The following is a 70,481-nucleotide window of genomic DNA, read 5'->3' as shown; positions in this document are numbered from 1 at the left end:
GATACCTTTTTTTATGTTATCATGTATCACTGGTTTAAAGTCGTCAATACCCAGGTCCATAAAAAGCCCTAGCTTAAGGGTATTTTACATGGGTGGGTGGGTTACGGGGGGTTACGAATAATTTCATATTCAAACAAGGTTAAGTTTAATCATGAGTGAGGGTGTAGAAACCCAAGCATATTTTTTTACTCGTTTTAAATTAGTTACCAAGGTGTATATTCCTGTTCTGTTGGCTTCCAAAATATGAAATACAGAAAATATGTTGTTTTGTGTGAAATAATCTTATAAGGGACATAAACTACATGTATAACCAAGTGATTGGTCAATCACGATGTTCACCACGAAAGTGCAAATGAATTAATGCACATCTTTAATGCAGAGAATATTAAAAGGCCAATTTAAGTTGCAGAGTTTACATTCCCATGACATTTTTTTTTACTTTGACGCCACCATCTTCGCTAGAAAATAACAAACAAAAAAATCCACACCCCCCCCAAAAAAAAATAACTGAAGGGCTGTGTCTTTTCTGGTAAAAGAGGAAAGCATCTGAAAAATATTCATTTTAAATAAAACTCTAACAAATTAAAGGTGTACATGTAGTCCATGTCTTTTATTTTGCAGTGGTCCTTTGTTTTCGAAGAAATAACCACATGTAGTTAATTCCATTTGCAGAAGGAGTAGTATTAAAGACACATGATTAAATTTTCCAACTTTCCCCTCATCCATATTATATACTGAAGTCAACTTCTGAATACCACAGACACCTGAAGTGTGGATAGCTTGTATAGATCTAAGTACATACACCCCCTTCTAGAAAGAAATTATTTTCATACAGAACCAATAATTTATCCAATTTCCCCCAACGATCACCCTTATAAGTCGTTCTGAATATCCCGTTTCAACCTTCTGTAAGATATTAATATATGTATTGGTACATAAGATCTATACAAGCTATCCACCCTTCATGTGCCTATGTTGAATACCACAGACTTTGGTCAATCAAGTATATAGTAGGTGCAAAGTAAAAAAACCCAATAAAAAACCAAAAACTTATTTCGTGCGAACGAGATATTATGCCGTGCGAACGAGATATCATGTGCAGACGAGATAATAAGTCGTGTGAACGAGATATTATCTCGTGCGAACGAGATGATAAGTCATGCGAACGAGATAATATCTCGTTCGAACGACATCATATCTCGTTCGAGCGACATAATATTTTCCAACATAAGAAGGAAACAAAAAACAAAAAACATTTGCATGTCCTAAATATATCACCGTACATATACACCGAGTATATAAACTATCAGAAATATATGTAGTCGTATGAAACTGATAACATTCCGGGAAAAATACTTCCTAGTAACGATCAACGACCTATTACGAGTTCTGATTGTACACTAGAAATCGATGAATTCAAGGATAAGTCGGACATTCTGACACGGAAAGCACGAACTGCGCGTGGGGGTTGTTCGTCCGAAAAGCCCGCTTTTTGCAGGAAAGTGGTCCATTGTCGAAGAGAATTAGTGAATATTTTCACCACAAGGCATCTGAATATAGGAGGTAATTGAATTATCCATTGTTAGGCATGCATATTTTTATAACATCAAACATGCATAATTCCATGATGAGGTATGTATATTTCTAGACTAGTGACAATGATCGTAGAAATCTGAATATATCTTCTAACATTTAAAAAGATGGGTAAACAGTCGCTTGGGTTCGAATTTCTAACCTAAATGATACAATTGCCTGTGGGACATTTCAAATTGCCCGAATGTGTTGATTATGCAGCACTATGCACATTGTCACACGTTTTCCGAATACAACTGCTTCGACTTCAAAACTGGGCTATTGGTATTTTGCGAAACGGAACGGAGTCGATTGTGTGGTATATTGAGAACGTAGCCGGTTGTGGAGTATCTTGAGAACGGAGCCGGTTGTTGGATACCTTGAGGCATTCCCTCAAGCCACGACTGAAATGTACCCTAAGGAGAGGAGCGGACATTTCAGCCGTGGCTTGCGACGATGACCTTGCAGTGGAATCCACTTTGAAAAGAAAATGGTTGTAAAATGAAATCCCGGACTTTAAAGTTCTAGTTTTTATATAAAATTGTGTCCCCTCCTGTGGGATTTTCGTAGGCTTTGATATCTGTAGTTACTGTGAGCTAGATTTAATTTTTTGATATGCATTTATTATTGATACAGAATGCACATTTTCTGCGCTGGCTCCGGTTCGTTAAATACCCATATCCGTGTGGATTTAGCGGAACGGAACGAAACATATCGAAATGGAAGTGTTAATGCTGCAGACATAGTATGTTGTTATTGACTTATTCTTTTTATAATCATCGAAAATGAAGATCCGTAGTTTGGACAAAAAGAGGCAAAGAAGACTAGCAGCTGTATTTGTAGAGAAAAAATATCATTCATCAAATATCCAGCATAAAACTGATTTTTTAAATAACGCATCATGAAGTTGTTTACAAAACGCAAAACTTTATATAAACCAGTTCATGCATTTTTACTCTAGATTATCTTTAAAAGTAATAGAAAGAAAATGAAAACAATTTGGTGTCGTTCCGACATGTACCAATATCCGCGTGGATATCAATATTTAGCGAAACGGAACGGAACGAAGTTAATATATCAATCGTATATATACATTTTTGTACCTACCACGTATGTGTTTTCAATCTGTCACTGATATATCCATATGTATGAGAGAGAGAGAGAGAGAGAGAGAGAGAGAGAGAGAGTTCGAGAGAGAGTTCATATCGTATTCTAATAAAATATATATGAGTACATTTTCGAGATTCAAAATCTTTATTGCAGGTGCCCCTCCGTCCCCGCCCCCTAACTCCAACTAGTGTTACGTATTCCAAAACTGTCATTGTGGAAATATTTTCTTTTGTTTAATTGCTCGTAGTCTAGTTTTGGCAAGAATGTTTGATATTCAACAAAACAACTTACATTTATATTACACAATCATCTGGGGTCGTTTTTGTAAGTACGTGATTTGAATTACGCCAAAACGAAGGGATCGGTTAGAATGCCTAGGGGTTATTTCGAAATTCCTAAAACTAGTAAGCGACCAATGCAAATATTTGTTAACATGAATAAAGCTGATGTCTACAGATTCCAGCTTAATTGGTACGGTGCACTTTATTTAAATACCAACCACCCCTGACCTGAATAAAAAAGTACCCGGGGCACGTTACCACGGATGTACACTTACAGTAATATTTTCACAGAGAGAATAAATTATGATGAATTAAAACATAGTGAATGTGCTTTTGACATTATTATATAGGCATGTCGTAGTATCCTTTTTCAATGACAGTGAAGAATCTGACTAAATATTGACTAGGCCTAGATCTATGTCACTTAGGTATCGCAGTGTCCATGATGCCTCCTGTATCGAGATACAGTCAAAGTTTATTACAGTCAAAATATTGGTGTAAATTTATTATTAATATTTTAAGAATCATTTGACTTTGAATGGCGGAAAATAAAAGCAAACACTATGTATATTCAATACAAGGAAGAATTTATGCAAATATAATATCCGTTGACCAAATCAGTGGCCACGAGAAGCATTTTGGTATACAAAAGTATGTTTTAAACATTTCCTCATGAATATTAACGATGTGCGTATGGATCTTGATAAATAATAGTGCGACTATTCGAATGGCTGTGAATATCCCAGCAGAAATATAAGTAAAATGTTAATAAAAAATATTTATAAGGAGCTACATGAAGTATATATGGCGTTAAGCGGTGCAGTTCATAGCCTCGGGTATTTTTCTCAAATTTGAAATAAAGTGCACGTGGGCGCATCAGGCGTGGATCCTGAAGGGGCGTAAAGAGGATGTTGCACCGAAGCGGGAATTTTCCCTAATCGGAGCTCCGTGTCAGCACTCGTGACGTAGAACTGATCTTCATTCATGAATATTTATACTCATTACGTATTTGCCATTTAAATACCTGAAGGATTCCCCAGTGTTAGGGACAAGCTTAATACATTTTATGTGTCAATACATTATACATGTAGTCTAAATATAATTTTTGAAATCGTGAAAATTAGATTATCTTTTTTGTTTTTGTTTTTTAATGAAAGGTGATATCAGATACAATGCATATGGTTACATGTTACGAGTGTATCAACTATTTAATATTCTATACTATTGCAGTTCAAAAGCTCGTATACTCGTATGTATTATTTTCAACAACCAACAATTGGCAACCGTACATGACTCTGGTCTGGGAAGTTTAATACGCATTAATAAAGTTCAATATTATTCGAAGTACATGCACCTGTAAAAGTTGATTAAGCATAGCAATTTGCTACTGGAATACATATAAACTGAAATTGTTTAGCGGTTATTTACCTTGTTTGGCCTTGAAGTTAGTTGAAAAATGGCGTTCGATGATGGCGGACGTAACGGATTGACTGAGAAAAGTTATACGAATTTACGGAATATGTGTTCCACTACAGACTCTGTAAGTAACCTTAGCAATACTATAGATAGTGTTTTGAACGAGGAAGATACAATGCAATGTGCATATAGTCCACAAAACTCTGAAATAGTCCATATTCTGACAAACAATCCAGTGAGCGAAAACCAACCTGAGCACAATTTGGTTGAAGAGACATTTCCCAATACTGTGCTGACAAATTGTACATGTGATTTTGAGTCGTTTGACAATGTTCTACAAAATCTTCCAAAGGAAATGTATATTGAAAAACTGTTGCAGTTAACGTCCAGTAACGAACAGCTTATAATAGAATATAGGACATTTCTTTGTAGCAGGGCTAAAACCATTGAAGGGTGTCCTAAGGGAAACCTCATACAGCGTAGAAACACTAAAGCCAACCCAAGCTCAGTAAGATACGCAAAGGACTGTTTTGCTCTTTATATGTTCTGTAATGGTGACAATTCGCATCTATCAGATGTTTTTGACAAAAAACAAGATATTTCTGAAATATCAAGCGCATTTACCATAGATCAACACTACATAACGTAAACACTTGTAGAACGTATGCATGAACTTGAAGTCAGCGCATCAGGCACAGACAAAATTATTAAAAACATGCAAAAAACTATAACAGATCTCAAATCTAAAAATTCTTCATTAATTGCGGAAGTTGATAAAATGAAAAGTGACATAGAAGTCCATGCCACATCATGTGAAACTTTTCGTAAAACCACTAAGGCACGTCTGAAGTGTGTTGAAGGTCTTGACTTTACTGAGGAACAAGCCAAATCTCAAAAAATCAGCAATGAATTATCTAGATTGTCCAAACTTTGTCAAAGTCTACAGAAACAATTGTCTGATATTAAGATGTCAAAGTCATATGCTGCTGTCGTTACCCCACCGAGGGCCCCAGATAGTCAGTCTCGGATCAGTGAAAGCACTTCGCGGTCCAGTGATCATTCACAAGGCTCGGCACTAAATAACGGTACAACAGAGAATTCCACGCGAAACACACAAGAATGTCCAGATAAATGCAAAGTACAGAAAGAAGTTACTGATGAAAATCATAATGCACCAAAACATCAGTCAAGTGTAAAATTAAGTGATACTAGTAGTTCCTGTCCAGCACTGACAGACAGTAGCCACTCAAAAAACAATATTCCCATCCCTGTGCATATTTCCCGGAAGCCCGACCCGTTTGTAGCAAAACAATCTGGTCTAAATCAAGCCCATGATCCAAATCAAAAACGAGACGTATTTCTCGGAATAACGCATCATAGACGGAGAAACGCTCAATTTTACCTCACGGGCATAGACTGTGACACTACTCGGGATGGCATTATTAACTATGTACGAGACAGTAATATCCGTGTGACGTATCTATCCTTATTCCAGTCCAAATATAATCAGGACTGTTTGTCTGCGAAAATCCACGTTCCCGAAGAAAATCGTAAAACATTATGTGCGTGTTCATTCTGGCCTCACGGAGTCAAATGCCGTCCATGGATCAATGCACATGAGAGACAACGAAGTCGCCAAAACGATTATAAAGATACTCTTCACAATGAACAATCTTAGACAATACATAATGTTGTGTATCACTATAGTACATGTATATATGTTACTTACAATTTTGAATTGGAATGTCAGAGGAATTATGTCCTCTAGTGTATGTTTGACAAATCTTTTACGTTTATCTGACTGTGATATTGCTGTAATCTCAGAACACAAGTTACCCGAATCATGTTCTAAATTCTTTGATTGTATTGATAAGAATTATATAAGTGCAGCAAAATTTGAAAAATCGGACAAAAATGATGAAATAGGTAAAGGAGGTGTAGCAATATTATACAAAAATTCCTTAGAATTTTACACATCTTCAGTTTACACTAACTCCAACAGAGTTGTTGGTATCTGTTTAAAAACTCCAAATCATGTTCCATTATATGTTTTTGGTGTGTATTTACCTTCTGAAAACAATGTTGATCAATATAGAGAAGTGTTGAATATACTTAACGGATTATTCACTAATTACTCAAATCATGGTCATGTAATTTTTGCTGGTGACATGAATGGAAGCATACTACAAAAAGATGCTGACAGAACAAATATTTATAAATCAGCTGAACTTACAGATTTTGTCAGGAAAAACAATATGTATTGTGATGTTACTAGTAGTAAGAAAAACCAATGTCAAGATGTTTATACATTTGTACCCTGTAAAACCATGTTAGATTATATATTTTTAGTGAATCCCTACAAAATCGTATTTTAGATTATGCAATTATAGAAGAAGGTATAATATCTAGCACCTCAGACCACTTACCTATAATAGTTAAGGTTGAAGTTTTGGAAAACCCACACACATTATTACCAAACACATCTAAATGGCCTGCGTGGCACAGAATATGCACAGATACAAAGATCAAGTACTGTAATCAGCTGAAAAAAGACTTAAACCATATACTGCTCGATGAGAACAACATGTCGTCTGTAAATGATATAAATACATATTCAACAGAAATTGCTAACGCTGTGATAAAAAGTGCCAAACTAACTATTCCCATGTGTTCATATAATCCTCATACCAAACCTTATTGGAATACCTCAGTAAATGAAGCTCATAAGAACGAAATGGAACTTAGAGTCAAATGGGTAAAAGAAGGAAGACCTCGGGGTATGCAGCACATATCGTATGCTGAGTATAAACATGCAAAACGCCATTTCCGACGATGTCAAGAAAGCGCCTCCCAGGACTTTATTCGAAAAACGTACGAAGATATCGACAACGCTGCAGGAATCGACATTCGATTGTTTTGGAAATTAATTCGTCGACAAAAACCACGCCAAACAAAGTTATATCCAGAAATACAGTTTGCCGAAAGAGTAGGAAATACACCTGAAAGTGTCGCCTCAGTTTTTGCTGAATACTTCTCAACTGTGTACGAGCCCGGACAAAATGAAATGTATGACAATCAATTTTACAACAATACCATTCGACAATACAATCGTATCAAAATACAAGAAACTGAAAATTCTGCCGATCTTCCAGGTGGATATGTTACAGAAAAGGAAATAGTTGATTCTATAACACTATTAAAATCAAAAAAAGCCCCTGGGCCCGACAAAATTCAATCGGAACATTTGATTCATGGAAAAAGTGTATTATCAAAATATTTATGTGTATTATTCAACAGCATAATAAAACTAGGTAAAATCCCCTCTGGATGGAAACAAGGTTTTATAGTACCAATTTTCAAGGGTGGAAACAAACAAAAAACTTCTCCTGACAGCTACCGACCCATTTCATTATTGTCTACTATATTCAAAGTTTTTGAAAAAATCATCTACACAAGGATTATGAATGTAACATTCAAAGAGAAATACCCGAGTCCTCAACAACAAGGTTTTCATAAAGGTTTAAGTTCTATCACAGCTGCATTTAACCTTCAAGAAACAATCTTACATCACATTGAAAACGGATCACGTGTATATTCATGTTTCCTAGACAGCCGAAAAGCCTTTGATACAGTATGGAGAAAAGGATTGCTTTGTAAAGTTAACGAAATAGGTATCAAGGGAAAATTATGGACATTGATAGACGACTGCCACATCGATACCAAAAGTGCTGTAATTGTAAATTACCAACGATCAGACTGGTTTCCGGTTGAACAAGGAATACGGCAAGGCGGTGTCTTATCTGGATTTTTATACACAGTTTATTTCAATGACTTACTTAAGGAACTTGGTCACATCAATAAAAACTTCGGAATTCATAATATAGAGTCATCGACCCCTACTCTCGCAGATGATATTGCCTGTTTATCGTCAACTCCGCACTCACTCCAGAATATGTTGGATGCAGCATACAATTATTCTTGTAGATGGAGATTCTCTTTCAACGCTAAAAAATCATGTATTATAGTATTCGGTAAATCACACAATGTCGTCTCAAATCAATGGTTAGTGGGTGATGAAATCATTCCTGTAAAGAGTGACTACAATCATCTTGGGATCATTCAAAACTCTCATTTCAAATCTCTAACCAGGACAAAGGAGGCATGTGACAAAGGCAGACGATCTTTTTACTCCATAAAACACTTATCTTCAGAAAATTCCAATCCAGTTACTCTTGTGAATCTTTATAAAAAGGTAGTCATACCTTCTACATTATATGGATGTGAAATTTGGAATGATCTTAAAACCCAGGATCTTCAGATGTTGCGTCGACTTCAACATTTTATCGTTAAAGATATTCAAAGCTTGAATCTATCAACGCGGTCCGATATGTGTGAAAGCTTATTAGGTCTCAGACCTATTATATCTGAAATTAATAAAAGGAAACTATTGTTTTTAGGAAAACTGTGCAATTTCTCTCATAATGTGCTGGCGAAACAAATATTTCTCTTCAGACTCTTTACATTTTTGTGTAACCCATGGGAAACCACGCACGGATTCATTAAAGACATTCTAGTCATTCTGGATAAGTACTCCTTGACGCAATATCTTGCATCTTACTTGGAATCTGGTGCCTTCCCAAACAAATATACCTGGAAAAAACCCTGTAAAATCCTCTATTTCTCTTTACGAAGATTGTGAATGGAATAAACGAACATATCTTGACTCAGACTTTACGCGATTTATACAGTTACATGATGGAAAGGGGTTGCCAAGAATTTGGAAAATCATATGGTCGACACAAGAAACCAAAATCATTAAAACCTTAGTTAAACTCTGGACAATACCTCCCATGAGAAACATATATACATGCCAACTTTGTAACTCCGAATATAATGATATGTTTAAACACATTGCCTGCAGTTGTCCCAACTTTTCCTCAAACAGAGAACAATTTTGGGACGATATTACAAACCTTGATCTGTGTGTCTGTGCAGAATTCTGTGCCCTTGATGAAGAAGATTTATATACATATATGTTAGGTAAAGCCCCAATTTATCCACTGTCAGAACAGAAGGAAAAAAAGTTACTACTTCTATGTGGGAATTATTTAATTAAAGTTTTTGCTATATACAAAAGGTGCATATGAATTTCAACTAAAAGTTAGTATACAATAAGTTCCTTTTATATTACATTTCCTTTCTTTTTTATTCATTTACATGTAATTATGTAATGGTAGTTTTTTTTTTCTTCTTTTTTTTTGTTTTTTTTTTCTTTGTTCTCACATTTTCATATTTGTACATATGTTCTATGATTCATCCTTAATGTAATATATATATTTCTGATATACTCTCTGCAAAGAGGAATAAAATATTGAATGAATGAATGAACATAAGATCTATACAAGCTATCCACCCTTCATGTGCCTATGTTGAATACCACAGACTTTGGTCAATCAAGTATATAGTAGGTGCAAAGTAAAAAAACCCAATAAAAAACCAAAAACTTATTTCGTGCGAACGAGATATTATGCCGTGCGAACGAGATATCATGTGCAGACGAGATAATAAGTCGTGTGAACGAGATATTATCTCGTGCGAACGAGATGATAAGTCATGCGAACGAGATAATATCTCGTTCGAACGACATCATATCTCGTTCGAGCGACATAATATTTTCCAACATAAGAAGGAAACAAAAAACAAAAAACATTTGCATGTCCTAAATATATCACCGTACATATACACCGAGTATATAAACTATCAGAAATATATGTAGTCGTATCAAACTGATAACATTCCGGGAAAAATACTTCCTAGTAACGATCAACGACCTATTACGAGTTCTGATTGTACACTAGAAATCGATGAATTCAAGGATAAGTCGGACATTCTGACACGGAAAGCACGAACTGCGCGTGGGGGTTGTTCGTCCGAAAAGCCCGCTTTTTGCAGGAAAGTGGTCCATTGTCGAAGAGAATTAGTGAATATTTTCACCACAAGGCATCTGAATATAGGAGGTAATTGAATTATCCATTGTTAGGCATGCATATTTTTATAACATCAAACATGCATAATTCCATGATGAGGTATGTATATTTCTAGACTAGTGACAATGATCGTAGAAATCTGAATATATCTTCTAACATTTAAAAAGATGGGTAAACAGTCGCTTGGGTTCGAATTTCTAACCTAAATGATACAATTGCCTGTGGGACATTTCAAATTGCCCGAATGTGTTGATTATGCAGCACTATGCACATTGTCACACGTTTTCCGAATACAACTGCTTCGACTTCAAAACTGGGCTATTGGTATTTTGCGAAACGGAACGGAGTCGATTGTGTGGTATATTGAGAACGTAGCCGGTTGTGGAGTATCTTGAGAACGGAGCCGGTTGTTGGATACCTTGAGGCATTCCCTCAAGCCACGACTGAAATGTACCCTAAGGAGAGGAGCGGACATTTCAGCCGTGGCTTGCGACGATGACCTTGCAGTGGAATCCACTTTGAAAAGAAAATGGTTGTAAAATGAAATCCCGGACTTTAAAGTTCTAGTTTTTATATAAAATTGTGTCCCCTCCTGTGGGATTTTCGTAGGCTTTGATATCTGTAGTTACTGTGAGCTAGATTTAATTTTTTGATATGCATTTATTATTGATACAGAATGCACATTTTCTGCGCTGGCTCCGGTTCGTTAAATACCCATATCCGTGTGGATTTAGCGGAACGGAACGAAACATATCGAAATGGAAGTGTTAATGCTGCAGACATAGTATGTTGTTATTGACTTATTCTTTTTATAATCATCGAAAATGAAGATCCGTAGTTTGGACAAAAAGAGGCAAAGAAGACTAGCAGCTGTATTTGTAGAGAAAAAATATCATTCATCAAATATCCAGCATAAAACTGATTTTTTAAATAACGCATCATGAAGTTGTTTACAAAACGCAAAACTTTATATAAACCAGTTCATGCATTTTTACTCTAGATTATCTTTAAAAGTAATAGAAAGAAAATGAAAACAATTTGGTGTCGTTCCGACATGTACCAATATCCGCGTGGATATCAATATTTAGCGAAACGGAACGGAACGAAGTTAATATATCAATCGTATATATACATTTTTGTACCTACCACGTATGTGTTTTCAATCTGTCACTGATATATCCATATGTATGAGAGAGAGAGAGAGAGAGAGAGAGAGAGAGAGAGAGAGAGAGAGAGAGAGAGAGAGAGAGAGAGTTCATATCGTATTCTAATAAAATATATATGAGTACATTTTCGAGATTCAAAATCTTTATTGCAGGTGCCCCTCCGTCCCCGCCCCCTAACTCCAACTAGTGTTACGTATTCCAAAACTGTCATTGTGGAAATATTTTCTTTTGTTTAATTGCTCGTAGTCTAGTTTTGGCAAGAATGTTTGATATTCAACAAAACAACTTACATTTATATTACACAATCATCTGGGGTCGTTTTTGTAAGTACGTGATTTGAATTACGCCAAAACGAAGGGATCGGTTAGAATGCTTAGGGGTTATTTCGAAATTCCTAAAACTAGTAAGCGACCAATGCAAATATTTGTTAACATGAATAAAGCTGATGCCCACAGATTCCAGCTTAATTGGTACGGTGCACTTTATTTAAATACCAACCACCCCTGACCTGAATAAAAAAGTACCCGGGGCACGTTACCACGGATGTACACTTACAGTAATATTTTCACAGAGAGAATAAATTATGATGAATTAAAACATAGTGAATGTGCTTTTGACATTATTATATAGGCATGTCGTAGTATCCTTTTTCAATGACAGTGAAGAATCTGACTAAATATTGACTAGGCCTAGATCTATGTCACTTAGGTATCGCAGTGTCCATGATGCCTCCTGTATCGAGATACAGTCAAAGTTTATTACAGTCAAAATATTGGTGTAAATTTATTATTAATATTTTAAGAATCATTTGACTTTGAATGGCGGAAAATAAAAGCAAACACTATGTATATTCAATACAAGGAAGAATTTATGCAAATATAATATCCGTTGACCAAATCAGTGGCCACGAGAAGCATTTTGGTATACAAAAGTATGTTTTAAACATTTCCTCATGAATATTAACGATGTGCGTATGGATCTTGATAAATAATAGTGCGACTATTCGAATGGCTGTGAATATCCCAGCAGAAATATAAGTAAAATGTTAATAAAAAATATTTATAAGGAGCTACATGAAGTATATATGGCGTTAAGCGGTGCAGTTTATAGCCTCGGGTATTTTTCTCAAATTTGAAATAAAGTGCACGTGGGCGCATCGGGCGTGGATCCTGAAGGGGCGTAAAGAGGATGTTGCACCGAAGCGGGAATTTTCCCTAATCGGAGCTCCGTGTCAGCACTCGTGACGTAGAACTGACCTTCATTCATATTTATACTCATTACGTATTTGTCATTTAAATACCTGAAGGATTCCCCAGTGCTAGGGACAAGCTTAATACATTTTATGTGTCAATACATTATACATGTAGTCTAAATATAATTTTTGAAATCGTGAAAATTAGATTATCTTTTTTTTTGTTTTTTAATGAAAGGTGATATCAGATACAATGCATACGGTTACATGTTACGAGTGTATCAAATATTTAATATTCTATACTATTGCAGTCCAAAAGCTCGTATACTCGTATGTATTATTTTCAACAACCAACAATTGGCAACCGTACATGACTCTGGTCTGGGAAGTTTAATACGCATTAATAAAGTTCAATATTATTCGAAGTACATGCACCTGTAAAAATTGATTAAGCATAGCAATTTGCTACTGGAATACATATAAACTGAAATTGTTTAGCGGTTATTTACCTTGTTTGGCCTTGAAGTATTTTCTTCCAAAGCTTTGCAAAGTTCAGAACGGTTTTTCGTAAAAGGCACCATGCCTTTGTCAACAACTTTCATTCAGAAAAACATACAAGTTCTCGTTAGCAGCCTTAAGTATTAAAACACAGGTATTGCATGTCGTATTCGACGTGTTTGTTGAGAGTCCTATTCACAAATTAAACAGTGTCCAGGTTTGAAACTTACTTCAGACTCGGCACATGATAATGAACAGAGATTTGACATAAAACATTTATATAAACTAGAAGCGTGTTTCAATTTAAAAAAATCTAGATGAACAAGAGATGTTTGTAAAACACATATGCCCCCCATGGTGCAAAATTGAAAAGGGTTATACACACATCATTTAATTGATAGTAGTGTAACGTGTTTGGGTCCGTAAATTTGGATAGATCAAGACAATGATAGATAAATGATTGTATATATAGAAAAATGACAATCAGAAATAATTACGAAAAATGATGTGAATAAGAACGAGTGAATATAATTATACAGATAAGTCTTAGGATTATCTATCCCTAATATAAGAGCAAACAAATCTAATTAGGCATATGGTCTGTGTCCGGGCAGGTATGTATCCTCGGGACAGGTATGTATCCTATACAAGTACGGGTCTCGGATCTATCTCCAGATCTGTCCTATACCCAGACAGAACTCTATGAGTACAATTATATCGAAATATAACAAACAGTTTTAATTCACTGTATAACACCCTAAAACCAGTATACTAGCCACCGTATACTAAACATAACCAGGGTTGAATTTATTCTCGCCTTACCGCTTCTGCTGCGATCTTACTCCTTCAAGCTCCGACAATGAACTGGCGAAATATCGCTCATCACCGCCTTATATACTGATGTGCACTCGAACTACCCTCGGACGCATTCATAGGAATGAGAGTACCAAACCCCCGTATGCGTAACCCGGACGGAGTTTACCCAAGATTGAGCGGAGATATAAATGTCTAGGTGTTGCGTGATTGGCTAATATCAAGAGTGAAATTATTTGGAATTGAAAGAAATATCATAGAGGTTCAAATTAATTGTCAGGATGAAAAATTATCGTACAAAATCGAGAAATGACCATGGTAGGGGTGTGCTTTAAATGAAGTGTGTAATTTACTGCAGATTGCTATGTGTTGTAAAAAAGTACAAATATGGCCTATAAAAGGCACGGGACCCTATATATTTTTTGTCATTTTTTATCAACACTTGGAATGAACATTGAAATGTTTACGGTCATTTATTTAAAATCGATATAGTTAATTAGTGAGAGGGCCAAAGGTTAACATTGAGGTCTATGGGAAATGAATTGGTACTCTTTTCCCCGTAATGCACAGCAATAAAGCCCGGTTTACGTAATAGCTATATACATCCCGAGCCCGACTTTTCCGAGCCCGACCGTTAATCATCACAGTAGTATCATCAATTCAAAATATTGAGCAGACAATATCTTCCTATGTCAAGAGTGAATTGATCATGTGACCTAAAAATCAATAGGGGTCATCTACTCGTTGTGCTGTACCAGTGTACGAAGTTTGGTGTCAATCAAGAAAATAATTCTTAAAATATAGGAGACAAAATATATTACTATGCCCAGTTCAACAATTGACTTTTGACCTCAAAATCAATATGGGTCTTCTCCTGAAGATGTACCAGTGTACTAAGTTTGATGTCTGTCAAGCAATAGGGTTATCAAGATATTGAGTGGACAGTATATTACTATGTCCTGTTTGACCTTTGACCATGTGACCTCAAAATTAATAGGAGTCATTTCCTCTTGAATATACACACCTGTACTAAGTTTGATGTCTGTCAAGCAAAGGGTTCTCAAGATATTGAACAGACAGTATATTTCTATGTCCAGTTTGACCCTTGACCTTTGACCATGTGATCTCAAAATCAATAGTGGTCATCTTCTCCTGAAGATGTATCAGTGTACCAAGATTGATGTCTTGATAAGAAAAGGGTTCTCAAGATACTGAGCAGACAGTATATTTCCATGTCTAGTTTGACCTTTGATCATATGACCTCAAAATCAACAGGGGTCATCTTCTCCTGAAGATGTACCAGTGTACCAAGTTTGATGTCTGTCAAGCAAAGGGTTCTTAAGATATTAAGCGGACAGTATATTCTAATGTCCTGTTTGACCCTTGACCTTTGACCATGTGACCTCAAAATTAATAGGGATCATCTTCTCCTGAAGTTGTACCAGTGTACCAAGTTTGCAATCGGATCACGCGCTCGTCTTTTTCCGTAACCGTTACGGAAATAGCCGAGTAGTTACGATTGCCAAGTTTGATGTCTTTCAAACAAAGGGTTCTCAAGATATTAAACGGAGAGTAACATAGACGTGCAACACCTTCTTTATATTCCATCGATGATTTTAAACATTTGTCAAATTATTACCATTATTTGGTTTCTTTGGGACTTTGAAATAGGTAATGCACCTTCAAATACATTTGCTAGTTGTTTATTTTTAGCTCACCTGAGCTAAAACGCGGTGGCCGAGGGGTTAGAGCGGTCGCCCCGCATGCGGAAGGCTCGGGGTTTGAATCCCGGCCGCGACACACCTAAGTCGTTAAAACAGGTAGTGACAGTATGTAAAACTTTGATCCCCTATTGTGGTCCCATCATACCCCCAGGGGTCACGATTTTAACCATCTTGAATTTCCACATGTCAAGAAGCTTTCATGTAAGTTTCAGCTCTTTGGGTCCATTGGTTCTTAAGATTTTTAAATGACCCCACTGTATTTTTGCATTTTTGTGATTATCTCTTCTTTGAATGGGGCATAGCCCTTCATTTGAACAAACTTGAAAGCCCTTTACCCAAGGGTGTTTTTTGTCAAGTTTGGTATTATATTAATTATCTGTGATATTAAGAATAGCTCTCCCGGGTCTGATTCTCTGAATAAATGGATAAAAGTAAATATTATATATATTTTTAATAAATTGTTGTATCGGGAGTGGGCTATATACATGAACTTGTGCTACAGACCTTTTGATGCTCTGTCAACGAAACAATGTTCAATTCAATAAGACTTCCACAGTTAATAATCTGAGTATATTGATAAGTTTATTCAACATTCTGAAAAAGCAACAGTACTTAAACGAAATTCTCATGCTTATTTATGAGAAGTATAATTGTAGCTATGATAAATTACTATATGCATTGCTAACATACCAAGTCTGCGTGCGGAATGTAAAGTATGGCGATGGAAACATTGAAAATCTTATATGGAATATCGCCAGATATGTTAAGAGATGTTGTTAAATTCAGACTAACATAATTTTATATATCTAATATTTTGTAAATTTCTGAAGTTCGTACATGCACATATGAGAGATATCTTTCAAATTCACAATTTGTAAAGTGTGTGTGAACTTTAAACAGTGTAATAATGGCACGTGTGTAACTCTATGTAGAAACACAGCTAGTATTATCTAAAGTTCCAAAATTTATTCAAGTCCAAATATCAACAAATTTTACAAACATGAATTTCGCAATGTCAGGTTTTTGGTATATCTCAATTTAACAAAGATCAAACTATAAAGGTTCATAAAGAAAAAGTTAAACTTAATTTCACAAAGAATTTAGGTAGAATCCTACTCATGCAAACTCACACATGTCTCAATTTTGACAGATCCGCCTACTTGCATTTAAATTGACCAATGAAATAAACTAAAGAAAGTTCCAAATTCAGGGGAAAGCTCAATGACATTAAGTTACGACAGTAAAATGAGTAAAAGATATATAAGCATAACCAAATTAAAGAAAATGCAATCCTCAGATCTTATCTTAAATTTGATAGATTGTAAAAACCAATTACCACTATGCATAGTGAAACAGGAAAGAGGTGTTAAAGTTAAAAATTGCGAACACGTGTGAAAATGCGCTCCCTGAGATCAAACATGAAGTAAAACAATAAATTTTCAAATGCTTAATCCAAAAATAAAGAAAATTCACAATTAGGAAATCAAAATTAATTATTTATCATTTATAAACCCTTTATCAAACACATACATGTATACATTGCAAGTATATATATATATATAAATGTAATGCGTTTTATATATATATATATATATATATATATATATATATATATATATATATATATATATATATATATATATATATAAAACGCATTACATTTATTCTAAAGTGTAGGAGATATTCTTTGTTTTCGACAAGGACAAAATCACAATATTCGATACGTTGTGGAGCGTAACGCCCTCTGATGAGAGATTGTAATGTACAGTAGGACAATATCGGGCAAACATCATTTATAACGAATCAATAGACCCCGGGGAATCTATCCGTTGGAGTCTGAACGCGGTATCGTCCTATAAGTTCCAGCCCGCCAAATAGCTGTGTCTATGATAATATTGTGCAACCATCGGATTACATCTCTCGGATGAATGCCGGGCGGATAGAAACAAGGTAAGCAGTGCCGCTGGTATTTATACGCGTATAGAGCTATAATCCAGGATTCCTCTGACTCTTACCCCTGCTATTATATTGTGGCATGTGCACCCTTGCTTTTATATTAAGACATGTGCACATGCCACAATATAAAAGTGGGGGTAAGAGTCAGAGGAATCTCGGATTAGCCAAGAACATAACGCGTGTATATTGTATCAGTTTCATTGTTAAAATTGTGTACGGCCCCTGAGGGCCTATGATTGGTGAATAAATACAACGATATCAAAGAAATGAAATAACCCGCATCTTTACAAGTAGGTGCGGTTTTCCTTTAACTCTGGGCGTCCGACTTTTTCTCAAATATTCACGATAATCATCCATATTTATTGATAGACGCTGGCGTGTACGAAGGCGGCGGTAATTTATTCAACAATCCCTGTATGCAGAATTCAGGCATAGAGTAAAATACGGGATAGCCTGAGAGATGCGTGCGTGTATACTGGATGATAATCGGATACAATCTAGAGTTTTTTTTAAGATAACGATTTGGGACTCCTGGAAACACCAGAGGTGGGATTAGATGCCTTGTTTGATTAACTATCTTATTACATGTAGTGTATATCATGTTTATTATTTAAACTCTTTGTACTTGGTTCCAGGTGTCTATAACAATGGATTCGTTCTTTTACAAGCTCGAAAGGAAGGCTTTATTTATCTAAAGGTGTCAAATTGTGCCGCCAAATTTTTCTCCTTTACATGATATAGTTGCTTGTTGTTATCCGATGTACCGTAATCGGCCAAGGTTAGCCGAATGGGGGGGGGGGGGGGGGGGGGGGGGGGGGGGCTTTTAAAATGAAAAAAGGATATAGGTATTAATATAACTATATATTTACATTTCCAATGATTATGTCTTTAGATTTAAATGCTAGCCCTGTGAATGACATAGATTGATTGATTGTATATTATATTATTTAACGTCCGTCTCGATAATTTTGTCACTCGTATGGAAACAGGGCTGCTAAATTTAGGCCTACGTACGTTCGGCGTTTAGGGCCTTTGAGCAGGGATTGGTTGGATATTGTTTAACAACCCGCTCGAAAATATTTCACTCATATAGAGACGCTGCCGGTGAAGGGCTGTAAAATTTAGGCCTATGGCAGTATGCTCGGCGCTTATGACCTTTGAGCAGGGAGGTGCCACACCTGCTGTGACAATGGCTTTGGTTTTTACAGTCTCGTCCGAAGGACCGCCCCATTTAGTCACCTCTTATGATAAGCAAGGGATACTGAGGACCTATTCTAACCCGGGTCCCCACGGGATCTTTGAGCAGGGATGGATTTTTATCGTGCCATACTTGCTGTGATACGGGGCCTCGGTTTTTGCGGTCTCATCCAAAGGACAGCCCCATTAAGTCGCCTCTTCCGACAAGCAAGAGGTACTGAGGACATATTCTAACCCGAATCCATAGCAGTGGCGGATTTAAAGGGGGCAGCAGCCGGCGCCCCCCCCCCCCCTAAAATTTTCAAATTTAAGGTAAATCGTGGTATCTTGTTTAGAAAAATGTATTAAACGATATAAGAAGCAATAACTTCTTCCACTCCCGGAGAATTAAATGACAGAATCTTTTGATTTCTTGAATTACTTTGATAGGATAACTTAATTATTTCCAAAAAACCCTAATATTTGCGTCATTTTATTAATTTCACCTTATAAAAAAGGATAGAAAATAGTACAAATGACTAAATAGGAGACATATTTCAAGCCCTGTAAAATCCAGGAGCTTCCGGGGGCTGGGTCCCCACCAGGGCTTCGCCCTGGATCCATCGGGGGCCTAAAGGCGGGCCCAGACCCCCTGCCTCATAAAAGTGGCGCCCCCGTAACCGCAATTCCTGGATCCGCCCCTGCATATAGTATGACTATATTCTCTGACAGAAATGAAAATATAATGTAAATATGTCAGAGAAATAAATGTTAATTTTTGAGGCACATGAGTTATGAACAACATCACACCGGCATGCTTTTCGTATAACGCTAGTTTACATTTGCTGGCGTAAAGTAACACAGTTCAAACCTTCATATGCATGAAAGACTTTCACCAGATATAGGCCAAATGACGTCATGCGTCATCCTGATATGGCTCTAAATTCGCTCTTGAGGATACAATTGGGGACAAATTAGGAAATATTTAGACGTGATTTTTTCCTGATTTTTTTTATTTGCATATCAAGTTTAGATTCTAAATAAGTTATAAAATGTCAAAAATAGATAATAAATTCACAAATAGATATTTTATGAACGATTGAAATTTGTGTCACGTAACGATGACGGACATATAACGTAACATGACAGACAAATAACGTAACATGACAGACATATACCGTAACATATGACAGACATATACCGTAACATGACAGACACATACCGTAACATATGACAGACATATACCGTAACATGAAATTCATATACTGTAAAATGACAGACGTATAGTGTAACATGACAGACCACTACCATACCATAATAAACACAAACATACAAATCCTGTAACGCAGGTCCAATAAAGACATGTCATGTCTAATGTAACTTAACAGACACCCCGATATCTATACTATCTACAATGTATAGATCTACATTGTGGTGTCCGAACCTGCATCTCTGATTAAGGTCACTGTGTTCTTCATATCTGACAAATTTGTAACAGTTCCATATACAAATTTCTCTCGGATGTATGATGTTTGCCATGCAAGATCTATACCCTTATGATTTTTTACTTAATATATTCTGCAAATAAAAACAAAGAAGAATGATCTGATATGTTATCTAGGTTTTTTTTTTTCAAATGTGGTATGTAAGTTGTTATCAGACTTCGTACCTGGGTTTTGGTCATACAAAAAGAGATTCGTTCTGATCAAATGTGGAAGTTTGGTTTCCGTCGAGTGCCTCAGGTAGAGATATCTGGTTTATTGTCAGTCATAGTACCCCTTCCTTCATATGGTGTGGGACCTGGGTTTTTATCATGCAAAGTACCTTGGATTTTGTCAGACATGGAATTTGGGTTTTCATCAGACAGGATACCAGATAAACTTTTTGTTAAAATATTTTCATCCAGCTCACTCACATTAAAGAGCTTCTCAAATACAGTTTGGTTAGATATTGTTGCTGGGATCTTGTCGGATACTACAGTAGCTGAGTTTGTTTTCAGGCATAGTACCCGGGCTTTCACAAGGTATGGGGGCCTTGGTTTCCATCATGCATGGTACCTTGGTTTTTGTTAGACATGATACTTCCGTTTTTGGTCATCATTCCAACTCTCTCTGTATTTTCTCATTCTCTCAGCATGATTAATTTTTAAGTTCACTTTCGGATGTGTGTGGCCTGTCATGTTTCGTATTGTTGTAAGGTAACATGTTCTGTACATAAAATTAAATATTTTCTTGATCTCTACAAATTCTTATTCATTCATCTGGTTTCCATGTAAATGTAATTCAATATGAAATTCTAAAAAATCTTCATTTTTTTTTTTATCATGATTACATTAAATACAAGCTTCATGGAATAATAATACATATATGGCCATGGACATCTTCCAAAATGTTGCAGTTCCTATATAATTGCAATTACATATATCAAATCACAGGTTTTTTAGGTCACCTGAGTAAACTCAGGTGACCTATTGCAATTGGTTTTCGTCCGTCGTCGTCCGTCGTGCGTTAACAATTGAACATTTTAAACTTCTTCTTAATAACTACCAGTCCAATTCTTTTCAAATTTGGTATGAAGCATCATTGGGACAAGGGGGACATAAATTGTATATTTCAGGACTCCAACACCCCTGGGGCCCTAGGGGCAGGGCAAAAACTGTCCAAAATTGGGGCCAAAATGGTCAGTTATTAAATGTGTGAACAATAGACATTTTTAACTTCTTCTTGATAAATATCATTCCAATTCTTTTCAAATTTGGTATAAAACATTTTTAGAACAAAGGGAACATAAATTGTAAATTTCAGGATTCCTGCACCCATGGGGCCTTAGGGGCAGGGCAAAAACTGCCCCAAAATGACAAACTTTCAAAAATCTTCTTCTCAAGAACCACACATATGTAAGAAAAACTAAATGCATAGTGATGTAGAGCAGGAAGGCCTCTACCAAAATTGTAAATTTCATGATCCCCCGGATAGGGGTTCTGATCCCAGGGCGGGTCCAAACTTGTTATATAGAGTTTATGTGTAAAACACTTAAATAACATTTCCTTTAGTGTTTTTGATACTAAATTGAAACTAAATGGATAGAGCAGGTAGTCTTTTACCAAAATTGTAAATTTGATTTTCCCCAGAGTAAGGGTTTTGACCCCAGGGTGAGGCCAAACTTAGTATATAGTATTTATGTGTAAGTTTGCTGATACTGTATAAAATCTAAATGCATACTTAGGAATAGCAGAAAAGGATTTACAAAAAATGTTGAATTTCACAACCCAGGATTATGACTTTAAGATGAGTCCAAATTAGTCATATATTTTGATGGTTTAATTTAATCCACCCATTATTTAATGCCTTTCATCAGTGTATGCTCTTTTGAGGGCAGTGAAGTTTTAAGAACACATCTTGTTTTATACTGTTGCTGAACATTAAAGTTTAGCTTAGATATTCAGAACAGGATTTTTTTTTTCTAGATTTCATAGCCCATGGAAGTAGTGATACTTTTTCACTAGTATTCAGGTGACCGATAAGGCCTGTAGGCCTCTTGTTTTAAAGATATATGCAAAACTTTGATCTCCTACTGTGGTTCAATCCTACCCCGGGGGCATGATTATAACAAACTTGAATCTGCACTATGTAAGGAAGCTTTCATGTCAATATAAGCTTTTCTGGCTCCGTAGTTCTTGAGAAGAAGATTTTAAAATATTTTTCCGATATATTTGTATGCAAATATTTGATCCCCTATTGTGGCCCCCACCCTACCTGTTTGGTCAGTCTTTTTCATGTTTGTCAGCTGCTTTTATAAACCTTACTATTCAAATTAAATTTCTTATGTTCATGCACAATATTAAACTAGATAAATTAGAATTTGACAAGACCTATCAATATAAAATTCTCTATAGAATTAAATGATTTGACGTAAAAAAAAATCTACGCTAAATTATAACATGCCCAGATGTTTCTAACTCTTGAATTAACAAAAGAAAATAATTGTATAGTTCTAGTTTGTGTAAAACTAACAAAAAAAAAAAAAAAAAAAAAAAAAAAACAACAAAAAAACAAACAAACAAACAAAAACCAAAAACCAAAAAAAAAACAACAACAAAAAAACCAAAAAAAAAAAACAAAAACAAAAACAAAAAAAACCCCAACAACAAACAAACAACACTGTGATATGATGCTTTAATATCTTCAATATAGATCTATACACTTATTTGTTAAATTAATTAAACTTTTTAAAATCTGAATGCAACATGCGGCTTTGAAATTCACGTAACATGAACAGACGTCGTCATGTCTGTCACCGTTACGATAATTCACATGCAATGTCTATCAGTCCTTGTGTTATTTAGATAATTCACATGCAATGTCTGTAAGTCCTTGTGTTATTTAGATAATTCACATGCAATGTCTGTCAGTCCTTGTGTTATTTACATAATTATGCAATCTAGTAAACTTATTCTGTAAGGAAAACAAGTGAACAGAATCATACATTTATAAAAATTCCAAGTTAATCCTTTCGTTTTTCATATTAATGTGATATTTGTGCCAAACTTGGTATTATATAGCTTGTATTATTGGTCTGCACGTAACTTAACAGATGAACGTCACACATGAACAGACAGTCATTCACGGCTGTTCGGGTTCTATCTGGAGTGCTAACAGTCGGAAGGTAAATACGGATGCAGATAACACTGGGAAAAGATTAAATTATTAACCTCCAGATCACATTTAGACGCACTTAGTATTGAGATCAACTCTATAAATAGCACATAACGTCCAGTTCATTTGACAGTGTCTGTCAAATGAACAGGGCGATATGTGCTATTCCGAAGATTTGTAAGTATTTCAGCCTACATGACTTTTGGGGGGATTAATGATCATATTTTTGATAAAGTTTTAATTTTTCAATCGGTAGACTAGAAAGAAAAGAGAATTAGCGTAAACAGTGTCTCTTTATATAACAATGTCCCCGATGTGTTGTGGCTGACAGACGTTACGTTCAAAACATGAGGAGAAATAAACATCAATTTCTATTTAATTTGAGACATTTTGAGCATGAACACACTATAGTACGTAAATGTTATCCTTCCAAAACAGTTATAAATTAAGATATATCGTGTGCGTGGAATTAATTCAATTTACTTGTGTATCATTTTGACGTGGTTGAAAATGTCCTCCAACACATACGTAAATCTAATTAAAATTATCAACTTCATTAAAAAAATAATAATAATAAAATGATCAAGAATTCTGCTAATTTTATCTATATTATATATTTGCGATACATGTTCCGATATAAAACATGTTTTATTTTAATTTGTTTAATATTTTACATTCTATTCCTCCTATTAAAATCTTAGGTCAATATGTGCTCAAGAGCGAATTTAGAGCCATATTGTTGTAGGCCTAAAGAATCATTTTTATTGCGTGTCAATTTTCTATACTATAGTTAGAGCTATTGATGTTAATATTTCAGTTTGTACAGGTAAGATGTTTAAATATTTCATATTCTGTGGATGCCTCTCTTGCCTTCTTATTAAAAGAGGAATAACTCTAATGCTTGCCAAACTAAGGTTTTCGCCTCTTGGGTCATTTCTATTTGTATTGCGAAAATTTAATTAATTTGAAAATTCTCAATATGGCGTCGTTGGGCACAAGGAAAATGAAATATGAAATATGAGAGAAAAATACTCTCTTATAAGTGGCCATGAAATATTTACCGCTTATTTTGCAACCTTGGCCTCGGACGGAATTACCTTATATTTCTTGGTTGTTCGTAGGAGAAGTAATATTTAGAGTATCCTTGAACGAGTGTATCTTCCGATACCAGTCGAGGGGGCGGAGCCCCCGAGACTGGTATCGGAAGATGCACGAGTTCAAGGTTACTCTAAATGTTTTGTATCATTGCGCTCAGAAATTATTGCTTCATCCTTAATTATATAACTGTACTCTTAACAAGGAACTGAATTTAGCACAAGAACGCAATTTGGTGCAATTTGATTAATTAATGTGGGTGAGAGAAATGTAAATTCCTTTCGAGTCGCAAGTTAATTGCTGGTTTAGATAGATATCTAGGTAAAGCTTTATTTTTAGTTGGTAAGTAATTCATACAAGATGGAAAAAACATGAGCTCTGTGCCGATCTTTTGACAGACGGATCTATAGTGATAAATATACATGTAGCTATTAAATGTAGAACAAACAGTACGAATAAGACGCGTGCATAACAGTTTCAGGTGTCTGTAACTTAAATTTTTATTTTTCCATTTTTAATTATGTTGAAGTTTTACAATACTTAGTTAAGGTATATCTAATGGTCAGCAAAAGTTAATGCCAGTTGTTGAGTTACGAGAGAGATGCAACACTCGTAATTCTTTGTTATGTAATCAAGGCTGAGTCCCAGACACCACAGATTCATTGATAAGTAATACGTACATTTAGTTGGGATAATGATTGTATGCTACATCTAACACAGTTTCCCTATAAATCATAATTTCACTTGTAGGTGCATACATATAATTGAGATTATTGGAAAATGTACAAAACAGTTTACAACAAACAAACCAAAACATCTTCAATCCAGTCCAATTTCTTAAATATAATGACCACAGATGATACCTGAACACCTTTATCCACTTCAAAGCTGTATAAGGTTTTTTAACTGATTAAAAATTGTTTACTTTCTGATGTTTGTTTTTTGTAAAATTCATTGCAAAGTGTTGAAGCTTCAAATTTGAAAGATATCTTGTCATATGTGCATGTACGAACTTCAGAAATTTCCAAAAGATTAAATATCTAAAATTATGTTAGTCTGAATTTAACGTCTCCTAACATATCTGGCGATATTCCATATAAGATTTTCAATGTTTCCATCGCCATACTTCACATTCCGCACGCAGACTTGGTATGTTAGCAATGCATATAGTAATTCATCATAGCTACAATTATACTTCTCATAAATAAGCATTAGAATTACAGTTATGTACTGTTGCTTTTTTCAGAATGTTGAATAAACTTGTCAATATACTCAGATCATTAAACGTGGAAGTCTTATCGAATTGAACATTTTTTATTGACAAAGCATCAAAAGATCTGTAGCACAAGTTCATGTATATAGCCCTTTCCCGATACAACAATCATATATATATATATATATATATATATATATATATATATATATAAATATATATATATAAATATATATAAACTACTAACTCGAGCCAAGCAGTAAATGATTGTTTTTTATGGAATGTGTCATTCTGATTTTCAATATTTATATATATATATATATATATATATATATATATATATATATATATATATATATATAATATTTACTTTTATCCATTTATTCAGAGAATCGGACTTGGGAGTCCTGTTTTTAATATCACAGATAATTGATATTTTTCCCTGAAAACAAATGATATTATGATATTGCAACATTTGCTCTCTGGATGATCACGTGCGGGTTTATATCTCTTTCCCCAAACCCTTGGCAGAAAATATTTACCTTGGACACAGATCCTCAGGCGATACTTTTCCTCACTGGGGTTTGATGAAGGAGCTTCTCCGCACATCTCGTCAACACGTGCATATATATGTATGATAAATCACCGAAGCAATGTCAATAACTACGATATTCCAAAATTTAGACTTTAAGTTTTTAAGGTAAGTCCACCTCTCAAGAATTATAGGTTTCATCTTATGTTTGATTGTTGATTTTTGAAATAATATATCTTAGTTAACAAATAAAAATGATAAGATAAATATTTTGCGGTATTAAAAAAAAAAAAGATCACTTAGCACACATATGCCTGTTATCAACGACAGAAAATTGTAATTTTCCTTGAAAAGCATTGTAACATTTCACAAAATCAGGTTATAACGATATAATAGTATTCGTAACTAAAAGGCCTTCAAAAAAGACTTGATAATCTAAACAAGTTTTGTAATGACTGGTGCTTAATATCTGTAAATCCCATTAAAACCAAAGTACTTATTTTTGACAAGGCTGGCAGATTTAGTCAGGAAAAAGTCATGTTTGACAATAACACAATTGACTGTTCAACAATACAAATATTTCATAATTCATTTACAGCTTTTGGATCTTTTCACTCTTGCACAAACGGAATTGTACAAAAAAAGCAATGAAAGCTTACTAAACACTTTTTATCTCAAAATCCTGGAACTAACATAGTTATACATATTTTTGACCACACAATTACTCCTGTCCTTTTATATGGTAGTGAAATTTGGGGATTTTTTTTTAACCCATTCTCATCCACGTTTAGAAAAGATAAAAGTGCAATCACTATTCTGAAAAATTCAAAATGTGAAAAATTGCATATTAAGTTTTGTAGACTAGTATTGGGTGTTCATAAAAAAGCAACAACTCTTGGAGTTAATTCAGAACTAACTTGTAGATTTCCTCTATCCTACAACTTGTTAAGCAATATGCTGAATTACTGGTACCAATTAGAAAACAGAACTCTACATCGTTATAATGGCTGACTTCCTTTAAAAACATGGATGAAAAAATCGATATCAGCAATATTGGACATTTCCTATTCCATTTAAATACCTAGCCGAGTAGCTCAGTAGGTTAGAATACCGACTGATGAACTGTAGATCGCAGGTTCAAGTCCAGCAGGGGTTTTAAATTTTTTTTTCCAGATTACCTTCTACTAAAACTGTATTTTTTGACAAAAAGAAAGTAAATTTGAAAATTATCAACTTCAAAATATTGTTGTACATATTCTCCACTTTTCATCTACATCAAATTTCTTTGGTGTAGCGTACCTCCTTAACAACATAGTATCCAATGCATACACAACATCTAATGAAATTCCTTCCTGGTTTATTTAATAGCTGTATAAATGCCATTCTTGCATATTTCCCAAATATAAATTCTACAAATACTGTATCTGCGAACACTTTTACGGAACAAGTACACCCTGCTCTCAGATCATTATACTTGACCCATTGGGTGGATAGCAGACAGGAACATCTAAGCTTAGAACATATACTAAGTTCAAATGTTTTTTTTTTTTTCAAAGAGAAAATCATTTGTCAATTATTAAAAATTATGGCTACAGAAGAAGCTTCAGCGGGTTTAGAATTTCATGTCATAAATTAATCATTGAAACTGGTAGATACAGAAATATACCTGCACATCTTAGAATATGCTCACATTGTAATTCTGGTGCTGTGGGTGAAGAAATGCATTTTCTATTGTGTTGTGATCAGTTTAATTTTGAAAGACCAGGGATGTTAAATACAATGAATGGAGAATGTTCTAATTTTAGTTGTCTATACAAGACTTGGAGAAATTTATCTGGTTAATGGATAATGAAAGTCCAAGAATCCTTGTGTCTGTTTCCAAGTCCTAATCTTGTATAGTGACTAGTTCATGTATGAGAGCTATTATGTACAGGTACATGTATTATATTAAGGTTTTCAATCTATACTTTTTATAAATGAATGAATATTCTTGAACCCCAACTTTTGGTATGAGATGGGACAATTCTGTTTACCCTTTTTATGATTTACATTTTCATGATTGAAAGGTGTATGCAAATGGATATAGATACAATAACAATATTTTTATCTATATAACAGTATGTTCCCAAAGCATCGTCCCTTGGTACCTTCAGTTGTTCAAACATATTGTACTTAATTGCAATGTTTATCAAGTCTATGCCCTTAGGGGCTCAATATTTGGCAATAAACTATCTGTATACATAACAATTTCATGAAACTGGTTCTTTAAAAAATATATACAAAATGCTTGTTAAAATAAAGGAAATCTATCGCATAAAGGAATTGATAAATAATTTAGTGAAAACAGAGTTATTGTTCTTAGATTCAATATTTTGAAACATATAATTGATTATTTATATATAACTTAGACTGAATATTTTATGTTTAACAAGTTTCTTTTTACAATAACTGTTGAAAAAGACTCCAACAAAATTTATATTCCTGTCAAGCATAAATCTTATTAAATCATTTTGTTCTTGTCATGCATAATCTTATTAAATCATTGACATGTCATAAAGCAAAATCTTATGACGTCATAGGAGGGTGGAACTACTTTCAAAAAATCATTTTTTCCGGACATGGTTATGAAATGGAGTTTGCTAAACATAGCCACAACGGGGTGACCTTAATTAAAAAATAAATAAACAAAGATCATATAAATATAAGGCCCCCTAAATCACCATCTTGTTTTGCTTTCGGTAAGCGTTATATAAACATTTTACATGCTAAATCAAGGCATTGCTGTATACTAAAATGACAAATTGCAAAGAAACCTCATAGACTCCAGTTAGAATAGGTCCTCAGTACTCCTTGCTTGTCGTACGAGGCGACTAAATGTGGCGTTCCTTCAGATGAGACAGCAAAAACCGAGGTCCCGTGTCACAGCAGGTGTAGCCCTATAAACATCCCTCCCTACTCAACGGCTGTAAGCACCGATCATTTTGCGACCCTTCACCGGCAGTGGTGACGTCTCCATATGAGTGAAATATTCTGGAGAGGGACGTTAAACAATATCTAATTAATCATTAATCATACACTCCTTTTTGTTCTTGTGGTTTAGTAGAGGATAGTTGCAACTACTTTTTTCGTGTAAATTATATAGCCATGCGAGAAACAATTTTTTTTAACAAACTTGCACGAATTAAACAAATTCATATTATAGATACTCATTGCTTGTTATGAGGAAGCGACGCACTATCAGACGATTCCAATGTATTTTGGTTTACTCTGTATAAAACTACATTAGATATTCTTTAAAGTTTTAATGGTATATACAATTTTTAGCTCACCTGAGCTAAAGGCTCAAGTGAGCTTTTCTGATCACCCGTATTCCGGCGTCCGTCTGTCTGTCTGTCCGTCTGTAAACTTTTAAATTTTTTGACTTCTCAAAAACCACTGGACCAATTTCAACCAAAGTTGGCACAAAGCATCCTTAGGTAAAGGGAATTCTAAATTGTTAAAATAAAGGGCCAGGCCACCTTCCAAGAGCTTCCTGATATAATGCAGATTCTAAATTGTTAAAATCATGGCCCCAGGGGTCGGATGGGGCCACAATAGGGGATCAAAGTTTTACATACAAATATATAGGAAAAATCTTTAAAAATCTTCTTCTGAAGAACCACTGAGCCAGAAAAGCTGGTAATTACATGAAAGCTTTCTGACATAGTGCAGATTCAAGTTTGTTCAAATCATGGCCCCCGTGGGTAGGATGGGGGCACAAGGGGGATCAAAGTTTTACATACAAATATATAGGGAAAACCTTTAAAAATCTTCTTTTCAAGAACCACTAAGCCAGAAAAGCTGACATTTACATGAAAGCTCTCTGACATAATGCAGATTCAAGTTTGTTAAAATCCTGGCCCCCGGGGGTCGGATGGGGCCACAATAGGGGATCAAAGTTTTACATACAAATATATAGGAAAAATCTTTTAAAATCTTCTTCTCAAGAACCACTAAGCCAGAAAAGCTGAGATTTACATGAAAGCTTCCTGGTATAGTGCAAATTCAAGTTTTTGAAATGATGGCCCCGGGGGTAGGATGGGGCCACAATAGGGGATCAAAGTTTTACATACAAATATATAGAGAAAATCTTTAAATATCTTCTTCTCAAGAACCACTGAGCCAGAAAAGCTGATATTTACATGAAAACTTCCTAACATAGTGCAGAGTTAAGTGTGTTTAAATCATGGCCCCTGTGTTAGGATGGGGCCACATGGGGGGGGGGATCAAAGTTTTACATACAAATATATGGGAAACATCTTTAAAAATCTTCTCAAGAACCATTGGGCCAAAGAAGTTCACATTTACATGAAAGCTTTCTGACATAATGTAGATTCAAGTTTGCAAACACCATGGCCTTCAGTGGTGAGTTGGGGCCATAATAGGGACTACGGTTTTACATGCAAATATATATGGAAAGTCTTCTGATATGGATCAAGATGACTCAGGTGAGCAATGTGGTCCATGGGCCTCTTGTTAGAATATAGTTGAATTTTAAAACGTTTGTATAACAGTCTATTGGAGAGGATCATTATCTTGCAAGAATTTGTATGTAACGAAAGGTGAAGATAATGAACAGTGATCAGTCTCATAACTCCTGTAAAGGTGAAGATAACGAACAGTGATCAATCTCATAACTCCTATAAAGGTGAAGATAACGAACAGTGATCAATCTCATAACTCCTATAAAGGTGAAGATAACGAACAGTGATCAATCTCACAACTCCTATAAAGGTGAAGATAACGAACAGTGATCAATCTCATAACTCCTATCAAGGTGAAGATAACGAACAGTGATCAATCTCATAACTCCTATCAAGGTGAAGATAACGAACAGTGATCAATCTCATAACTCCTATAAAGGTGAAGATAACGAAAAGTGATCAATCTCATAACTCCTATAAAGGTGAAGATAACGAACAGTGATCAATCTCATAACTCCTATAAAGACGAAGATAACGAACAGTGATCAATCTTATAACTCCTATAAAGGTGAAGATAACGAACAGTGATCAATCTCATAACTCCTATAAAGGTGAAGATAACGAACAGTGATCAATCTCATAACTCCTATAAAGGTGAAGATAACGAACAGTGATCAATCTCATAACTCCTATAAAGGTGAAGATAAGGAACAGTGATCAATCTCATAACTCTTATAAGCAATACAAAATAGAGAGCTGATCAAACACGGACCACTGGATATACCAGAGGTAGGATCAAGTGTCTAGGGGGAGTAAGCATCCCCTGTTGACCGGTCACACCCGTCGTGACCCCTATAGTTTGATTAGGTATACTTAGTTATCCGTAGTCAAAATGAGCATGCCAAGAACGGCCTAGCAATCGGTATGAAACAATTCAATCCATTTGTATGTATTATACGATGAACTATATTCAAATCGAATCAATATCATTCTATATAGAATTTTGAATGCGTCGCTATTGCACCACTTTTATGATTTCATTCAGTGATTCTGTTTCTATTTTATTATAAATTCATTCTTATACATCACTTTGGACAATGCCTGATCTGATTTGTAAACGTTTTGTGTATCAAAAGCAATTTACAAGCAAGTTGTTTAAGAAATCCTATGTATTTCATATGGTTTCTTGGAGACCGGTTGACCTATTTGGTACATCAGTACAAGTGGATTGGCTCCACTTATCATAGATCAGTGAAGAAATTGCTTATGTATCGTTGATCGATGTACAAAAGTATACCAATGGATTTATGCAAATAGCCCATGTCAAGATTGCATGGTGATAGTAAACAACGAATGCTTAAGCTGATCACGCACAGATTTATATGATTTTAAAAGGTCAACCAGTATGATGAACAAAATATTGCAAGGAGGAACTATACATAGTTTTTCGTAGGGTTAAAGTTATTCGTTTGTACTGTGTTAGAACCGATAGAGCTGCGATTTGTTTCTATGCTTTAAAGGTGAAGTGCTACCTTTGTTTTCAGAGTGATTTGTAGGCTTCTCTTTGTGATTGTTGTTGATTTAGAAGGGGTGGGATATATGTACATATGATTTATACACACAAACCACACTTCTGGTGCCTGAGGTAGAACTCTTTCAATATGATGTTTCATTTTCTAAGCTTTAAACGCATGCTCTATATAGTTAAAACTCTTTCATATTGTGAGAATCCAAAAGCTTCCTTTGAGCCCCAACAGGGCTTTACCTGGATCCACTGGGGTCCAGGGTCCTGAACGTGGCCCCAGACCTTCTGCCTAACTGGTGTACACGTCAAAGGTTGGCTAACTACGACAATGTTGGGCGCCAATTATATTAAATCATACATCTTCGCTAGCCAAGGGTTTACGATCCGTTCCGCTTCTCTACAAACCCTTGGCAGATTTAGTGCGATTTTCGTAGCTTCAACTTTCAGCATATGATTGGACGCAGGGAAAGTCCACTGCTCAATCAGAGAACGTGTTACGTTAGATCACGTGCAAAACAAAGGAATTTAAATACCTACATCTGTCACTCGACCATGTATCAAATACATATCCAAACCAATGATACCACGTGCGCAGTCACAGACTCGTATTTGCGTAAAGAAGTGCATTTTATTTACTACAGTACCGTACCATAAGTTTAATATCAAACGTCTCTTGCAATTCGTTGTGTTATGTTCTATCTATTCCAGATTTAGACAGTTGCTTCAGAGCTATTTCCCTCAATTTGGAATTCACCTTACACACGTTGGGTTATTTTTAAACGAAGACTCAACGACTACATATATTTCACGGGTTCACACATGTTTATTTTCTAAATAATATTCTCACTGATTTCTTTTTCAAGTATGCAATTAAATGAATGATTTGCATACCACATTGCGTTATTCTCTGAGCGCAGCCATTTCTAAATAACGAGCTCAGACATTTCTAAACAACTTAAACAGTAGCTGAAACACGCATTTTCATTGGATAAGCATGATGTAATCAAAACAGGGTTGTTTTCTCCATCCGCTAAAGGGCACCATTCAAAGCTACGAAAATCGCACTAAATCTGCCAAGGGTTTGTGGAGAAGCGGATCGTAAACCCTTGTCTAGCGAAGATGTAAATCATAATGCATGTTCTCAAACACCTCAAAATACATTGATCACGTGGTCTTAAGCTCGACCTTTCACCTCCTTCCAAACAAATGCATGTAAGCAACACATTCTCTCTCGTATCTGTGGATGTATAGTGCTACATGTATGTACGTTTGATATTACATTTGGAATGTCAATCTTCTAACTTCAATATAACAATTATGTGTCTATACCCAGCAGTTTATTACAAAATGGACAGAAACCAAACTTCTGGTATGGTGTAGCAACATAGTTTTAGACCGATTTTGGCTACGGATTACTCCCTTTACATGTACCTGATCAAGAATGAGTGCAACCTGTCTATAGGGGATGCTTACTCCTCGTAGACACCCGATTCCACATCTGATATATCCAGGAATCCGTGTTTACCCAACTCTCTAATTTGTATTCCTTACAGGAGTTATGAAATTGATCATAGTTCGTTATTTTCACCTTTCATATTTGTCATAACCATGTGACATTGGTATTATTCTTTATACAATAATCACACCTACCTTTACTATGACCTTCGATGTTCTGAATCTGTATATATTTATGATTCTGTCACATTGCATTGTATATTATGTTTATCATTCAGCAGACTCCATTGTGTATGAATTGAGCAGAAAACAAGGAACAACAGAAACTCTCAGCTATGGTGGCCGGACTATTGACCCAGTTTCTGCTGTTGACGTGGAAGAACATTCTTCTTCAGAGGCGGAAAATTTGTGTGACAGTCTTTGAAATTGTTCTCCCTTTAGCGTTTCCCATATTATTGATAGTTATTAGGAATCTTGCTGACTTTAAACCGACATACCATCCTGCAACTAACTACACGAAGAGCACCTTTTATAACGGCTACAACTTCCCCCGTAAAATCCTCTACGCCCCGAATAGAACTCTGATAAACAGCATCATGAATAGTACCAAGTACATCGTGAAAGGTAAGTCATTATATGATTCGATACAGGTTGTTTGTTTACGATGATGATAGTAATCACACCAAGTTTTGGGCAGTGGCGGATCCAATAATTTCTTAACAGGGGTGTGGAAATTAAAAGTGCTAGGGGTCTGAAGGTTGTCTTGAGGCCCCCAGTGAGTCCAGGACGTAGCGCTGGTGGGGACCCAGGAATATTCCCTAGACACTACCGAGATCCGACCATGTAATATGCATACATGTATACTTTAGTGTTTTTGGACATGCGTACATTTTCATAAAAAAAACACAGTGATCAGATGGGATTTATTCTAGGAAAATTGAAACTTGCTCTAACACATGGACATTGTAGTGCACGACTGGAGCTTTGTGCAGCAGTATTGGCAGTTGAAATGGGTTGTTCTGCAGCAAAGATCACTTACCGCGATCCATCGAGAAATTCAACTCCTACTCTGACAGTAAGGTAGTGTTAGGGTACGTTTGCAACACTGCACACCGATGTTGTATATATGTCACGAATCCTGTCTCCTTTATCCGAAAGATGACAAAACCGGAACAGTGGAAATTCGTATCCACGGAGAAAAACCCTGCCGATCGAGCTATCCGTGCAATACTATCTCATCAGCTGAAAGACAGTGCATGGCTGAAGGGACCCCCTCATCTTCTTACGCATTATCAGGAAGATGTCCAAGAATTTGTACGAGGAGTCGTGTGCACGCGTAGGTTTCGCCACTGAGCAGCGCTTAGTATTTGTGTGTCTATGAATGTCTGTATATATGTATGTCACTCTTTCATTTCAGTTGAAGTCTTCCTGCATTTGAACAGGTACATGAAGTGAAACAACATATTTTGCATATGGTTATGATAATTAGGCAAATGTTGTGTAGCTGTGCTGATAGGTTTGTAAGTTTCGATTTAGGTCCGGAAGGGGGGTGGGGTGGAGGGGGCGTCCCAAATAGAGACCGAAAAGGGTCGAATTTCATGGAATGTCTGTCACTACATCTGTTCACAGTGAATGAGTTAGAGATAGCAAACATCGGCTAGTGGAAGAGATTCAAGTGAATGAGTTAGAGATAGCAAACATCGGTTAGTGGAAGAGATTCAAGTGAATGAGTTAGAAATAGCAAACATCGGCTAGTGGAAGAGATTCAAGTGAATGAGTTAGAGATAGCAAACATCGGTTAGTGGAAGAGATTCAAGTGAATGAGTTAGAGATAGCAAACATCGGTTAGTGGAAGAGATTCAAGTGAATGAGTTAGAGATAGCAAACATCTGCTAGTGGAAGAGATTCAAGTTTGTTTTCCATGTCTTGGTATTCAAGGTTAGGATGGGATTGCAGCAGAGTAGACAGTGTAATGAAAAGTGCTCCAAACATTTTCACAATTGCAACGTTAGTTACAATCATCCATATGTAGAGAAAGTCGATTTTGTTCATATCATCACGTAGCTTTGAGCCAATTATGGGCCCACATCAAGGGTTTGAAGTATTTCTTCTAAAATGTGAACAGGCTTCTTAGTTTTGTTGTGTAACCATGTCGTCATGCTGCTGCTAACCCCCCCCCCCCCTTTCAGAATCGGCAAAGTATTAACAGCTGATCCAAATCGCAAGAGAACCTTCTGACACCTATAGTTCACATAGTGTTTTGAGCCTCCGAATCGCGTCTCATTTCCAGCAAGTAACATTATGGATCATCGGCTTCTTTTGTAATTGTTCTACTAAGTAAAATGTCATACACGCACTTTCCAGAATTGGTAAATTTCTGTGTCCATGTTTTAGGGATGGAGGAGAACGGCTATTGGAGTAGGCCAGATATAGGTATTTATGGTTATATATTCGAATTCTTACATTATGACAAGAATTATGACAATTGATATATAATTGAAAACATATTTCATCAGACAATATATTCGTCTATGAGAGTGGATACTAAATATTTTATCCCAAAAAGCTCCAACTTGGGCAATTCAATTGTGTCTGCGAAAAAGCACGAAATTTTGATTTGGCTAATATATACTTGTCAGCACCTTTACGCCATTTGTTGTTTGAATTATTGGTTCAGAGCTTAAAGGATTTGCCAGTGAGGATCACCTGATTAATTATCTCCGCCGTTCCTACTCGGATGAATATTACGGCTATTCGTATGATTCTGCTGGAATCGTGTTTGATCCATCACACTCGTATGACTCGGGACTTCCTGAAGACGTCACCTATTGGATCCGCATGGGCGGGGAATGGAAGACGGAGGACACTTACGCAGATAAGTCTTTCAACCCCGGGCCGAGTTACGGCGACTCTAGTAAGTTTCATATGATAGTTTCCTGGGATGGATTGAGAAAGGTTGATATGGCATGACAATTTTCTTCAAAAAAGAAGAGGTTTGGTTAAAAAAATTATAAAGAGAGTATTATGTTTTCTCTTTTTTCCCATCATTTTCTGGGTTTTTTTCTCTCCCTCAAGTGAGTCTTTCTCACCATATTTTGTCTGTCATCTATCCGTCCATATGTCAGTAAACTTTCCACTGGGCCAATTTTAATCAAACTTGGTACAAATCATCCTTGAGTAAAGGGGATTCCAGTTTGTTTAAATGAAGGACCATGCTCCATCAAAGGGGATATAAGCACGAGCACGCAAAAAGGAAAGATGGGGTCATTTTAAAATCTTCTTCTCAAGAACCACATGACCACTGCGGTGGTCTAGATGTTAGAGCATTCGCCCCGCTTGCGGAAGGCCGGGGTTCGAATCCTGGCGGTGACAAATCTACATGTAAGTCGTTAAAACAGGTAGTGACAATTCCATCGCCAAACACTCGGCATCAGATGTGAATGTCACGGGTTCTAAGAGATGACCTTAAAAACGGATGTCTCTTGTCACAGTTTTTGAAGCCCTTCACCGGTCTTGGTGACGTCTTCATATGAGTGAAAAATTATCGAGAGAGACGTTAAACAAGATGCAATCAATCAATCAATCAATCAATCAAACAAGAACCAGAAAACTTGAAATTTACATGAATCTTTCATGACATAGTGCAGATTTTAGTTTCTTAAAATCATGGCCCCATGGGTAGGATGGGGCGGGAATAGCGGCTATATTGATAACAAAAGTTTATAAACCTTATATCTTTTCTGTCACTGAAATAGTAAATCACAATGTTGCACCAAAAAAATTTCGATACAGAAATGAGAGCTAGTATTACTTTGAAATAATCATACTATATTGTATCAAAATTCATACTCGTTTTACAGCTTGTTAATGAAAAAATGGTTATCACTATAATTCGTAAACGTATTAAAGACAATTTTGAAAACTAGTGTGGATTTAAATATATATGATTGCATATCTACATTTCTATTTTCTTTCTTAGAATACAACAACATGGGATTTCTTTCATTACAATATGCGGTAGACTTTGCGGTCATCAGGCACTATAATTCCTCGGCCGTCCTGCCGGATATTCGCGTGAAGAGAATGCCTTACCCGCCCTATACAGAGTATGGTTTAGCTACCTTCATCAGGGTCTCCATCTCTACCACGACTGTTCTGGGGCTGATATTGTGTGCCCTACAGCTGACGAAAGAAATTGTCTACGATCGAGAGAAGAAGCTGAAAGTAAGTAGCTGCACAAATGTTCTATTGATACGTACGTGTAGATGTCGGAGCCGGGCGTGAGTCCACACACCCACTTGACAACCAGATGTCGGATTCTCTCTCTCTCTCTCTCTCTCTCTCTCTCTCAACTTACATGGCAGCACTGTTTTCAGCGTTTTATGGAATAGACATTGACATGTGGATGCTATTTGTTACTTGCTTACATATTTTCTTGTGTTGGATTTACTATTAGCGACAACATTGCATACAAGACACAAGAAAATATGGAAGCAAGTAACAGGTAGCGATCCACATGTCAATGTGTCTGACGTCATGTGATAAAATGTGACGTATGAATTTTTGTTTGCTTTGTTGAAAGACGGATCAAGGAATGAAACAACGCACTCCCCCTTCTTTTCCCCAGTGAGAAATGTATTTCAAAATGAACAGGGTAATGCTTACTTGGAAAATCATTAATTCGAATATAATATCTTTGTTTTAATCTATTAATAGTATTATTCAACCATACATACAGAGAAAGATGTTTTACAAAAGTGATATGCGTACAAGTAGGCCTAGATGCTAATATTGACAACGAGAAAACAACATGTGTATCAAACCGAAGTATCTTATTGTGCACGTTGACTTTCTATTCCATAGAAGGCTGAAAACAGTGCTGCAATGTAAATTTAGAGAGAGAGAGAAAAAAAATAGTTCCGACATCTGGTTGTCAAGGGGGTGTGTCCCCATACCAGACCAGGTTATACAAAAAGAACGAGTCTAAAGGCAGCTCCCTGCACACCATGTGACCATAATTGTGACGTCACACACAAAGTGAAAGTAGGCCTAGAATCAAGTAAGAAAACGGTCAAATCCCGTATCAGTCGTCTCTTTTACGTGTTAATTTAATGTTATGATATTTAATGTGTTACTCAAGGTAACAAAGGTATTAACTTGCTTGGAATTTTAACCCAATGTATAAATGGTTTAAGATACCTTGACAAATTAAGCACAGTGGTATTTAAACCCCCAAACCCCCCGGCCAGCTTTACGTTGCAGAGTACACCGAAATTTAGATAAGAAAAATATGTTAAGTGCCTGTAATATTTTGGTAAATTAAGACATACATGTATAAACACAATAATGACCACATATGTATTTTAATGAAGTGGATAAAATTAGTTTTGTGTTGGACCCCTGTGAGAATGAAAAGTTCTAAAATATAGGTGGAAAAGAAATGTTCTACACACATATGTAAATACATACGACAGTGGACATATTGTAGTAAGGGTTATCACCACAATAAAGTCAATATGGTAAATAGGAATTACAAAATAAGAATATTATAAGTACTTTAACAGTTTAATACATGTAGTAACTGAAAGCTATAGGTCAGTAAGTACACATGAATTGGAAGTAGATGTACAAGGTTTATTAACACTTTTTCTTTCCTCTTTGTTATTTGAATGATTCAAATAAAAAAAATCACTATTTTAACGAACATTGTGATGATTAATAACCAATATTTAATTCAAATGATTGAGTTGGGCTTCCCCCCTCCAGCTACATCATAACTTTTCCCACCCCAACTGCAACACCCACATCATATTGAATATTTTAATGAATCTTCTTCTCAGTTAATGCTTCCATTCACTCACTGATACTGAGTATTGTAGTAGAAAGAAGTTTTTTTAAAAGGTGCATCTATACATCAAATCTGATGTGCCTCTTTGGCTTCTTAATGCTTGTTTTGAAATAAGAAATATACTTTTGAAAATGCTGATATTTAAATGTTCTCTTTGGGCCTCATCAGTCAGGTAAGAGAACAGATTTATTCCTGAGACCTTCTTGGTGCAAAATAATTTATAATACATGGTTATAACTTTTCTTCGAAAAAAGCATATTTAAAAAAAAAAAAAAAAGCAAGTTTTATAAAATGAAGTTTAAAGGCAAAGCACCAAGAAGGTTTCGGTCCTCATAAATAAAAGCGTGAACAGTGTTTTCATAATTTTATCATCAGAAGTCTATGGTTTGGAAGATTATCAAGTAAAATTAAGTTTAATATACAATACATTCAATACATCAAACAAGAGAAGTTTTCATGTAAACATTCCAACACGAAGTGATTTAGCTTTTAAAACAACATTGTCTTGAACAGTGTTGAAGGAATAGTTATAATTTTATACTATATGTGTTTTTCCTACTAATTCACCTAATTTAAAACACACATTTAAACATCCACAGGTATTTTATAAAGTAGTTTACATTTTAATCAAAACAAAATATAGATATGCAACATTAATACATAGTGTCAACATTTAAAAAAAATTACACTAAAACCTTTGAAAAAATATTTGTCTAAAAAGGGCCTATCAAAGGTTTCAGGTAAGAAAGCATGCAATAAATAACCAAATTAAGAATTATTTGCATATCAATTTGACCAAACTATGTCATGTGTTAATAAACCCGATGCCTATAAATTAATTGCAATAAAAATGTAACTGAAATCTTTTATTATTATTATGTGGATCCTGTGTTACCATTTAGGCTGAATCAACTTATGACATCAATATAAATTTATTGATCGATATTGGACATGTTCAAGTACATACATGTACATGTATCTAACTGTGTATCATACTGATACATCAACTCATAACAGGTACCATTCAAGCAGTTTCTTGCTAAGTATTGCATTATAAAAATCCATACCGTATTGTTTTACAAATGTTTTGCTCAACACATGGCCTGATTTAACATGGGTACATACCAGAAATGTGAATTTTCCAATAGGGTCTTCATGGAAAATCTAGGCAGTAAATTGACGCATTAATCAAATACTCTCCGTCTCGTAAATGCTCGTTTTATTGCCGCAAACTACAGTGCATTAGGCAATCAAAATGCATTTTACAAAACAGTTGCATTAGAATGTGTTTGTTTTTTTAGGTAAACTCAACCTTACCACTGAATAACAGTAACACAAACACTAACACAAAACTTCTAAAGCTAATGACTTAAAATACAGAAAAATGAAGCAGATTGATCTTTTAAGATCATCATCCTATCCAGAGATGTCATAGAAGGACTAATACCCACCATGGGGGTTTTTATTGGATCAAAACTATGCACAAAATGTTGTGACCTTAACCTCAGTCAATTACCTTATGATAGGGTATTGACACACCCTCAGGTCAGGAGCAACTTAAGTTATAATGTTTATTCTTGAAACAAGAGGTGTATGTGCCACAAAGCTCACCTGAGTACTTGAGCCCTGCTGTTCTTAAGATTTTTAAAAGAATTTTCTCCTTTATATTCCCAAGAAAATTTGAGACTCCATTCTTATGACCCTACCATAACTATAGGGGGTCTCTGAATCCACACAAGATAGGAATGCTTTAGTATCAATATGACAAACATGGCCTTAACAGTTATGGAGAAGATTCCTTTTTTTTTGTATACAAGTATTACTTAAAATTCAATCCTGATTTTAGCCAACTCTAACCCAGGGTCCATAATTTAAAATGCAAAATAATTTAGTCAACACAACTTTGATTTGCAGATCGATAGTGCTTTTGGGGAAGATTTTGATTTTTTTTTTTTTAAAATAGTCCAATTAAGACATTGATCCCCTATTGTGTCCCAATTAACCCTACCAAGGGGTCATTATTTGAACAATTTAGAGTATCATGTATTATGTCAAGAAGCTTTCACATAAGATTTACCATTTTTTGATCCAGTTGCTTTTGGGAAGGAGATTGTTTAAGATTTGTTCCAACATATTCCAATGTAAAACTTTGATTCCCTATTGTAACCCCACCCTACTCCTGGGGTGATGCTTTCAATTATTTAGAATCAACATTATATCAGGAAGTTTTCACAAAAGTTTCACCTTATCTGCCACGATGGTTCTTCAAAAGAATTTTTTTTAATGACCCCACTATATATTTTGCCTTTTCTTGATTATTTCCCCTTGGAAAGGAACTGGTCCTCTATATGAACAATTAAGAAATGAATACAGCACGAAAAAGATCTTTTCAAACAGTGTACAAAATCTATATTATAAAAATACTGCAATGAATATTCTTAAAATAGAAATATTCTTATATTCTTTTTGTTTTCATTAAATTCAAGAAAGTAAATACGATTACAACGGTACTATAAAATAAATCATCATTACTTCATTACTAAAACTATAAAATAAATTCTTTCAATAGAGAAAAACAACAATGTAACAGTGAGGTTAAATTAAGCCATGCAGTGTGTTATAATTTATTACAAAAATGTATTCAACTCTGGTAGTGATGGGAATTGAACCCATGTCTTAGACTGTCCGTACACTACCTATAATGGTGTTAGATTGGTGCAGTAGAAGTGTTAGAAAAGTAGTAAAGATTTCAGCAAGCAGAGAGAAAGAGCTTCAATTGTGTTATAAAGATCTTTATATACACGAAATTGGGAAAAATTAGGTTGTTTTCATACTAAATTATATATAACTCAACCCCAGCCATCACCATCCATACATAATATTTTAAATATATCATGAGAAATATAAAGGAAAATGTGCATAAAAAATAAAAATATGTGCAAAGCAAACTAAATATATATTCATCTAAGGCATGTTAATGTATATATAAACTGCTATTCTGAGAATCAAACCCATGTCCCCTTCTTCATAAACCTGAAATAAATTAAAACATCTTCACCTAAAATCGGTATTTCAATCATCAATATAATTAAAATCAGACTTCTTAAATTCATGCTGTATACTCTGCATAAGCGATTGTGAGCGTATCTTAGGGTCTGATTTTAATTAGATTGTTCAATCATCTGTCACAAAAATGTAACAATAGTTCAATATCTTGCAATTGCTGCAATCATAAAATGTCAAAATAAGACTAACTAGAGCTCTATCAAGGATTAAGGACTGATGACCCTGCAAGGTAAACAGAAAAGGTTCACTTTAAAATAGCTTAAAGAACTCTGCTATTTTGTCCAAATTCTAATGGAAATGTTATAAGGAATGAATGCATGTTGAGAGCAAAAATTGCAGTGAGTATCAAAATCTATCAACAGTCCAAGCATCAAATTGTCATGGACCAAAAATATTTAAATTCTCAGTTCTACGACCGTGACTCTTCCAATCCAAGGTTTTGTCCTTTCAAATTTTAAATTTCTAAGATATATCTTGAACTCTGAGACCTTGACTTTTGTATTAATGATATTTCTTTCTAACCTTGTTAAAACAATCATAGTGCAGGGTTGTTACACCTCTCAAAATCACAAGTATCATTCATGTCTTGTATAATCTTCTGGGTTTTTTTCCACAACAAAGTTATGGTTATGGCAAGAATTTTATTCTTATAAAACTGGTGACCTTGACCTTATCTGAATTACTCTGGTTTAGGGTCAGGACATACCTTGAAGTCTAAAGTACCCTTTATCTAAAGTATAAGCTTTGATTTTTTTTTTCATTTCAAAGTATATGGCTAAAACCATATTTTAATACGTTACTTACATGTAGTACCCTGTGACCTTGTCAAAAATGACCTTCATACTGGGTCAAGGCATATTTCTGATAGGAGGTTCCTTGTGGAAGCGATTTAAATTAAAAACATTGACATTTACAAAATGTTTTCTCTTATCGGTGACTTTTTTCCTACATTCCTTATACCACAGGTGTGCTCTTTGAAGTAGAAAAGATGTGAAAGAAGAACCCTAAATAAGCTTGCACTAGACACACCCCTATCTTGTACAGCTATTTACAGAGCACTGAATGATAATTATAACTATTGATCTGAATAATGGTTATAATTAAATTTTTAATCTGTGTCACTGCAAAGTAGTACTTTATCAATAAAAGCAATTATACATCACGTGCCAATTTATATTATCAAAGAAAAATGTAAATGACTTTTTATAAGATAATTTGCAGTGCAAAGTGTCTGATGACTGCATGATTGTATGATTGCACCTTAAATAAGTATTGCATTTGAAATAAAGGTACTTATAAGCTGAACTCTTTTTCATTATTCAAATGTGAGCATCCAAATCATTGCTAGCCAAAGTGATATAAGCTAAACTAAGACAATTGATATATTATATATGCATGATGACATGTTTGGAAAGATAAATCTAAGTTTGTCAAAGTACAGTGCTAAAGATAGCTTATATATAGAAAATACTATATTATAATATGAATATTCATTTTGAAGCAACCCCATTCACAATTTTTTTTTTTACAATACAATGCATATATTTAAAATATTATTCACTCATATACTTCTGCATGAGCACAATTAAGTCCTGAACCCAATTAACATTTATGAATGTTTTATAATATTTCTTTCTATATATTTAATTTGTTTTAATTTTCAAATTGGTCATTATATCTTTCAATTATTTGACTATGATTACACCAAAATAAAGCATTTATCATGTTTATAAATCCATATTTCTTTTATATTACTTTTTAATCATAAATAAAATAAACCTGATTTAACATTATTTCTTCATCACCAAAATCTTAGATGATATAATGATTGAACTGACCCATCATGGAATTAAATCCAGTTATAGATATGAAAGATGCGGTACACAAATAATAGATAGAATCAATTGTAATTGATTGTTCAGATAGGAGGTCATAATCACAGGTAGCAATAGCTACAGGTAATCGGAGGCGTGGACATGTTACATTCTTGACCAATCAGCTGCATCCAACAGACCATTTTAACTTCTGTACCCATTGTACCCTAGGTTATGTAGAGCCACCTCATGTAATTCTTACTTTCTATTTCCATGATTTGTGTTGTACCCTTTCTGTAACTTTTGTATAAAGGAATATAGAGCATGTAACCTTGGGTACAAAAGAAGCACTTAAAAACAGAGTCCTTATTCCTTGCCATATATGTGATTATTTGGCAAATAGATATTGTTTAAATTGAACCTGATCAAAGCATGAACATTACAATAGATATATTGTTTAAATCACGGGCACTTGAAGTTAATGTAAATATATAGTATGTGCATGTATAAAAAAGGAGGGGGGGGGGGGTCCATACCAAATGTGGATATATTTTTATACATGCACATACTATATATTTACATTAACTTCCAGTGCTCGGGGTTTAAATTGAACCTGATCAAAGCATGAACATTACAAAATTTAATCTGTACATACATGAAGCTGCGCTCACTCAAACGGTAGCACCGTCACCATATTAATTTAACAAATGATTAAAAAGGAACATACCACACAGAAAATAGCTAGCGCAATCATGACTGAATTTGTTTACCGTTCAGGATTCAAAGCGAAAGAAAAAGTTACAATGCGCATGCGCAACTCTGTAGCAGGGAGCTGCCGAAAGTTGAATTTATACAAAAATAACTTGCGTTCCTCAATTGGAATTTGACCAATCAGAGACAAGGAATACAATAAGAATTAAATTATAAACACATAATGTTCATTATAGGAAAGCTGAGAATGATGAATATTTCGTTACAGGAAACGCTGAGAATGATGGGAATGAGTTCCTTCGTTTACTGGTTCTCCTGGTTTTTCAAGGGATTTATATACCTTGCCGTGACGTTCGCCATCGTCGTTCTTATATTTCAAGCTGGATCCAATAAGCTGTTTGAGTTTTCTGATTCCACTTTGCTTTTCGTTTTCTACCTGTCTTACGCAGTGTCTGTAGTGGCGTATTGTTTTCTGTTCAGCAGTTTTTTCAACAAAGGTAAGGTTGTACCTTATTTGTTTTTGAACGATTGTTGCTTGTTTATTTTACATCCCATCGGGATTTTTTCACTCCTATTGAGACGTCACCAGTAGTAGGTGAAGTACCGTAGATTTAGACCCATGCTTAGCTCTTACGGCCGTAGCAGAGAGGGTTCGTTAACGTTTAACGCTTGCCGCGACATTGGGCCTCCTTTGTTAAGTCGTATCCGAAAGACCCGTGACTCTCACTTCTAAATGCCAAGGGTTTGGGAAAGGAGCAATCACTACCTATGATGACATGACACAAAAGCAGTTTTTGGGCGATAGGTACTCTAAAAAAAGTTTCGAAAAAATAATGATGAATAAAAATCAATGAAAGGCTTGCGATACTTAGTGGCATTAACGTCAATTTGGAAGTAAAAGCGACAATACATCGTCTCATTATTAATATTTACTGAGACAAACTTTTATATTCAGGTGTACTTAACTAACTTGCATATTGTATATATACGTAATACACTGAGTGAGTCTGTTCTGAATTCTTACCATCCTCTGAAATCAATGACATCAAAATACATTTAAGCCCACGTTGTTCATGATAATCATTACTAAGCAACATGAATTTCGTCTTCAGACGCGGAACACCAAATCAAACTTGACGCGTGGCGACTTGTTGTGAATTATCAGACGCAGACATCGAGATGTGATTTAACGTGTGCAACATTTTCACGAGGGATTCTTTTGTGATGGAGGAGAACAATAGTTTGAACGGAAAGAAGACTAACCCGTGTGTAACATTTCTGTTAGAAATAAATCGATCTAAATGACATAAAATAGTCAGATTTGTACACACTACATTTCACATATTACGTTTTAACACAATTAAGTGCCCTTTCTTGGAAAAGATGACCGCAATGCTCATTATGTGAAAGTATATAATCGATTCTAGAGAAATTTTCCTAAACTACAACGAAAATCAATGCATAGACTTTAAATGTAAAATATGAATTCAAAATATTGTTCATTAACAAAGTACACGAAAACATCGACACAAAGGCACATTGGTGTATAGAGTCATCAACATATAAACACTTAGACATATATCGGGTTAGAATAGATCTTAAGTGCCCATTGCTTGTTGTAAGATGCAATTAAATGAAACGGTCCTGTGGACGAGACCTCAGAAATCAAGGCCCCACATCACATTAGGTGTGGTACGATAAAGATCCCTCGCTGCTCAAGCACCGAACGCAGGTTTAGATTTTGTAGCCCTTCAACAGCTATGGTGACCTCGCCTTATGAGTGAAACATTTTTGAAAGGGACGTTAAACAATAAAAAGAATCAATCAATCGACAATAAAGCAACGCAACTATAAAGTGTTTGGTAAATGAATGGTAAATTAAATTTAATCACGATGAATTGAGCAATTTAGTGCGTCATATCTAGGCAGTTGTTGTAGTCTATGACCTATAAGTTCAGGCGCAATCGTCTTAATCCCGGCGCTGCGTCAAACGTAAGCCATTTAACATAGTCAGTGATGGTTTTTTTCGCTAAGAGCATGACATGACATTAGAAATGAAAATCACGATTTTTAAAAAAATATGACCTTATAAACGAAGGTTCCTTGTCGTGGTAGGCGGTGGCATGATAAGGAAAGCTCACTGCAACGGTCCTTAGCGCCATACACCATGCACTCATCAAAATGTGTGGTGTTATAACCCCGAGATCGATTGTTTATTCCATGTTTACAGTAAATCCGTTTTCACGATAGCTTAATGTCTTATTGTCTCTATGTAAAGTAGGCACAGTCGGAATGACTTTTTGGTTTTTAATAATTATGTTGTTCTTTTCAATTTTAGATGATTAAAAAACCTGCAATATTATTTTTTCAGCAAGTACAGCCTCATATTTTTGCGGTTTTATATTTTTCGTTACTATCATTCCCAACTTTGCAATTGATTCGAAGTTCGAAGATATGACTAGAACTCAGAAGATGGCAATATGCCTGATAAACAACATGGCGATGGCCTTTGGATTTACGTCAGCATCTGAATACGAAAAGAGAGGTAATTTAATCATTAGAAATTTTCACATAGCAGAATGGAACATGTAAACGCTAAAGAATTTGAAATTAATTAGTATATTTTTCTTGAGCTTCCAAATACGTGATTGTTAAACTTCAACGTGAAAATGAAGGACTGGCTAACAATTTAGAATGAAAGTTCGTATGCTAAAAATGAAAATAACCAACAGGAATCGGTGTAAAGTGGAGCAGTTTCACCAAACCGCCCACTGTTGATGGAACCTTTTCGTTTGGTGACGCCATTTTGATGCTATGGGTGGATAGCGCCATCTACTTCTTGATCACGTGGTACATAGACGGCGTTAGACCGGGAGAATTTGGAGTTCCTCAACCATTTTATTTTCCTTTCACGGTTTGATACTGTTACAATATATTTATTTTATGTTTACACTGTGTGTGTGATTCTATGACACATGGCATAGAAATGTTCATGTTTCTTATTAATCTAAAAATACGTTCATAAAAACTTTTTTTAAAGTACTGATCCATACATGTTTTTCATTATATTCTGTTTTATCTTTATTAAATCTATTATGCAATATATTTGTCGTAATACGTGCAGATATTTTACCTCACCTTAGCTAAAACCTCAAGTGACCTTTTCTCATTGAAATTTTTCCGACGTCTGTTGCCGTTGTTGCCTTCCTTTTCACATTATTATCCTCTCCAGAACGACTGCGGCCAATTTCAATCAAACTTGGCACAAATCATCCTTGGGTAGAGCGGATTCAAGCTCATTTGGATCATACCCCTTCAAAGGGGGGTTAATCAAGGAAAGGCAAAATAGGATGGGGGTCATTTAAGAATCTTCTTATATAAAACCACTTGATTAGAAAAGTTAAAACTTTCTGACATTGTGTAGAATCTTTATTCTCATCACAATATCTAGGGGGTGGGTGGGGGTGGGGGGGGGGGGGGGGGGGGGGGTGGATGAGGCTACAATAGGGGATGCAATTTTTACATGGGATAGATAAGAAAAATTTTCTTGTCCAAAACCACTTGAGCAATTTCAATCAAATTTGGTGCAAAGTATCCTGAGGCAAAGCGGATTTAAGTTTTTACAAATGAAGGGTCATATCCACTTCAAATGGAGATGATCAAGAACAGGCAAAAGTAGGTCATAGCTATTTACCTAACATCTCAAGATCCACTGGACTAGGAAAGTGGAAATTTACATGAAAGCTTGCTGACATAGTGTAAATTCAAATTCCTTCATATCCTGGTTCCCAGGGATAAATGAGGCTATACTAGGAAGTCAAATATTTACGTAGGAATATATATGAAACACTATTCTTCTCCAGAATCACATGACCAATTTCATTCAAACGTGATACAAATCAGCCTTGGGTGAAGGTATATTATTACACCAAACTTCCATTGAATGGCTCATTAAATGACCTCTTATGAAGTATGATTTCACCTTCGAAAGAGTGATGTAAGCTTATTGTTTTTATGATTTTTTCACAAAATGATAAAGTCTTTTTATTTGTAAATTAGACATTCTAGAGTCCAAAGTTCTATGTGATTTGATGCATAAATACGAATACATGTACCTAATTAAATATGTCTAATCGACTCTCAATCTAATTAAAATTAGATGTTAGATCCGCTCACATACTCGCTACTTGTGTAGCGAGTATGTGGGCGGATCTAACATCTAATCTTAATTAGATTGATCGACTCAGAGATAGATGTTGTAATGTTTTTAATAGAAACATATTTTTTTTTTATGAAAATTGGAAAGGTTGTTAATATTTCTAAAATTAGCGGATGGAATCTAAAAGAAAAACATGCCAATTAGAAAATAAGATATATCGGAAATATGTACATGCATTTCAAAAATAAATGGAAAGAAAATGGTCAAAATTCAGATATATTGCCATTCTTTAAATTTGAACTAAGCCAGATCTGAATTATAAAAAAGGTAGTCATATAGAACATTGTAATCAGAAAATTACGTTCCCTTGATATAGATTGATTTACAAATTATATTAAAGCTGTATGGTCCGAATTACAATATTTTTTCCATCTCGAAAAAAAAAAAACCACGCTATTAAATCATTGCACGTATGTAGTTATGAGACTGTACGACCTATCATAAATTATTTCACCTGTTTTAACCCAAATAATTTGATTTTAAATCGATGTTTACAAATAACCGCGTCACTCTGCCATTTCAAGTGACAGTCACGTGACCAGTTCAAACTTTCAGATCATCGGTGGTCTTATCTGTGTAAATCTGTGTATTTTGTTATAACAGTACCGTACCATAAGTTTAATAGAAATAAAAATATCAAATACCTCTTAGTAATTCGTTGTTTTAAGCTCTTTCAGCCTTTAAACTAGACAGTTGCGTATGAGTTAATACATCATGTTGGGATTTCCCTGACGCGCGTGGGTCTATTTATAGACGTCTATTCTAGGATGATTTATATATGTAGCCACCATATTTACTTTCTAAATAATATTCGCACTGTTTTCTTTTACATGCAGTTGTTTTCAAGCATGTAATTAAGGGAAAGTTAATAACTTTATAAAGTAATGAATCTGCTTTAAAGTAATTATGTACAAAAATAATACATGAACATCGGGTCATACAGCTTTAATTTATAACGGAAATTAATTTCTTGATGAAAAATGCATACAGTTAGCAACAATACGATTATTTCAGTAATTGTGATCGGGATCGATGGTTTTCTCTCTCATTTGATTCAAATCTAAAATATAGCGATATAACTGAAATTTAGTCATTTCATTTCAATTTCTTTTTGAAATGTATTTGAATAATATATTATTTTCTAATTGACATATTTTGTGAAGATTTTATCTGTAGATTTAAAAAAAAATAAGCAAATAACGTTTTCAAATTTTATAATTTTTTTGTTTTCTAAATAATGAGAACGTCCGAGTCTTTAAGTCATTTTTCATTAAATATTCAAATCCTGCACCAAGTCATAGCACAATTTAAACTCTAGAATTTCTTTTGTGCAAACAAAACACCTTTCTTATTTCGAAAAAAAAAAAAAAATACAAAAAACACATTTAAAATAATTTAGAGCTAGTGTTACTTTTTGGATGATGAATTCATGCTTCATACGAGCTACTTAAACGAGCCATTATATGCCATGTTAGGATTCAAGTTTGTTTGAATAAAAGTTTGTCCCCATCAAAGAGGAGATAATCATTTACAAATCTTCTCAAGAAAAATCTGAGTGTTCTTGTTTGATTGATTCATGTGTTTTGTTTCTGATTACTCCAAATAGTCACTAGATATTCGACACATCTTGCATGCATTTCGATCCTACCGGTATACGAATAACACACAATTATTAAGAATGTTTTTGTGAACAGAAAACTTACTGGTGTGGCGGGAAACAAATAAGTAAGGCTACAGACCAGGAAGTAAAACACAACCCAAAGTATTTTGAAGATGAGCCATCTGGACTGGATATCGGAATTAGTATGAGTCATTTACGAAAGGTAAAGTCATTTCAACCGAAGACGCCTTTGAAATAAGTCAAGTAATTTTACGGAATAAAGAAACAGAGTATGTTAGACTGATAATGATAGTGGTGATGAGTATTCGACGGATAAGACAGTAGATATGTTTAGACAGTATTTTGCATTTGGATCAAGAAATGTGTTTAGAATTACTGGCAAAATGCCAATATTTGCATGGTATTGCATTTAAGCTCACGAATTAAATTTTGTCTATTCTTTGATTTGAAAATTTGAAATTTATCATTTTGTTGATCTGTTTGTTATTTTGTTGATATGTTTGTTTATTTGTTGTTGTTGATCTGTTTGTTTGTTCTTCTGAAAATTGGATAGAAGATGACACACAGTTTACATTTCTAATCATCTTAATGCTACGTTAGGTTTCTACACCAACGTGATATTAAAGAAATTGATGATTGAGACGACTGTGTTGTCTTCTTTGTAGGATAGACCTAACTTAATCTCCATTCACGGATTCTATTTGTCTGTAGAAAGTAACCTTCCGTTACGCTGAAAAAAATCACTATTCTATCGACACCGTGAACTTTATGTCACGATCTTGGTGCATCTTTGTAACGAATATCTACATTAAAATTAAAATTGTAAGTCTACCCACTCAGAACATGTTGTTATCCTGCATATGTTTACATATAAAGCCCCTGAAGGTTATGTTAGATACATCGCAGATATCTTCTTCACTAATCCGTTATCATCTTCACTAATCTTTCATCAATCCATTCATATGATAGTGGTGATCTATACAATTGTAGATTTTTATTGAGGTTGATCTAAGGAAGCCGATAATGATATAGACTAAGTAGAATGTTTAGCGAGACACACATTTAGCGATTTTTCCATGAAAATGGGTATATGCATGTATATTTAACGACGACTTTATAATTCCAAGAATGATAACTATTACTTACGCTATTGTTGGCGATATTCAAATTTACATGTAGCGATCTCAACGCCCTCACTAGTAATGCCAAAATTAAATCCTCGTTAAAAAACGTTGCTGATGTGGTATCACTTTAAATATCATCCAAAGCAAATAATAGCATTAAGATACTCTAATTTGATCTTACAACATGATTATTTAAAAAAAAAGCAGAATTTTTTTTAATGCAAGCTGAACTAATTACGGTCCACAAAATACCGTGACGATTTCATACAAGCATGTGGGGTGATATAACGATTCGTTTTTGAGTTGTACTGTTTGGATAATGATATATTTCAGTAAAATGTCAATTTCACTTGATCTATAGGTATTTAAGTCAGGAATGAAAGAAACTGTTGCCGTGGCCGACACATCTCTAAACATTTTTCAAGGGCAGATAACTGCATTGTTGGGACACAATGGCGCTGGGAAAACCACAACCATGTCTATGTTGACTGGTAAGGCTTAGTACTGAGCATTGATAATTACATGTATGTTTTAGAAAATGATACACTTTGTACATACATGTATATTATAATACTTTCGCCTTCTCTTTGTTTTTGGCTAGGATTTATTCCATCAACTTCCGGTTCTGCTCGAGTTAACGGGTACGACATAGATGATGACATCAGAAGTGTTCGTGGAAGTCTAGGCATGTGTCCACAACATGATATTTTATTTGACAATCTGACTGTAAAAGAGCAGTTAGAATTTTATTACAAGGTAACATTCGATATGAAAACCATTACGTGCTACTTTATCATTTTGAATTGATTTAAACAATATTTTATTCACGAATAAGTGAATGTGATTGGGCAACAGTCACAGCCTATTTCAGCTCTCAGCTCTTTGCCTACTTCATTATTAGATATTGACATGAAACGAAATTATGTAATGTTTTCTTATTTCTTAACCCAAGCTTAAGACAAGTGATGCAAGAAAGATAAATGAAGATATCAGAGATACGCTTAGCCTCTTCAAACTCGAGGGAAAGCAAAATGATCTGGCACGAACCTTATCAGGCGGTCAAAAACGGAAATTGTCGGTTGCCATAGCCATTATTGGAGACTCAAAGGTATGTCAGAGAGAGAGAGAGACAGAATGCATATTACACCACAATGAAGTTTGTGAAGAGAAGTTCCCAAGATTTTTATATATCCTGATGATGAAGAAAATGCAGAATGACACGGTTAGAAAAATCCTAAAAGAGGATTGGTCGACGTAGCAGCCGGAGAAATTAAGAAAATGTGTAAGTTGTTACATGTACATGAAAGCCTGAAACAGTATAACATGTTGGGCACAACCTGGAATCCGTCCGTATTGGACATCTGTAATACTTTACATACACACCGAGTAAATCGGTGCACAGGAGAAAAGCGAGTTCTCAGATAAAGTGCAGACAGAATCATAAGCGTGAGGCAAAGACACCTTAGTCAACTAATGCAATCCTGGGAGAAAAAGAGGTCTGTTTTGTAAATATTCGATATACGACACCAAAAGTAAATACAAATGAATTTGAAAGATGTTAGAGAATGGACTGTGTCTATGTTTACATGTGTAAATGTATGTGTAAACATATTTACATGTATATCTGCACAGCTATTCATATGTTAAACAACTGATACTTGACTCTTGTATATCATAGTAAAGCCACATTCAAATGTCAATCATATGTAGTCCATTATGTTTTGTTGATAAGTCTTCATTTTGCTTTCTCTCTTTTACTCGTCAGGTATTTACAGGTACAATTATAAAATGTTTAATACATTCATTTCATAAACACGATATACTTAAATATATTCCCTACTTTATTGTATATGTCAATGTAGACATGAATCAACAATATTTTCTATTCATTTTTTACCAATTACAAGTACATTTATTTGATAATTATATATTTGTTGTCACGATTTGCATGGAATATTTATGTGTGAATGGTAATAAAGAATATTGAATGCTTGATGGTAAATTATATAATCATAGAATTACTTCTATAATGTTTTAGAACGATTTTAAATGGATACGTATTCTTACTTTTCAATAGCTTCAGTTTTGCAGAATCACTCTGTTTTGAATGTCTGTACATGTATTTTTATGTAATCTAGAACTATAGAACAAATCAAATAATTCAGGTAATTGTGCTGGATGAACCCACATCAGGCATGGATCCAGGGGCTAGGCGCCAATTATGGGATATTCTTCAGAGGTTTAAAGATGGTCGAACTATCGTGTTGTCGACTCATTTCATGGATGAAGCTGATGTTCTTGGTGATCGTATTGCTATCATGGCAGATGGAGTGGTGAAATGCTGCGGGTCATCCATGTTTCTTAAAAAGCTATATGGTATATCCTAAACAATTTGATAATCTTTAATTGAATATCGTTTTTGCAATATCCATATAGTCATTAGCTACATGTACATGGTTGTTAAAAATGAGGCAAAGCATATTTAACCAATTTGGCACGTTTTGCAAATAGTCTGGGTGATTTTAGGGATACTATATCTTGTGTCATGATACTGTGTATCTGTGTTCCAAAACTCTAAAAGATATCTAAAAAAAAAACAATGAATAGGTGTCCCAAAATGTTGCTAAAAATGTAAGGAGTGCAACACTTTTTTGTGACATAAGAAAAAAATGCTTTTTTCAAACTTCTGTGTATCAAAACAAAAAGATTTTTAAGAAAAGAAAACTATTGTTTAAAAATCTTCAATCTATATACTTTTAAATTCCAAAAATGATGAAACGCTTAAAGCTTCAGATATGACTTTAATATCAGCTCAAAAAAATGTAGTACCATGTCAGGAGTGCAACACAAAGAATAACCAATTTGTGTAAAAAGTGTCTTTTGAATTAGTTAATGTCAATTTAACTACAAAAGACATCAAAACTTTTAAAACAATATCTCTTCTGTTAAAAAAAAGAAATAAGTAACTGCTGGTGTCCATGTAAACTTGTGGGAGTTGATTTAATGAGTATACCCCGCATGGTCAGGAGTGCAACATTTCACTTTTGACAGACATCAGTCAAAACTAACTACAGTAAAACTCTAATATAGCGAACACGGATATAACGAAGTTACGGCTATAGCGAAGTGAAATTGATTTCCCCGGCAAATTCTTTATATATTCTATATAAAAATCTGCGTTCATAACGAACATTGATATAGCGAATTTACGGATATAACGAAGTAAATTCATATTCCCCTTGAATTAAAAATGAACGTAAAAATAACCTTTTATAACGACTTTTTTCCCCATTTTAAATTCGTGAATTTTAACAATCGCTTCTTACGAAATTTCTTTTTGTATTTTTTCAAAAGACAATACTTACACATACATTTAGCAAATATATTGTCGGTATTATTGACTATTCTCGTTAATTCAATTTGAAGTTTGATTGCATTTATTATATCTTACACTCGTTTATTTGTGTAAAGCAACAAGTAAATGACAGCTGCGATAGACTGTTTGTATGAATTGCACATAATTGTGTTGATATTTTTCTTTCGACATGTTCTTGCGTGACTTAACAATCTCTAAAGATAAATTATCATATATAAATCAGTGTGTATATATCTTGTACAAAAATATTTCTTCTCGGAAATACATAGGCTTAATTTCTCTTAGAGACAATACAAACTCAAGTATATCGATTGCTGCTTTCTTATGCAACTGACATACATGTAGAACAAATCAGTTTTATAACGAATTTGTTATATTTTAATTATGAATTCGCTATAAACGTATAGCGAATTACGCTTATAGCGAACTTTTACAGAGTGTCCGCAGAGATTCGCTATATCAGAGTTGTACTGTATACCAATATAATCTTTTTCTTTATTTTTTAGAAGAGGCAGTATAAAAGATATGATTTTTGAAAAAAGAATGACAGAAAAAATTCTATTTTTCCCACAGGGCTATCTTTTCTATGTCAGGAGTGCTACAATTTTTAATAGATCTCAATAGTTTAGATATTAATCTTTAAATATTAATTTTGCATGTTTCTAATTATTGGTGTATGACTTATAAAGCATTAGCAGATGTGTTTAAGTAAAAAAAAAACCCAACACTTTGTGAGGTTATTTTTGATATGTTTTTCCAACAGTTTATGACAAAGAAATGTTTATTCCACAAACATTGCTAGAAATTTCTTGTCTTTTCTCATTCACCTGTTGTCTTTCATTTCTGAAAGATGCAATATGCATTAGTGAATGAATTCTTGAAAATAATTTTGAATGCCAATCACCATGAATTATATTCCAGTCAATTTTATAAGCCTATTAATGTGTTGCACTCCTGACACAATATAACAACTACAATGATAATTAACTAGAATTTTTTTCAGGTCTAACTATGTCAAAATTTTATATGTTTTCTTTAAGAATGTTTATCATTGACCAAAAATTATTTCTCATATGTATTAAAGTCATTTATTCTCTACTTTGACTACACTTTTTCATCCACAATTTAAGAATTATATTAGAGATATTTTAATGATTCTTAAATTTCTATTTTAAAAGAATATGAAATTTGTGTCTAAAATAGAAATTTTCTTCGATATGAAAATTTTAGTGCTAGTAACAAAATTTCCTATAATTGCTGTATGTAAATTGTGTCAGGAGTGCAACAAAAGTAGATGAAATGAGGGTATGTATCTATGCATGCATAAAAACAACTGATTGAAATATATATGTCTGAAGTTATAGATACTTGTATTCAGTATGTCTGACATTAAAACAATGCATTTTAATGCAAGAAAAAGGATTTTATTATCTACTAATACAACTTTAATTGGAAAAAAAAGAAAATTTAAGAAAGCATTGAGTATTTTGATAATTTTTTGTAAATTTTGATCGAAAAACAAAAATTTCCTCACTAAAATTGATAAAAACTTCATCTGCTCAGATAATTTTCTCTAAAAACTTCATTTTATTTCCCAAAATTTCATTTATGTCCTTTTCACTGTTGTAAACGAGTGCAAAAAAAGTAGGTCAAATGAGGATAAGGGTTTATGCATGCATAAAAACAGAATTGGTAGGAATATACAAATTGTATATCTGAAATTATAGATAGTTGTTTTTAGTATGTCTGATATTAATAAAATATGCATTCTAATATATCTAAACTAATATTTTTATCTACTTAAACAACTTTATTTGAACAAAGTAGAATGAAGCTTTAATAGAGTATTTTGACAATATTTCACAATTTTGATCGACAATTGATGAAAATTTTATTTGCTCTGATTATTTTCTCCTGATATTTTATATATTTTCTTTATATAATTGATGTATGTAGTTATTGTCAGGAGTGCAACAAAGTGAGTGAAAACAGGAGGTTTTAGAAAAGTGTCTTCTTGTCCTTCAGACTGATATTTGAATAAGAAAATTATTGTGTCAAAGGTGTTACTCCACCATGGAAAGTAATTTATTTTCATTTTTGTTAATGTTTCTTACAAATATAAAAACATTTTGAGCCATCCTCATAAAAAATAAGGGGAAAATTACCCCAAAAATCAAATATTTTGAAAAAAAACGTACTTGATTCAAAATTACTGTCTGAAATTATTGATTATTGTTTCTTACACCATTTGCAAAGTAAAATTCTTGTTTTGAATTTGTTTTTAAATATTCTATGCAATGTGCTTACATGTATACTCTAGCATTTTTAGAAAATTTTGTGAAAACCTGATGATGTAAAGTCTGCAACTTTTTCAGTTCTTTATTGATTATAATGCCCTTTTGGATTTATGAACTTCAATGTATATACACATGTACAACCTATAATTATCAAAGAAAAATGCTTTCAACTTGCTTGAAAAATGACAAAAAATTTCAGTTTGTGCCTCATTATTTTTTAAACCACCCACATGCACAACGTCATTCTGAATTTGTCACTAAAAGGGACGATAATGTTATCATTTTAGCATCGAAGTGGTAATAAACATATTCAGTCATGTTAACCTTCCTCATTCAGTAAATATTTGCCAAAATCATTTCTTTTCAAATTGTTATCATTAAATTAAAGGCACTGGGTATCACTTGGTGATGGTGAAGGAACCTCGGTGTGATGTTTCCAAATTACTGGAAATAATTCAAATCCACATTCCTGCAGCTTCTCTAGATACTGAGGTCGGGGCGGAATTATCGTTTCTACTTCCTACGGAAGGAACATCCAAATTCGAAGGCCTGTTTACAGAGTTAGAAGAAAAGGGCCCAAAACTTGGAATCAGTAGCTTCGGAATGTCGGCAACAACCATGGAAGAAGTTTTCTTAAGGTGATTGATAATTTAAGATAACATGATCATATCCAAGCGCATTAACTCGCATTAAGATGACTAGTTGTACCATAACAATGAAAAAATAACACAAGTATCATAAAAAAAAAACATTCAACGCTTCACGCTGCTCATCTGGTGCATCAAAATTGGTACCGTATAAGTTTTACATTCTAAATGAAACAATTCAATTCCATAGAATGGATACTCTGTTCCATGAATTCTACATTTGTGTCTTGTATCAATGTATTTAAACTTTTGTCTCATCGATATCCCCAGGGTGAAAGAAGATAAAGGGAGTGACAACGAGGCTTATGACAATGGCATAAGAGATCATCACCACGTGCAACTTCACATGACAGACGGAGCATCCTTTCAGGAAAATTCAGATGAAACAAATCTTGACATAGGTATGGAGTTGCTTGTTTGTTTTATGTCCTGTCGCTAATTTTTCACTTATATTGACTATTGAGACGTTTTTGAAGGTACGTATAGTTCAGTTGTTTTAATTTTGCAAAATAACACTGGATTAAAGATATTTGTCCGGGACGTATCACAAAGTTATTTATAGTAAGTATAGAGTCTATCCAGTTATTATTAATTTTGTTTGGATTTATCTGTTATGCCTTAAATAAATGAATTGAATCTTCGTCAGGTGCCCCACTTAAAGCTGTTGACGTATATACACCAGTGAACAATTCTCGGATAGGACATTAAACAATGAACCACTATCCTCATCATTCATCTTTACATTTCATTTTCAGCTCCAGTTATTTATATCAATTTTGTAAGGGTAAATTTACGAAGATCACTGTTCGTTGTCTTCACCTTGCATGCAATTATACAATATATCTTTATTATTTTCTCAGATTTCAACGAGGGGTTTGTAAAGAACAGTGGAATAGCAGCTGTATTCCAACAGTACCGAGGGCTGTTACTGAAAAAAGCATTGCATACGTGGCGGAGTCGCGTGATGATATTTTTTCAACTGGCGGTTCCTGTTTTACTGGCGATTTTTGGCCTTTTGGCTGACAGGTCATTAACAGAGATTTCGGACCATACCGATCCTCCACTCCAGCTAGATTTACACCCTTTTCCAAATTCCATTACTACAGTCACCCCAGGACCGAATCCAACGACATTGGCGAAAAACACAACCCGGGAGTTTGCTAATTGGTTCATAAAAAATGCCTATCAAGTTTCTGAATATGAGAAGACTTCTGATTTTGATATTGATAGATTTTGGCTAGATCGTAATAAACAGATTGGGCAAAGAACCTTCAATTCGAAATTCGTCATTGGGTTTGGTTTTGAAGACAATCAAATTATCAGTTACTATAACGGTGAAGTGATTCACTCTCTTGGAATCAGTCTGTCGTACACGATGAATTTCCTTCTCAAACTTCACTGTGGACAGTCTAAAAGCATTAATACAATAAATAAGCCACTTCCACCAAGTGAAGAATTAAGAAGTTTTTCTCGCAGTTCAGGTTTTGCAACATTTAAAGGACTTAGTCTCGCCCTTTGTATTTTGTTTGGACTTTCATGCTTAGTGGCGTCTTTCAGTGTGTTCCACATCCGTGAGAAGTCCTCGGGGGCCAAACACTTACAAAAAGTGAGCGGCGTGAGCTCCAGGGTATTCTGGTTGGCCAATCTGACATGGGATTTTATCCATTACCTGATTCCAATTTTCCTCATTCTTATTTGTTTTGCTGGCTTCCAAATCAAGGCATACACGGAGGACAAGAGACTAGGGCTTGTGTTTCTAAGTCTGTGTCTGTTTGGTCTGGCGTCAATATCGTGGATGTATCTCTTGCAATTCATCTTCCGATCACCTGCAGGCGGTACAGTAGCAATGATTATTATCAACACAGTGGCTGGTGAGTAGATATTGTATAATAGATGCAAAGAATGATACACGTGTGTAGGTGATTTAATTATGCATGTTATTTAACAAGCACTTCACATAAAGCCATTTATAGGAATAGCAATCATATTCACAACTGCTTGTCACAAATGGAAAACGACTTGCATGCGACCAAGATTTGTAAATATATGGTTAAGGTGACTGTGAGGGCAAAAAATGCTTTGCAGCTTTCTATGTACATAAGTATTAGAATTATAACTTTGTAAATAGGAAAGATATTATGTAGTGGGAGTTAAATACACCTTCATACCGCTCCATAGTGATGAGGAGTGACTGTTGTGTTTGTTTTGGAAAATGTTTTCTTGTTGCTTCATCTGTCAACTTCGAAGATATTATATTCGTTAGACAGTCTTATAGGTCAGTACGTCAATTCTGTAGAAGATTACGGTAGAGTTTTCGTCTTCCCTTTTTCTTGTATATATCATCATCATAATATGTAATAGCAGTCATTGTAACGTGAAAGGTCTGCTACATTAATTACTCTTTGAACTGACATCATCTCAGCTTGCATGTAATATTCTCACCGGAACTGATATCGTCTCGGCTTGCATGTAATATTCTCACCGGAACTGATATCGTCTCGGCTTGCATGTAATATTCTCACCGGAACTGATGTCATCTCCGCTTGTATCAATATTCTTACTGGAAAGGAAACTCCATGCCAGCAGTAAATCTATTTTTTCTGAATTGTAGGATTATTTACCTTGCTTATGGTCACATTCCTGTATCCAATAAAACAGACGAAAAGCACCGCCGAGGACATGGATAGCGTGTTTATGGTCTTTCTCCCGCATTACTGTTTAGGAAAGATGTTTACGAACATCTATGCCCGATATGCAATGCGAGTACAATGTCAAACACAAACTTCATTGACAGAACTGTTAGGTAATTATATATATATTATTTTGTACTACTTATGATTTATGTTATTACAGATTACATATTTCATATACATGTATATCATTTGATATTGCAATGTATATATACACTAGATTTTGTTCGTTCAATTTAACACCACGTCCATAATTTTTCACTCGCATTGAGATGTCATTAGTTGTTGAAGTATCACAAATTTAGACCTATATTTAACACTTATGGGCGTTGTAATTAACGTTCTTTCATATGTCAACGCCTACCATGACATGTGGCCTTTGTTTTTAAAGTAATATCCAAAACCCGGTAATTCTCACTTTTAAATGCGAGAGTTTAGCGAAGAAGCAATCAATACCTATATTCCCATCTTATATTTGACACGGCTATGATCAAGCGGGACTCGAACTCACGACCTCCGGGTTATGAAGGAACATTGTACCACTGAACTACTGCGACTGGTGCACGCTGGATAGCTATTAGAAATAAGGCTTTCAGTTGCAAGATACGAATTCAATTCAATTCAAAAGATAAGGCACTTAAGGAGGTACGCTACACCAGAGAAATTTGATGTAGATGGAAAGTTGAGGATATGTACAATAATATTTTGAAATTGAAAATTTTCAAATTTACTTTATTTTGTCAAAATATACGGTTTTAGTAGAAGGTAATCTGAAAAAAATTTAAAACCCCTGCTGGACTCGAACCTGCGACCCACAGTTCAGCAGTCGGTATTCTAACCTACTGAGCTACTCGGCTAGGTATTTAAATGGAAAAGGAAAAGTCCAATATTGCTGATATCGATTTTTTCATCCATGTTTTTAAAGGAAGTCAGCCATTATGGGATGTAGAGTACTACCTTAATGGTACGAGCACTGCCTTATTTTGATCAAGAGACATGTGTTCCTTGCTTTTTCCCCCTACACATTTGATTTTAATTCGTGACGCACGAAATGATTCTGCGCTAAACACTAGGCACAGTTTAAATCTAGTTATGAGGCTATCATGAGGCTAAGCATAACGTAGTAGCGTTTACCAATTCGTCATAGTTACCAGGATGTGATTAGAAGTTGATGCGTCCGTCTATCCTACTACACTTATAATTGCACTTAATTCATATCTTTACTGATATAAGTAAATGATATATCATTATCACCTGTATAATTATAGTGTTTATGTCTCTCAACTGATTTGATAGTTGGAGCTTGTTCTGCGTGTGATCAGTTTTTGAATCGATGCAGGCTACTGAAAAGCCAGTTGATGGTACAGGGGTTTCGTTTAAAGTCAGCATTTTGTAAATTCTGTGGTCGTTTTTTTTCAATACAACCTGTGACCATTATAACGATCTGGTTTGCCAATACAACCTTTCATTAGGTAAAGTGCTGTCTGATGTGTTTCATACTGATTGTTAGGCTGTTCTTGACACACTGATTTTGACTACATTTACCTGATCAAGATATAGGGCTCATGGCGGGTGTGACCGGTCGACAGGGGATGCTTACTCCTCCAAGGCACCTGAACCCACCTCTGGTGTGTCCAGGGGTCCATGTTTGCCCAACTCCCTGTTTTGTAATGCTTATAGGAGTTATTAGATTGATTACTGTTCGTTAGCTTCACCTTTCATTGATCAGTATTCGTGATCTTCACCTTAAACTTTCTTCATATCAACCGGGTACAGTGTATGTTGTAATATTCCTATTTCCTCAGTAATTATATTTATTTGTATGAATACATTATTGGTAAGTCTGTTTTTATGTTAGGTACAACAACGATTTGTCCCGACAACAACTACTTGGAGTGGGATTACCCAGGTTGTGGTAAATACCTGCTCATGATGTCAATCCAGGTTATCGTGTACCTGGGTTTAGTTCTTCTTTTGGATAGCGGAATCATACAACGTTTTTTGTATCCAGCTCTTTTTGGTAATGCAAGCGGAACTGTTAATTCGGACCCTGACCACAACACTGCACCGGATTTAGATGTAGCCGAAGAGGCAAGGAGAGTTACCTCTACTCAGATGAATGATCTTATGAATACTGACAAATTAATCATAAAAAATATGAAGAAAACGTATGGCATCATTGATCGCTTTGATGCAGTTAAGGACATAAGCGTAGGAATATCCGAACAGGAGTGTTTTGGTCTATTAGGTCAAAATGGTGCAGGGAAGACGACAACATTCAAAATGTTGACGGGCGATGTGATGATTTCCAGCGGTAACGCCTACATAAATGGCTTTAGTGTTCAGAGTCAGCTAAGGCAGGTAAATAGCTTCCATATGATATATTTCAGACTTATGATGTGTACAGCAAATGTAAGTTGATGATAATTTGCTGTTGAATTGTCTTTTTGAATATGAACTATTTTACGTTTTTGTAATATTTGACCTTAAAGGACACATCTCATGTCTTTAAACTTTTTAATGTTTTCAGCAAAATTAATTCATTTCATGCCTAAAACTACTTTACATGTGTTTTAAATTAAACAGTTTGCGTAGTTTTCGAGTTTGAAAGCGATGAAATTCAAATCTTGCGATATGCATATTTTCTTCGATATTTTACGCGCCATTATCTGTGACGTCATATGCGACCTCGAGCGAGAAGATTTGAAAACAGTTGATAGCCATTTCATAAACAGATTAGATTTAATTGACAAACAAACAATTTTCACATTAACAGCTTGTAAATAACACGGCATTAGGGTGTTTTGTGCCGTTTAAGGGTGTAGTTGCTGTCAGTAGAGAGGATTTGGACTATGTTTTTTTCAATTTTCGAAGGAAGGTATGAGGGACAAGACGTGAATATTTTTTGTCGGCACAACGACTTTGCCATAAAAACTCCCAGTAGAATTTGTCCCTGTACTTTTTCAATCAAGCTCTTGGACAAAGACGTAGATAAACTGCGAGAAAATTGTTCTATCGAAGCTACGCACTGTTACATATAGGCCTACGGCATATGCTTTCCGTTCTGCACTCGAATTCAATACACACTCGCACCAACTGACCTTCACCTTGTAACAACATATAGGCAGAACTTTGCTAGCAGTGTCTACCAACTGGTAGTTTTAAAAAAGAAATTTAAAGAAAAAAGATAATTGAACTTTCAATTATAAATAATAAAATATAATATTTCCCGACTTTGAATTGAATTATAATGCTTTCATTTTTTTAAAGGAACGCGTACGTGTTTACAACAACAGCACGCCGCGCTCCCACTTCGTAAGTAACAACGTGTTGACAAAAAATAATGATTAGGCCTAATAAAATTGCTTTAATAAAATAATTTAAAAGTATTGTGATTTTCACAATAAGTTTGATCATTATTATTTTTTTTTTCGAAATGCACCCGTGACAGTAGCTAGGCCTAGTTGTCAATGATACATAATCGTATCATAATTTAGGCCTATCTAACTTCTCCAAAAATAAATTCAATAATTATTGCACTGTTTATTTTAGAAAAGCAACAACGCTAATTACAGTTGTTTACAGAAATGGCATTACCAAATTGTGTTTAGACAGTGATCCCATGTAAACATTATTTACTCGCAAATTTATGCAGATTTCATACTCGCTTTTCTTGCTACATTTGGGTCGCTATTTGTATGCACTGGTGGCTAAAAGATATAAGACTCGGGAAATTTGGCAACATCGAAATAAATGTTATCCATGGTAAATGAATTAGGCCCTTAAAACCCGAGTTTTTAAAAATATCTAACACTACTTTTACAACAAGTTGATCGACGAAGGTCGCATATGACGTCACTGTACCACGTGACTACCTATTTAATTAACTAGGCTTTTTGAAATCGGGGCTTAGATTTAAGTCCGTATTGTGGCTAATTATCGCAATACTTAAGCGAACGAACTATTACAATTAATTTCTATAAGCATAAGGAAGACAAAATGCATATAATTCTGTATACTTTGAAAACACGAGATGTGTCCTTTAAGACTGCTAAAAATTCAATTTATAGAATCTCCAACTCCTTGGTTTGTCAAAATTTATTGAACTCCTTAGAAAGAAAAGATAAGGATGGTGAAACAATTACATTATAAAGCATTTGAGCTTGTTAAATTGTATATCTAAAATTCGAAACTAGTCCATTCAAAGAGAGAGAGAGAGAGAGAGAGAGAGAGAGAGAGAGAGAGAGAGAGAGAGAGAAAAATGAAATACATACATTGACGACAGTTTGTTTCCCATCTAAGGTTCACAAGTGCCTTGGGTATTGTCCCCAGTTTGATGCGTTGATTGAAACCTTGACGGGGAGAGAAATTCTGACCCTATACGCTAGACTTCGTGGAGTCAGTGAGAGGGAGATCAGACGAGTTGTCAACGTCCTCATGGATGCCGTTACCCTCACTGAGTACGCTGACAAACTGTGTGGAACATACAGGTGGGTCTGCAAGGATATAAAACACATTTTAATGAATGCTTCATCACGTACTTTGAGGCATTGCGGTATCGTATTTTATTTTACAGATGCAAGGTAATTTAAATGTAATACCACAGTAATTCGTCACTGGGGTTCCGCCTCTTTTGGCATTTGTCACACTATAATTCAGATATATAAATCTTCACTTGCACCTTTATAACACACTGGTGTACATAAGATACTTTAGCGTACATCTGTAACAGCAATTATCCCTTCGTACGGTAATTTAATACAAGAAGTTGTTACCATCCGTGTGAGTGTGTGTGTAACACTGAACATGTAGATATTCTACAGGTCACATTTTAGCTGGGTTGATTTAATTCTTCACAGGTTGCTTTCTTATCAAGAACGAAAAAACCTATTGCTATTAAGGTCAAACGGTCAAAGTTTTAAGATTACTACGTGATTTCATAGCTATTGTAAAGGCCACATTTGTTGCTCGGTTGATTTGAAAATTCATATGTAGCATTGTTATCAAGAGGAGAAACCCATGGAGTGTAGGACCAATAGCTCAAAGTTCATGGTCACTATGGGGCTTCATAGACAACGCTTTCAAGGGGGATAGGCCCCGCTTTTCGGAAGTCTTGGTACTATATGAATTCAAAATGAGCACTCTTGTCGTCTCATTCTTATATTTGTATGTGTACAAATACCTTATTATAATGAAATCATGATATTTAGAGATGCAAGAAGCTCCTTCATCGTTTTGCATCTCTCGATATAATAATACGTCAAACAGTAATGTACCTTTTTGTGTAGTGGTGGCAACAAGAGAAAGTTGAGCACTGCAATCGCACTTGTTGGGGATCCTCCTTTTTTGATGTTGGATGAGCCTACTACGGGCGTGGATCCAGCGGCAAGAAGACTGGTTTGGAACGTCTTGTCTAAAATCCGGGCCAGTGGACGGACTCTTGTCTTAACATCACACAGGTAATCTTAGTCTCTAAACATCACGCAGGTGATCTTAGTCTCTCTCCTAACGTCACACAGGTGAAATTAATCTATTAACGTCACACAGGTGATCTTACTCTATTAATGTCTGTGAAGGAGATCAATTTAAATAATATAATTTGCTGATTTTTCTTGGAAATGGTCATCCAAAGCATGTTGCACGTGTGATCAATTTCCAAACGAAGTAGGCTACTGGCAGTTAACTTGATATTCCAAGGGTTTCAATATTCTCGAGACATTTAGATATCTTTTTTTAATTCCATGGCAATTTACAAATACAACCTGTCATTATGTCAAATGTTGTCTGATGTGTTTCTTGCCAATCGTAATCCCGTGGGATCAGGGTTAGAATAGGTCCTCAGTACCCCTTGCTAGTCGTAAGAGGAGACTAAATCGGCTAAATTCGAACGAAGCTGCAGAAACACAGCAGGTGTGACATGATAAAGATACTTCCCTGCTATAAGGCCGTAGGCGCTGAGCAAAGACCTAAATTGTGCAGCCCTTCACCGGTAATGATAACCTTTTCATACGCCCATCGAAGACGGGACGTATTATGGTATCGCGTCGTCCGCCCGTCTGTCTGTGCGGACCTTGTGGGCAGGATACAGACCGAACCATAAGCTCCAGCATTGTACAACTTGGTACATTTGATCACTGTGATGAGAGGAAGATGCCTTCAGTCTTTCAAGGTCAAACGTCAAGGTCGTAGTAAAGTGTATGACTTAGTAGGAAAACTTGGTAGGAAACCCTCGTGGGCAGGATACAAACGGAACTGTTAAGATCCAGGATATTGCATTTTGGTATATTTTATCACCATGATGAGAGGAAAATGCCTATTGTTTTTCAAGGTCAGAAGACAGAGGTCACGGTCGTAATATTACTTAGTAGGAAAACCTTGTAGGCATGATACAAACCGATACGTAAGCTCCAGGATATTTCAACTTGGTGCATTCGATCAACATCATAAGAGGCAGATGTCTACTGTATTTCAAGGTTATAGGTCAAAGGTCAATGTCGCAATATCACTTAGTTGTAACTCTTGTAGGCTGAATACAAACCGAACCGTAAGCTCCAGGATGTTGAAACTTGGTATATTGGATCACCATGATGAGAGGTAGATGCCTATTATTTTTCAAAGTCAAAGGTCAAGATCACAGTATAACTTAGTAGGAAAACCTTGTAGGTAGTATACAAACCTAACTATTGGGGATAGGACTGTCAAACTTTATACACATACACTTTATGCCAAGTGGAGGATGCCTCTTGTTTCTTAAGGTCAAAGTTCAAGGTCGTAGTAACAGGATGCAGATCGATTCGTTTGGGCAAGGATCATGAAACTTAGTACACATACATCTTATGCCAAGTGACAGTATTACATAGAGAGTACATGACTTGTCTTGTTTTCTCGATGTAGAGAAAGTATATCACACCCCGATGATTGCTGATACTACTTGAAGGCAAGTTCTACAAATCATGGTGTAAGAAAAACACTCTATATTAGCTTTTCACGGGCGTATTATGTCGTGTTATATGAGTGACAAATACCTGAGGGGGGACGTTAAACAATGTACAACCTACCAACCAACTTACCAACTGTAAGGCTATTGATTGTGACGAGAGATTACTCCTTTTGTATCATAAGGACGGGTGTTGGATGTCATCTCCTGAATGGCACCTAACACGCCTCTAATTTTTCCAGGGGTCCATGCTTGTCCTGTTCCTATATAGAATATATGAATTTGATCACTGTTGTCTTCACCTTTTTCATCCTGTTAAACAATTATTCAATATCTGATCAAACTCGAGGAAACATTTTCAATGATTACACTGCAACTTGGGTTAAGCTTTTTGCTTTGGAAAATAAGTCCGTCAACCTAGTAAATAAAAATGCTATAAAGTTAAGTTTTTGTAATATTGAAATATATATGAACTTTTGCTTACAGTATGGAAGAATGTGATGCACTTTGCACGAAAATTGTAATCATGGTCAACGGGAAATTTGTCTGTTTCGGTAGTCCTCAGCACCTAAAGAACAGATTTGCTCAGGGGTATACACTAATAGTGAAACTAGCTCGTGACAACAACGGGTATGCAATGGATTCTGGGCCGTTACGCAATCACTTGGTTACAGAGTTTCCAGGAACACAAATATTCGATGATCAGCAGGGCTACCTAGAATTCAGGATTCCAAATCCTACTCTGTCTCTGGCGAAACTGTTCAGAGAAATGGAGACAACCAAGACGGAATGTAACGTAGAAGATTATTCAGTTCACCAGACGTCCTTAGAGCAGGTGTTTCTAGCGTTCACGAGAGGACAGGTGCCCCCCACGGACAAGAAGAGGAAGTGTCCATGTTGCTTTTGTTGTCGGGCAGCCCCAGCTTATCAGGGACAAATCATTGGAATGCCTGCAGGACAAGTTGTATGAGTACGCTGTCACGAAATGCAGTGCTACCGCTCTGTATTGAAGTCGCATGTAGTTGAATGGTGACTATTATATCGATCTGGTACTGTCTTGAGACTAGTTTAATTAACATTCTGTTTATTGGCCATGCTATGAACTAATGTGTTGCTATTATGCGATGTTTCAGCAATATTTGTGTTGGTTTTAGAGACTGTTTACATTTTTAATTCATTTTTTTTTATTTTGCGTGGAAAGCTTTTTGATGCGTTATATTGATGGAATAAACTTATTCTCGGTGCTTTTTTAATAAAAAGATCAATATTTTGGTTACGTTTTAATGTATGGTTTCGATTTTACTATTTCAATGTGTTAAACAGTTTTTCTCCAATTGTTAAAAGAACAGAAATGTTTTCATCAACGTAAGGACACACTTAAAACGTATATTCTAAAGTATAATCTAAGAATGCGTAGTATATGCGTTTAAAAATTGCTAAAGTCTTCAAATGAAATTTAAAGTGCCTTGTTTGATCTCATCTTCAAGTAGATCTGTTCATTTTTGTAATGGTAGTGATTTTGGGTTGTATATAGTTATGATAAAGTTGTTCTGGATGGACCAGTGATTGGGTAAGTGTCGGGTCAAATCAACGGGATGCGAAGGTTGTCGTGCAATGTATGGGAGGTATTCTCGCCCATAGGACGTCAATAATTTTCCTTTACCCTATGATATATCAGCGTTTATGAGCTCATTGTAGTGTAGTATTAATGTAAAACATGTAAAGTCTTATTTACGAATATTACAGGAGGATTGTGACATAAGAATCAAAATATGATTTCTTGACAAGGTTAGTACTGGAGGAATGCATTCTATGCGTTACAGGGTTACATTCTATCAAATTACAGCAGATCACATATACAATAATTACGCTTTCAGCAGTGTTCTTAACTGTATGATTTCATCAATTCTCACGCGCCTTCCTCCAAGGATCGGAAGACTATGGAATGAATTTTTTTGACATTCCTCCAAGACTGTGAATAGCATCATGCTCAACATAAGATTTTCTGCTAAAATGTTTAACATAGTTTGGTGAAATATCATGTCTTAGTCCTGTAACATAACAGACGCTAATTCCTCACGATAAATCAAACACTACACTGTTTGACATCATAGAAAGTTGCTTTTTCAATAAAAAAGGTAATATTCATATTCTTTAATCAATCATTCAAAATTGTTCGTTGTTATTAATCTCTACTCGATTCTACGCACAAGTACTCAAATGTTGATATTAAAGAAGATGCTGGAGGTCATTACTGACAGTCTCTGGGGGTCAGGTCAGTGAGGATCAGGTCAGTGAACTG

General features: G+C 34.9%; 1 protein-coding gene across 9 annotated transcripts; it reads left to right on the top strand.

The window, feature by feature from the left end:
• The first annotated feature begins 10,243 nt into the window (after window positions 1-10,243).
• Window positions 10,244-69,451, top strand: LOC125655848 (phospholipid-transporting ATPase ABCA3-like). Of its 9 annotated transcripts, none has more exons than XM_048886375.2 (21): window positions 10,244-10,396; window positions 34,108-34,453; window positions 36,194-36,262; window positions 36,507-36,743; window positions 37,809-38,053; window positions 45,537-45,765; window positions 47,640-47,813; window positions 48,001-48,182; window positions 51,182-51,310; window positions 52,594-52,723; window positions 52,834-52,988; window positions 53,185-53,340; window positions 54,398-54,608; window positions 58,294-58,543; window positions 58,823-58,953; window positions 59,413-60,423; window positions 61,164-61,355; window positions 63,101-63,603; window positions 65,545-65,732; window positions 66,531-66,701; window positions 68,666-69,451. In XM_048886375.2, the coding sequence occupies exons 2-21, from the start codon at window positions 34,165-34,167 to the stop codon at window positions 69,147-69,149; spliced, it is 5,136 nt and encodes a 1,711-aa protein (XP_048742332.2). In that variant the 5' UTR covers window positions 10,244-10,396; window positions 34,108-34,164; the 3' UTR covers window positions 69,150-69,451. The 9 variants fall into 9 exon arrangements, with proteins under 9 accessions (XP_048742332.2, XP_056001434.1, XP_048742334.2 ...); XM_056145459.1 differs by having other exon boundaries at window positions 10,269-10,396; window positions 34,111-34,453; window positions 36,224-36,262; XM_048886377.2 differs by having other exon boundaries at window positions 10,269-10,396; window positions 34,111-34,453.
• Window positions 69,452-70,481: the final 1,030 nt, after the last annotated feature.

This window comes from Ostrea edulis, chromosome 7 (assembly GCF_947568905.1).
Source record: "Ostrea edulis chromosome 7, xbOstEdul1.1, whole genome shotgun sequence".
Taxonomy (NCBI): Eukaryota; Metazoa; Mollusca; class Bivalvia; order Ostreida; family Ostreidae; genus Ostrea; species Ostrea edulis.
The sequence above is the reverse complement of the archived record's forward strand: the minus strand, read 5'-3'. Positions and strand labels throughout refer to the sequence as shown.

Coding starts and splice junctions, on each gene's coding strand:
- LOC125655848 (XM_048886375.2), top strand. CDS start 34,165: ATGGTGGCCGGACTATTGACCCAGTTTCTGCTGTTGACGTGGAAGAAC. Junction 53,341..54,397: donor CCATTATTGGAGACTCAAAG/GTATGTCAGAGA, acceptor CAAATAATTCAG/GTAATTGTGCTGGATGAACC. Junction 58,954..59,412: donor TGAAACAAATCTTGACATAG/GTATGGAGTTGC, acceptor TTATTTTCTCAG/ATTTCAACGAGGGGTTTGTA.